Consider the following 72,089-nt stretch of genomic DNA (forward strand, 5'->3'; position numbering starts at 1 on the left):
TATGTATTTTGTTTTTTGGAAAATACATGCATGCATAAATAAAATCTTTTTGGGGGGGTGAATGGATTTTTTTTTAATCTGGAAAGAACCCAACGCGAATCTTATGCTACCCCCTCAAATATGCCAACATTAGTTATTTGCATCTTCCTGCAACATGATATCAACAAAGTGTCAGTTCTTTATCTAATTAATCTTATCAATTTTATCAATCCATCTCATCTGATCCATTCTATCATGTCTTATACAGGATGAATCATTCCTGGAACCATACGTTTTGATCAAGTCTTATACAAGATATATTGTTCCTGAAAACAGACGCTTTGATCATCTTTGTCTTATACAGGAGGTGCCATTCCTGAAACCAGACTTGATCTCAATCTCATAAATCTAATCAATCTTATCAATTCAATCAAGCTCTATCAATCATCACATCAAAAACCACATCAAAGTGATCGAAGAACTCGCACTTTCATCAACCACAGTTGCAGGAATCATCCATTAGTTTATCAGGAAATCAATTTCGCAAAGATCCAAAAACTCCAAAGGTCAATTATCTCAATTGATCTCCCGAGGGGGCATCATCGTACCACATATCTATCAATCAGCATCTAGGGCATCATATCGGCATCATATCATCTCAAACATTGAATCTGCATCATATTGAGATTTATCATCTCCAACATCGAATCCGCATCATATCGAGATTTATCATCTCCTAATCAAATCAGTATCACATCGAAACAAAATCTGCATCAAATCAAGAACAAATCTGCATTCTATCAAATCAACAACATCATCAATTGAGCTTTGTTTGAACCAACGCATCGTCACATGTCGCTTCAAAGAGGGGCAAAATGTATACACCTAAAAATGGTCTGAAGATAGTTAATTAAATATGCAGTTATTTGATTAATTCCCCTTCCCAATTAATTGAATTCACAAGCAATTTAATTAATTTCTCTATTCATCTACTAGTAAATGATTTATTTATATAGTTCATCTCATATCCCCCTTTGATTAATTAATTCTCAATTAATTAATGTCTCTCCATACTAATCAATTCTTCTAATCCCTAATTAAGATTAACAAAATCAAGTTTGTTGAGATTAATTACCATTTTCCAATTATTTGAATTTCTAAATTCAAATGAGCACATGGCTCCTAACTTTAACCACCTAACCTAACCATCCCCTAACCTAACCCATTCTACCTAATCCTAGGTTTAACTAACCCTATCCTATCTTGCACATTCTAACCTCCTTATCCTAACCTCTCATGGTGTGGATATTCTCTCCTTGAGACACATGGCACTTTTGCCACATGTCTCCTCCCTTGGACACTTGCCCTCTCATGAGCAAGGCTCCTTAACACTTGTCACCATAGAGATGACAAGTGTCCCTCCCTCCAACCTCTTCTCCAACTTCCTCAATCTTGGCCCTTGATATCTTCAGATCAGATCTAGACCGTCAATTCCTGCCACCTCAGCTTTGACCTTGGAATTCCTATAAATACCCCTCATTCTGGAGCAATAAGGATCCCATCTCATATCAATTTAGGCATCATTACTATAGGCAATTTGCATTTCAATTATCTAGTATTTAGATTTGGAATTGATCATAGCATGTTAATCTAGTTTCTTACATCATGCATTTCATATCACCTCCATAGTCAATCATGATCAAATAGCTACTCAACTCTTGAGTTGCCACTTTGGAGGTCATTGCTCCGCTGAGAGCCCATCAATCCAACACCTTCAAGGTCCTCAAGAATAGAGGAAAATGAGACATTTCAAGGAAGGCTTATGGTTTGCATCTTTGATTTAGTTTTTCAATTATGTTTTTATTGTCTCATTATATGTGTATGCCTCTTATACTAACAACATTTTTAGCATCACAGTTATCATGCAAAAAATGCTTGAAATGCACAAAATGCAAAATGAGATGCAACCTAAAAAGCTAGTCACTGGATTTGAAATGCTTAATGTTCATCATTGAGCGTTTACAAACATAGCAGGCATAATAGAGTTCCTTCCTTTTCATGTGCAATATTAATTATCTTATCCACAATGACCCTTTTTTCGTTCATATCCTTGGACAGATTACACATGGACCCGGATTGCACATTTAAAGAAATTCCCTCAAAACAGACAAAGAAATGATGCCAACCTCCCCGTAGCATACAAATAAGCGGAGTCGAGGTATGTGTGGTGATTTCACCTTGATGTGAAGGCTCTTATCACAGACACCCAGTTGATTAGATGTTTCCAGATCATCAGAATCATTCCTACAAGCAAAAAACAAAGAAAATATTATGCCCCCAATCCTTGCTCCTCTTAGTCAAGATAGACTTCCTCAAGTTACTCAGAGGGAATAATAATCGAAAACCAATATAAAAGACAGCACACAAAGAAAATTCCATGCATAGCTCAAACTGTTTAGTGATTGTTTTCAGTAATGTTGTGCTTCTTGTGTACTCAGTGATAAAACTCTTCAGTAGTTAGGAGACAGGTGACTGACTCAGATTGGACAACCGGGTATCACTAATAGAATGATGACTCGGTTGATACTACTTAGGACACATAATTTGCTCAGTTGATTACCCTAAGACTAGGACATTGATCAGTTTCAGGCCATGAGGGTTCTAAAAGAACCAGAATGTCACAAAAGCGACTAAAATTTATGTATAAGCAAAAGCGTAGATGCAACACTTCAGTACAGGAGATAAGACGAACCTGGATAAAATCCAGCAGCCATACTGATCGATGTCATTGTTTTGATTTGATGATCATTGATAGGAATTCCTGGTTTCAAAGAGTAAGTACCCCGTATAAGACCGATTTGTCTAGTTTCGAGTGTACCCTTCCTTGTATAAGACATGTTGATGTTTGATAGAGTTTGATAGATTGATTAACAAGACATGCAATAAGTTTGATTGCAGACTTTGAGAGTTTGTCTGTGGTTGATTTGGTTTGAAGGATAGTCTATGCTTTCTTGCTTTGGATTTTTTAGTTTTTGATTTTGCAAGTTTTTGAATTTTAGGATTTTTTCCAAGACATTTTATGATTTTTAGGAGTTTGTTCAGGACATTTTATGACTTTTTTTAGGATTTTCTAGCTATGCCCCCAATATGCAAACCTATATGACATGATGATATGCAGAATGCATGTGGAGATAATGATTTTCGATATGATCTATATTAATGCAATATGCATGATGAAGATGCATTTCCTATTTGAACAAGGATGACTATGTTTGTTTAGCACTTTGCAATACACCAATTGAATTGGAGGTACAAAATATTTCATAGATAAGCAGTCAATCGATCCATAAGGTCCCTTGGAACATCCAAATTACCACACTTAGTGACTAGGATTTACAAATGGAGATGCATAAAAATTCCCCATTGGTTCTTGAAACTTTGATCTTCTTTTGCCTATGTGAGTGCAAATGAGTTAATTCCCGCTCTTGTGTTCACTAAAGATCCTTAGCATCCTATATGACTAGCTACGTGGATTATTCTAACTTCAAAAGCATCCCGAATAGAGCCTCGCTGCTAGCAAGCTTTTAGAGCTCCGATGAGGCTATAGACTGTAATTTCTCGAATATTGCTCCATTGCCAGTAGGCGTCCATAACCCTGATGGAGTTACTCACATGTTCCCATAGTCAAGATTTTTGTCGCACTTGTATGTGTGATGTTTCAGTTATATATCATTTCTCTTTTGCCTTGAGATGAATATTTGGCTGAGCACTTTTCTTTTCTTTTTGCCTTGACTTGTAAGTAATGAAACCTACTTGGTTGTGACAATTACAGCGACGCTAAAGTAGAATTTTAGATTTTTCACTAGTCATATGATCAACTAGGTGTCTAGAATGAATTAGAGATTGTTTAATGTGTTTGAGATATAGCAATTGATAGATTTTGGGTTAACAAGTCTCAAAAAGTGAAATCGCTACCCAACCATAAGTAAAGCGTCGTCATAGGGTAATGTTAAAAATGAATGACCTTATGACCTCAAGGACTTCATGTTTGAATATCTAAGAAAGGAGATGACCCTTGTTTGTCTTGAATGCAAACAAATGATAAACATGGACAACTGCCTTGTTTTATTAATGCTTCTATATGCAAATGCAGGAATTTTGTGAATGCAATGCATTTGAAAAAGAAACTATATGTGATGCGGTGCTTTGAATAAAATGATATGCAATGTAGAATGAAAAACCTGAACTAACCCAGCCCTTAGATATGATATCGTTGAAGGTACATGTTGTTCATAGGGTCAGAGATTTTTGTGTTGGTAGTTCATTGGTCCAGCATAAAGATGTCTTTCCAAGAAGGACTCAGCTAAGTGTACATGTCCAGCATCTCCAATGTTGATTTCCTTTTTTTTTTTTTTTGATTTTGCAATGAAACTAGGGTAAAGTCTTATGCAAAAGATTGGATAAGGGGAATGGAAGGATGAAAAAGAGGCGTTGGATAATGGATCAAATATTGAAAGTTTGGTGCATGAGCAAATGGAAATGTTTGCGGGATCACCATTGGCACACATCTTGAGGGATGATGGATTGATGGAGGAAAAGTTGATCTCAAATTGTGAGATTTGGATCGAGGAACAACCAAGGATTTTGGGACATGAGGATCCAAAATAGATGAAAGAGGTGATGGAGAAATGGTTTTGGAAGGTTTGAATGGAGGAACAACAATCTTGGTTGTGGATTTGGATTTTTCTTTAGACAATTGTGCTTCAAGGAGATGTTTAGGGATCCACATGGTTTTTGATTTTCCATTCTTTTGTAGTTTCTTGGAACGCATTGCTTCTACCAGTGCCTTAGGAACCCATATAGCTTTTGATTTTGCTTTCTTTTTCTCAGTGAGCCTCTGTGTCTTTCTAGAAGGATGGAACGTATGCGAAGATGTACGCCTTTGTTGATCTTGCACAAGAGATGGAGGAATATAGGGTCCTAAAATGGATAGAAGAGATGAAGGGGAAGGCGTGTACCTAGATTTTGGTTTAGTAGGGATACCACCATCTTGAGGAATGTCACTGAGGACATGACCCTTAATAGTTTCTTTAACATGGATGGGTTCTTGCTTGTGAAGGTCTAGCCCTTTACGTTTATAAATATTTTGACTTCCAGGATCATGAGAGGGATTTGTAGGCATGATGGATCCTTGAGGTGAACGTGGAAGATTATGACAAGGAGATGAAGGTATACTTTGATCTTGACATGGAAGAGGGTCATTGGATAGAGTATTTGACTCTTCATTTTGAATAGGATCATTTGAAAAGGTAGAAGAGGCATCATGATCTTTCTTAGGAAATATGATTTTCTCTTGAGATGGAAGGGGATCATCTTGGAAGAAATGGAAAGGTATAATGGGATCCTCATGGGATTCCAGGGAGGTAAGATCTTTTTCAACCATTGGATGGGATGGCCCTTGAGATAGCCCTGGAGGATCAACATGAGAAGTTTCATCATTAGGTTCATCCTTTGAGGAATATGGTATGGATTGTTGTTGAGAAGCCTTAGGAGATGGAGGCATCATGGAAGAGATGGAGGCCACATATGGGCCATTGCTAGACACAGGTTCATCATTTTGATCATGATTGGTAATGACATCTGGTTTCTCTTTAGGTGAATTATTAGGATCTTCGATTTTAATAACACCATCATCAAGGAGGTCTTGAATTTTATGTTTTAATTCCATACACATTGAGGTCTTATGTTTGTTATGCCTATGGTATGCACAATATTTACTCAAAACTTCACATCCCCATGTGGTCTTTTTAGGTAATATGATAAGATTGTTGTTGAGAAGCTCTCCCAAAGCTAACTCAATAGATTGCCCCAAAGGTGTAAACTATCTATCTAGGGAATAGATGTCTTTTTGTCTTGGTGAAGATGCCTTGTGATCTTGTATGAGATTTGGATTTTGATTTTCAATTACTTTTTGTTTCATCTTATGTAATTGTTTTAGCATTTCTTGAATTCTAGTGTTCTTGATATCATGAAATTTTATCTCAAGAGGGGTCATTGAATCTTTTCATTGAGCTTGAATGTCATATATTTCTCTCTTGCGATCTTGAATTTGTAGGGCCAAGGTAGCCATGGGCTTATTACTTTTGTCGGAATTTTTAGAAGAGCTTCTGGTTTGAGAAGGCATTTTTATTGATTGATGCGACCTAGAGTTGTTTGTGATGCAGAAGTCAAGATCAAATTTGGAGCTCGTTGTTTGTTTAATGTATCGATTGAGAAAAAGCAACTAAGATATAGTCTGGTTTCAGGAAAGATCTATCCTGTGTAAGATGTTTATTTAAGTTACCTAGTTTGATTTAAGAGAAGTGACTAAGACTCAGTCTGGTTTCAGGAATGATCTATCTTGTGTAATACATTATCTGAGTGACTTAAGTTTGATAAATGGTTGATTGAACTAGCTGAAAGATAATCGACAAAATTGTGCAACCCAAATGGCAGAGGTACACTGTTTTGATTTGTTTATGCTCAGAATGATGATAACCACTTTAATGGTTGTTGTAGACTGTTTTAGGCAAGTTTCATTGTTCTGGATTGACAAAATCAGAGATCCATACGACAGGTTTTATAGGACCAAACGATAGTATGCTAGCTTCAGGATAATGACAATAGTGTTTCGTACAAGTTTCTGCCTAGTACCGTACGAAAGATGGGTATGTCTGGAACGACAGACTATTCAGTGCAAAAGGTTATCGTACAACACAAGATGCAAGGTAAAACGACAATTCTCAGAACCGGACGACAAACAATTAGAGCTCGTATGACATAGGATGAAGGTTCAAATGACAGACTGTTAGGACTGATGGAATATCATACGACACAGAATATGAACTGGGATGATAGATAAGAAGACTCGTACGACTGTTTTCTGGACAAAGGCAAAATTCTGGGTTTTCAATGACTGAGTATGACTAGATTTGAGATGGATTGAGTTTTTGATTGCTGACTGATGATGAGCGGTTTAGGGGTGGATTGAGTTTTTGACAGCTAAGGTATACTAGTTTGTGACATAGACAGAGTTTTGACTAGGATAGACTAGTTTTGGACAGAGTTTTGACTTAGGATAGACTAGTTTTGACACAGACAAAGTTTTCGACTAGGATAGACTAGTTTTGACATAGATAGAGTTTCGACTAGGATAGACTAGTTTTGACACAGATAGAGTTTTTGATCACTGAGTTGTTTCTTGTTTTCTCCAGTTTTGGTATTCCAATTTTAGTTTGAGGGATGAAAACATGTAATATGAATAATAACTCCAATCACAACATGCAAAGCCTATGGAATTTGGTGAGAGAATAAAACCTTTGCTTGTAGACTCAGGTACACACCCAATAGCTAATCAGAATATGGTCATTGAGTCTCACGCAATGGATTCTCAACAGCATATTAGCCGACTCCAAACACTAATGGGGGCACGAAATGACAAGTATCTTGGGAGAGTTACTATCTCTCTTGCACAAAGATTATCCCCCCTTTCGGAGGTGAACCAAGTAGCTTCTAATTTTAATTTGGAACTAGTAAGGGATCTATTCAGCGTGTCGAGGTATAAACTCAATTAAGAGGTCTCCCAGCCTTGAAAACCAAGGTTTAATATACCCGAGGGTACAAAGGAGAGCTATTCCCGAGCATTGCCGTTGACTTGATTTTCATCAAATCACGTTTATTTTATAGTGGATTGGAGTACTTGGCATTTAGACGTTCCCACTTGGGTCATTCCCCTCTCACCGGTCGTAATGGCTATAGAGTTATTATCTCCTCGGGAGGGTAGGCCCTCTAAAGATGTACAAATCTCAAACTTAAAGAAAATGTCTTAAGGGTCTGGATTTCTGATTGTCTATAAAGACAAGAGAATACTCTCCTACCTCTCAGAATTTTCTTAAAACACAATATACAGATTTGTTCTTTAACCAGATAGCAAGTTAGGTGCCTAAAAAAATGAATTTAATGAATACACAATGTTTGCTCGAATCTCCTCAGGCAACCTGCAAAGACAACGAATCAATAGTCATATTATCTTTGTGCGACAAGCATAGTCTTTGACAAGCATTCTGCAAAAACCGATTAGGCTGTGAAAATTCTTTAGATAAATAGATAACCAACCAGGGTCAACGTCAGTGTAATCAAAATTGAACAGAAAACCCGAAGAATGAAACTTGCTTTTTAACCAAAAAAATACAAAATCGTACGACAATTCTCACCGACTCGTACGATAATTTGTACAGGATCGTACGATAATTTAATTTTTTCATTCTGGCATATAGGAAATATCATACGATAATATGCAGAAACTGTAAAGAAAAAATCTGAAAAGTCAAAAATCTGAAAAAAATAAAAATAAAAAAAATAAACAATTAGTCTTGGAGGCCAAAAAAAAAGTAGGATTCTGCCCCACAGTGGGTGCCATAAATGTGTGTGTGAAAAAGTGAAATAAGTCTGTAAGTTGCAAGACACAACACTTCAATTAAGTCATTATATGTATGGTTAGATAGATATAAGCATGAATATGAAAACCATAACAAATCGACTAATTGCCTTCTAAAAGATGCGAGTATAAGATTGCTCTCAGATTTGTATAAGCAATACTAGTGACTAGACTACACCAAGATGAAGGATTTAATCTATATGAGTATGAGATTAAACTAAATGGATGCAAGATGGATGAATAATTTAAGCAATATGAATAAACTAAATATGGAAAAGGCTAAACTAAGATGCAAATAATCTCAAAAAGCAAGCACAATATATTCAATGACTCCAGAGCAAAAAGTGTATAATAACAATAAATCTGGTGTTTTGAATGAGAGCTGAAGGCTGAATTTATAGAGAATCACAAGAGAGATCAAGAAAAAACACAATTTAGGATTAATTGAAATAATTGAGAAATCAGATTCAGTTAACCTTGAGATAGATTCCAATTATAGTTTAATTGAAATGCATTCAGAAAAGAAGTTTGAGTTTGCATTGGAAATATAATTTAATGAATTCCATGCATTTGTGATAAAAATAGATAATTCTTTGATTTATTCAAGAAAAGAGTCTTTTCAATGCAACTGAACTTCTTTTTCTCAAAAGCTTTGAGTTCCAATTTTAGAGAATGATTAAATTCCTTTTAATTATTTTTTCTGATTTCAGGTTCTCAATTTAGAAGAATATCTCAAGTTTGATTTCTCTCAATTCAATTCTTTTATTTTATTTTCAATTTAACTCTTGCTTTGCGATTAATTCCTCTTTTATGATAAATTAATTCCTTTTTGCATGATTAAATGGCAAATTTATTAATTAATTAAATATGCTAGGATATTTAATAAATTAAATAGGATTATTGATCAAAATGATATTCTTGGAATGATTTAATTAATTAAATAAATATTTAATTAATATTGAGTATTTAATTTTCCATGTGACATTTGATGATTAAAGAATTAATTAATGTGCTCAAGATTGATTTAATTGCCTTTGGTTAGGACCTTGGTGATGTTGTCGAGATTAGGGGCCCATGGTTTAGATGACCAATTTTAGGGTATTACAATTATACAATGGTCTGATTTGTTAAATTGTTTATCACAATTTGTTTCATGTTTCATCACATGCTTTCATTGACTACTATAATGACTAGAAAATGAGAAGGGAATATGAAAGACCATAGGAGCAACCACTAACTCAAAATCTATCACAATAATCTCTAATCATACAACGAAGGAAGCTCATTAATTCAACAAATGAATATAAACTAAATAAATAAAAGAGAACCAAAGTTTCAAAATCATACGAGTGCCTCAATTGCTCTCCTCCTTCTTATGTTGTGTGGGATGGCTCTCAATTCAAATATCATGGTTGTTGGTAGGATATTGAGGATTGATTTATAGAGTTTTTAGATTCAAATTGACAATCAAGATTGTGAATTCAACAGAAAGATCGATGGTGGAGGATCATTGTGACAAGTTAGTTGGGATATGTTCACCCATGTAACTGAGATTGATTGACAAGTTAACTCAGTTCACTGACTTAGTTAGTGAACATATGAGTTAGTAAGAAAAAGTGATTCGTTAAAGGTGGGTTGTCTAACTTGTTCGAAAAAGGTGACTAATGAGTTGGGGGAGACAAGTGACTAGTGGAACCGAGAGTTGGTGGCAGTTAGAGAGAAGAGGATAATTAGTCATTTTAGACATGTGTTGTAGGAGGATAAATGAAATTACCATTTCATTTGGAGAAATTTAAAATTTGAGATGCGAGAAATTAAATAAATTAAGAGATTTATTGAATTGAGAGGATATAGTCAGTTAATTAAATAATTAACAACTAATTATTTAATTATAAGAAAATAATAGAAATTGATTTAATTAAATAATAAAGATTATTTGATTAAAGTATGTTAAAAAGGGATTAATTAAATTATTTATTTAATTTTAGAGGATAATTAAATAATTAATTATGAAGTTGGAGGGAATTTTGAGTTTTGAATTTGAAGTGGAGGAATGGTGTTCAATTAATTAAATAATATTATTTAAATAACAAAGAGAAATAATTAGTAAAATTAGCATTCACAAGCACATGAGAATTTTAGGTGTCTAAATTTTGTCTCTCTTTGAGACAATGCGGTTTTGAGCATTGTTTCAAAAAAATTGATAAAATTTTGCCCCAATGGCGACAAGGTATTGTGGTGTCCCCTCGAGAAAATTAAGTGAATTTTTTTTTTTTTAAGGTCAATTTATCAATAATGTGATATGAAGTCTGAAAAAAATGCTCTCGTCAAAAAATAGGGTCCATAGGGTCAACTTGTGAGGTTTGAGAGTCAAAAGGGACCACAACCAGTACATTAGGCATCTCCTCTAGGGCAAACTTGACCTATAAATAAGGATTTTAGGATTTCATTTGGTCATGTGTGCATCGTGAGCTTGGAGGATTTGTAGAGAGCAAAGAGCCCTTGAGTGATTGTTGCAGAGCTATGTTGGGCATCAAATGAGAGTTCCATCATGTGGAGCAAGTTTGGATGTTTGAGATGGCAACTGGCACAGGCGGCGAGGTAAGTGATCAAATTGTACTTCTCATTTTGACACATTAATTTCATTTTGAAAATTAGGTCTAGGTCATTTAAAATTTAAATTTTATGCATATTCTCGTGCGAATCAAGAATTAGTGGGTTGTGTTCCACATTTGCCATTCAAATCTCACATTTGATATTTGTCATATACTCTATTTCACCTATGTGGATTATCTTACACATTTGACTGATGAATGGATCCTTTGACTTAAATGTTACACATTTGCTATTAGAGTTGTGCAATTGATGTTAAAGAATCGCATTTGATATAAGTATTGTGCAAAGTTTAACTGTGTCACGTTTTCTTTTTAGGGTTTTAAATGATAGGCCAGCTAGGAAATTGGTCAAATTGATTGGTCAATTAGGTCATATGGTATGCCTAACCCAATATAATGTGTGTTTTGGACTCAAATGACCCTTCTTGTCTTACGCACTCACGGGAATGGGCCTAAATGCTTATCTTTGCAACAACAACCAGATGATGTCAAGCAAGAGTATTTGCATGTGATTAGCCTCTATCATGTTTTCTTTATGCTTGAGATTAGGTCAAATTGGGTTTGATTATTGCACTTTCGGAGTGATGACACACAAAGATGAGTTCGTTCCATTTACTGACTGGGGAGGGTCCTATGACACTTGAGGATGTTTGGCACATTGCCCAGATCCCAATTCATGGAGAGGGTGTTACTTATGAGTGTCTTTTGAGTATTGCAACTCTCTTCAGATTGTTTGAATGTGACACAATTGACTTGGGCATCAATTAATATTATGAGATCTAATAGGGTACGATGATGGACATGTACAAAAAATACATAGTTGTTTTTAGTAGTGTTGTGGTTGGTATACTAGTTCTTGATCAATATGGCAATGGATTTCCAATGGGTTGGGATTAGGTATTGGAGGATGTGATTTTTGACAACCAGGTATATGTTTGAGGGTTGTGTGTGCTAGATATGTTGTATTATTAGTTGCATACAATGGCATATATGTGTGCTTAGTCTCTTAGTTGTGGTATTACATTATTACAAGTCTAGGCGTGGGAGCATTGTAGTGTATCAACCTATTATTGATAAAAAACTTGAGGCAAGTTTACCTGTATTCTAGGGTCGTGGATTGTTGAGTTCAATATTTGTAAGACTGCTTTTTAAAGTTGTTATGGCCACTATGAGTTTACAATAGTGCCTTTGGGGTTGATGAATGCCCCTATGATGTTCATGAGTCCAATGAATAGGGTATTTTGTACCTTCCTTAATCAGGCCACACTAGTATTTTTAGATGATAATCTGATCCATTCTCAAAAAGAGGAGAATGAGGAACGTTTGTGACATGTTTTGTAATGTTTGAGAAGACATTATTTATATGTCAATTTTGTTGTGTTCTTTCTTTTAAACTAAGATTCAATATTTAAGACACATTATTTTATTAATGGTATCTCAATAGATCCATCAAAGATTAGATCTATAGTGGAGTGGTTAGCACCCACTAATGTTTCAAAGGTTGGGTTTTATAACTCTCACAAGTTATTATCATAGATTTGTGAAGGGTTTATCTAGGATTTCACACCCCATCACTTTCTTACAAGGGAAAGGGAAGAAGTTTATTTGGACCAAGCAATGTGAGAGATCATTTTAGACTCTTAAGGAGAGTGTCACTAGTGCTCCTATTTTAGCAGGACAAATTCTAACATTAGAGTTGACAATGTGCACTAATGTATCTTCGGATGGTATTGGAGTCATACTTATGTAGGAGGGTAGAGTAGTTGCATATGAATTATAAAAACGCAAATCACATGAGCTTAATTATCTACTCATGTTTTGGAGTTGGTAGTTTTGGTTCATGCTCTCACAAGATGGATAAATTTTATTTTGTTATATTATTTTAAGTTACATTCAGATCATTGTAGTATTTCATTCATATTGATGTAGAGGAAGGATTGAAATAAGGCTTCCAACACATAGTTATCCAAAGGCTACTAACAATATACCAAGGTGAACTTAGACCTTCATCCCTAAGCTTCTACTATTGGGTCTACCTAAGCATTCCTTAGGAATACCTAAATATGATATTATAATTAGGGTTGTAACCTATCACAAGACCTTTTAAATCATAGACAAGTTCATGACTTGTCCTCAATAATGCACCAATGCATGGATACACGTTGCCACCCTTGACTACTGTAAGGGGCCTATCCTTTGTGGATAAAGGGCATATAACATAAGATTGATCTAAAGAAACTTGTATTTTAGGTCTCCAAGACCTCATAACACACCCTCATTTAGTAAACTCTTAACAAATATTCCAAAACATAAATTGGTGTGACAAAATCCCACAATTTGCTACCCTAACAACCTATTACACATTGTTTCAATATGACTGTCAAATTAAAAACACATGCAAACCACCTCTTTAGACTCTACAACTTTGTGATCTTGTAGAAAATGACAACACAAACCCCTCCACCCATTTTCATGAATATCCAATGGTGGAGGGTTGAGTTATTACATTTTCTTACTCATTATTAACCCTAGGTAGGGTTTTTACCTGTCAACTCAAAAATTGTAATATCTCCTTCAAAACTCAATGAAATCTTCTCAAACCAAAAGAAAAAGAAAGGTAAGACAATCCTTGAACTTCTCCAATTGATTTTCAGGTTTTACTAATTCGTACCAAAGCAAAATTGGGTTGTTTACATAGGAAAAAAGGTAACAATGTGTGCCAAAATGTTGTTCCTTCTCCTTCAATCCTCTCTAACCTTGGAATGTGTGTTTTCCACCTTTTTAACATTCAAATGCATCATTCCCAACTATTATAACTACCATCTAATCCCTTTTTTAACCATCATAACAACTTTGACAACTTTTTACATTTTTGCTTGACAACATTGACAATTTTTCGCAACATTTACATCTTTTGACAAATTTTCACTTAAACATTCCAAAATGGATCAAAAGATCTCAAATGGTCTTAAATGATATTTTTTACCAAAACACATCAAAACGACCCCCTCAAAAAAACATGACTATATGCACTCAAGGATGCCCCTGCATAATACACCCAAGGGGAAGAAAGACACATTGTTCTCCAAAGGCTACTAACAACACACGAAGAGTGAACTTAGACCTTCATCCCTAAGCTTCTACCATTGGGTCTACCTGCGAATTACTTGGGCATACCTGAATATGAGATTACAAGAAGTGTTGTAACCTATCACAATGCCTTTTAAATCATAGACAACTTCATGATTTAACTTCAACAATGCACCTATGCATGGATACATGTTGTCACACTTGACTAGTGTACAAGGGGCCTATCCTTTGTGGAGTAAGGGAATATAACATAAGATTGATCTAAAGCTACTTGTAATAGGTCTCCAAGACCTCTTTTCACCCTCATTTGGTAAACTCTTAACAAATATTTCAAAACATAAATTGGTGTGAGCAAATCCCACCATTTGCTACTTTAATAGCTTGTTACACATTGTTTCAATATGACTGTCAAATTAAAAACACATGCAAACCACCTCTTTAGACTCTACAACTTTGGGATCTTGTAAATCATGCCAACATAGATCCCTCTACCCATTTTCATGAATTTCCAATGGTAGAGGGCCGAGTTATTACATTTTCTTAGTCACCATTAACCTTAGGTAGGGTTTTTACCTGTCAACACAAAAATTGTAAAAAGTTGTCAAAGTTGTTATGATGGTTAACAAAGGGATTAGATGGCAGTTAGAATACTTGGGAATGATGCATTTGAATATTAAAAAGGTGGAAGACATGCATTCTAAGGTTAGAGAATATTTAAGGAGACGGAGCAACATTTTTGGTACACATTTTTACCTTGTTTTTTTGTGTAAACAATCTGAGTTTGCTTTGGTATGGCTTTGTACGGATTCAAATTAAAAACACATGCAAACCACCTCTTTAGACTTTGCAACTTGGGATCTTGTAAATCATGCCAACATAGACCCCTCCACCCATTTTTATGAATTTTCAATGGTGGAGGGCCAAGTTATTACATTTTCTTACTCACTGTTAATCCTAGGTAGAGTTTCTACCTATCAACACAAAAATTGTAAAAAGTTGTCAACGTTGTTATGATGGTTAACAAAGGGATTATATGGCAGTTATAACAATTGGGAATGATACATTTAATTGTAAAAAAGGTGGAAAACATGCATGTTCCAAGGTTAGAGAGGATTGAAGGAAAAGGAACAACATTTTTGGCATACATTTTTACCTTTTTTTTTGTGTAAATAGTCTAAGTTTGCTTTGGTACGACTTTGTACAGATCAACACTTTATCTCTTCATTCCACTGATATCTCTCAACTCAAACACCCCTCTGGTCTATAAACCATAGTCTACTTGAAAGGACTCCTTCCAATACTTCTATTCACTAAATCTTTGTAAGAAAACTTTGCTTGAGTTAAGACCAAATCCCATTAAGTAGAATGCTCCTTGGATAGGCATCTTAAGAGGTTTCCTAAGCTTCTATTAACCACCTCAGTCTGCCCATCAATTTGAGAATGGTAGGCAGAACTAAAACTGAGGTTGGTGCCAAGTTTTCTCCATAAATCCTCCAAAAATATCCAATGTACTTACTATCTGTGTTTGAAGCAATACTGAGAGGAAAACCACAGATTCTCACCACTTATTTGAAGAATAGACCTACACTATATGATGCATCATTGGTGCTTTTACAAGGGATGAAATGAGCCATTTTGGAAAACCAGTCAACCACAACATAGACTGAGTTAAAACCCCTTTGTGTTCTTGATAACCCCATGACAAAATCCATGCTAATGGACTCCCAAGGCCTATTTGGAATAGGTAGAGGCCGATATAGCCCTACATTTGTGCTAATTTCCTTTTCCCTTTGACATATTGTGCATCTCTCCACAAATTTTCTTACATCAGTATGTATCCTTGGCTAAAAATAATGTCTTCTGAGCTACTCCAATTTTTTGTCAAGGCACTAGTACATTCGGAGCTGATTTCTGATGGCAGTTTGTCGGATTTGCGATGAATTTTCGTCAAAGTGTCGACAAAATCCACCGTTGAAAACTCGATGTCAGATTGGTCAACGATGCCATGCCCATCAAAAATTCGACAACCAATGGACTCTGCCGACGGTCAAAGAAGTCGTCGGTCGAAAGCTTGGTATTCATCGTAATTTCGATGATGATAACTTTTATAAAAAAAAATAATTATTATCACTGAAGATAATTATTATCATCGATATAAAAGAGCCATCGAAGGAAGGAAACGTCGATGAATTCCAAAAAGGACTCACCAAAGATAATAACTTCATCGACAAAAGATATCGAAGAAAGTAGAGAGGGTCTTCATCGATGGGAAAAGTTCTCGAGGAAATAATACTATCGGTGCAACATAAAAAGGACCCACCGATTATGCATTTTCATCGAAAGAATAATATCGATCAGACAAAAGGAAGATACATCGATAAAAGATATCGATGAGGATATAGGTTTTGAGGAGGTTAAACTTCATCGACAAAAGATATTGAAGAAAGCAGAGAGGGTCTTCATCGACGGGAAAAGTTCTCAAGGAAATAATACTATCGATGCAACATAAAAAGGACCCACCGAAAGGAGCATTTTCATCGAAAGAATAATATCGATTAGACAAAAGGAAGCTACATCGATAAAAGATATCGATGAGGATATAGGTTTCAAGGAGGTTCAACTTCATCAATAAAAGATATCGAAGAAAGTAGAGAGGGTCTTCATCGACGGTAAAAGTTCTCGAGGAAATAATACTATCGGTGCAACATAAAAAGGACCCACCGAAAGGAGCGTTTTCATCGAAAGAATAATATCGATCAGACAAAAGGAAGCTACATCGATAAAATATATCGATGAGGATATAGGTTTTGAGGAGGTTAAACTTCATCGACAAAAGATATCGAAGAAAGCAGAGAGGGTCTTCATCGACGGGAAAAGTTCTCGAGGAAATAATACTATCGGTGCAACATAAAAAGGACCCACCAAAAGGAGTGTTTTCATCGAAAGAATAATATCGGTCAGACAAAAGGAAGCTACATCGATAAAAGATATTGATGAGGATATAGGTTTCAAGGAGGTTAAAAGGCATGTTCTCGATATGCGTGGTTTTGCCGATGTAACTTTATTGGTGAAGAACGATAAGGGAAAATAAAGAAAAGCTTCGGTGAGATAATAGACTCATTCATCGATGGGGCATAGTGATATCGATGAAAGAAGTATTCGATGGAAAAATAAAGGAGGACACCGAAGCCCAAGGTTTCTTCGACATAAGAGCCATCGAAGGAAGGAAACACTGATGAATTGCAGAAAGGACTCACCAAAGATAATAACTTCATCGACAAAAGATATCGAAGAAAGTAAAGAGGGTCTTCATCGACGGGAAAAGTTCTCGAGGAAATAATACTATTGGTGCAACATAAAAAGGACCAACTGAAAGGAGTGTTTTCATCGAAAGAATAATATCGATCAGACAAAAGGAAGCTACATCGATAAAAGATATCGATGAGGATATAGGTTTCAAGGAGGTTAAAAGGCATGTTCTCGATATGCATGGTTTTGCCAGTGTAACTTTATCGGTGAAGAACGATAAGGGAAAATAAAGAAAAGCTTCGGTGAGATAATAGACTCATTCATCGATGGGGCATAGTGATATTGATGAAAGAAGTATTTTGATGGAAAAATAAAGGACACCAAAGCCCAAGGTTTCTTTGACATAAGACCCAATGGATATCAGATATGTTTCGATGAGGAGATAGCCATACTGATCGAATATAGTATTTCGATGAAGGGAAAAAATACTTGATCGAAGTAATATTCGAAACAAAAGTATTGTCAATAGAAACAAAGAGATCTATGGACTAAAGAAACAAATGATCAAAAGACATATCCTCATCGAAATGATTATTGATTGCCGTGAAAATCAGAAACAAATCCCATGGAAGGTCACATCACCATTAAATTCGAATGTGTGCATGAGTGACCATTGTCCAAACCGCCATTACCAACTGATTAAATATGCCATAAGTAGTGGATCAACATCAAAGGACACAACATTAAGGAATTCATAGGCGATGAACTGAAAGTAGGAATTGGGCGAATTCACAGATAAAGCTCAGTAATTCCAAGTAAGTTGTTTGCACATAGACCTCTTTTTTAAAATTCAAATGGAATCATCATCTAAAACTAATAAGACTAGAAAGGGAAAAGAACCTATCACTGCAGAAGAAAAACCTAAAAGATAGAAAAGGGAAGGGTGTTCTTTGGCCCAGGACCCGATTGACCAGTGGCCATCATCCAGTTTTAGGTCCAAGAAGATTAGAGCTGATGAGGAAGGCCTAGAGGACCAGTTTGAGGATCTTGGAGACATATGGATAGAATTGAGAGGGTATGAATTATTCATATATGGGTACAATAGAAGAGTTGCCCTCAACCTATCAACAATTTATGGCGATTGAACTTAGGAAGGGTAGCTGTGGCTAATGTATTCATGAATGTGGAGCTCATGAAGGCATTGGTAAACAATTATGACCCTAAAACCAGGACCATATATAACTACATGGGTGAGCCAATTCTTGCAATCAGAAAGGAGGTTATTGACACCGTGTTCGAGTTGGATTGGGGATTTTAAGAATTGATTGACCTCAAGAAGTTAACAAGTGAATATTTTAACCTAGAGCACATTTACAAAACGTGGAGACTCCCTATACATAGACCTAGGAATGTAGGGTCCTTAGTGCCACTAGGTCAGGATGACAAAGCTCCCTATGATGTCAACTCTTTCCATCCATATTTCAAGTATACCTATTACTGTGTTGCCCAAGTGCTAGGGATAAAAGCCCATCCTTTGATGGATATTGCAGCCATGGTCATTTGTGCCGATTTGCAGTCTAAGGACCCCCGCTTCTTTGATTTTTCTGCTTATTTGGTTGAGGTTTTGAATCATGGGTTAGAAAAGTTAAAGGGGGATGTCATCAATGTTCATTTCAAGCATTATTCCTTACTTATGCATATGCTATTGTATGTGGGCCAAGATGAAGGGTTATGGCCAGAAGAGTTATGTGTCAGGACATATGACAATGCTGGGATGAGAAAACCAGTGCAACTATGGGTTTCTTCATGGGACCAAAGGTATATGAATAATCAATATTGGCATTTTGAGGAGTTCTTTGTCAAGCCATTATATAGACTGTTGGGATGCTTGTGTGATCATTCCCTTGCACCATAGGTTCAAAGATTCCTAAGACCAAAAGATTTCATTGAAGATCCCTCAATTGAACACAATTGGGGAGATTGGTATTGTTTTTCAGACTACACACAAGTCAGTGTATACGGGTTCGAAGGGAGACCATACTTACTACCACTTACAGTCCCTAACAGAGTGGTTTGTCTATAAATTGTGAGGCAACTATCAATAGTGAGTACAGAACATTTGACAAGCCATGGGAAACAATCAATTGTACCTGGGTTGTTAGTATTTTCAGATTTTATTGTGAAAAGTTCAAAGAGTTATGGCCTGCTGCAGACAAAATTGGATTATTATGGCATGGGTATGGGGGATCCAAGGCCCAATTTTGATCTTGAAGGATACATAAGGATAGCCCGGTCATCACAAAAGCTGAAGGCTGGAGAGCATAAATCTTACCTACCGGATGACCTCATTAAGAACATTGGCAGAGAAGAGGCGAGAGTGAAGCGAATAAAGTTTGAGAAAGCAATGCAGGCTTATAAATGGAATATTTTTAGAATGAAAATGGATGAGAACATGCCACAAAAGATTGAAGACCCCTTGGAGTTGGCAAACAAACTTATGGAGCATGAATTGGAAATACTTGAGGGAGTCCCACCTCATGTTTTAGGGATTACATTGATACTATTAGGAATACAGAGCCTTTGACTCATATGTCTCCTGCTTCCACATCTGGCATAGTTCCATTCACTCCTTGAGAGAATTACCCCCCTGATTATGCAGAGGATACACCAATAGACTTGGCAACAGGACAACTGAATGTCCGAGAAGTGGCTAACATCAGATTCTTGGAGCATGAGGATTTCATTGCTGATAGTGACTTCATTGCTTCCAAGGAGTTCACTGTATTCCTCTATCAACATAAAGGATCTCAAATTAGGAATAACATGAAATAGTGAAGAAGAGCAGCAACTTCAAAAGTTACAAGAGGAGATGGATCTTGTGATGAGAGAAATGACACTTGAGAAGGGAAGACAATTGCTTAAGGAAGCTGGTGTGCTATTATACTCTGGATGGGACATGAACTTTGCCTTGTTGTTTGATGGATTCCTCAAGAAATAGGACCCAAGTAAGCAAATGATGCCAAAAGATATTGATAAACTCTTTAGAGGATCAGGATATGATCCAGATCAGAAGGCTCTTCTACAGTGGGCTATCTATCCCAAAGATAAAAGACCTATATTGGTTGATACAGAAGAAGCTTTTGGACATTTGATGGTGCAACAGGTTGGAAAGAGTAACCCTAGAACAACTGCCAAACTAAATTTGGATGTCGCTAAACTGAACCAAGATCAGATAGAGTTTTTGGTCCAGGAAAATTCTACATACAAAAGCCTATATGAGAAAACCGATGAAGAAAAACAGAGGCTGCAAGAAAGATTGCTTCAGATTGATACAGGTACCAGTCAAACAGGGATGACATACGGTCTTGATAGAGATGCCATGGATGCCTTGATAGACGCTGTGTATTGGAGGAACAGGGCCGAAAAGACATCTCGACAAGTAAAAAAGGAACAGGAAAAGATGGATAAGTTAGTTCTCAAGGTCGTTGAGCATAGATTCAAAAGTATGGTGCAGGTTGCAAGAATCTATTGGAAGACATACACTGGAATAGTCAAAGCTTTGAAAGAGCATGAAAGGCTCAGGTCTCAGTTGGAAGGCATGATCAATGGAAACAGTCTGATGAATCCAGGTGAGAAAATTGAAGCCGAGGCTTGCTTGAAGTCCCATGATGAATTGGCAAATCAATTAAGGAAAGAGCTTCAAAGGCTAGATGATGGGAATAACCCTAGGGTGCCCTCTTTTTACAGTAATGGTGAGTTAGTATTGTTGGAACAGTGGAAACAAGAGTTCAGTGATGAGAAGAATCGAGCAGTAGCAGAGTTGGATCGAGATAAAGAATTATCACTTTGTGTTAACCATATTCTATCCAATCATTTCCAGATAGAAAGTGACATGAGGATACTAAACAATGACGTTGTAATGTATAAAGATGATAAGTACATTCAACACATAGGAATGTTGAACTTGTTTATCTTCCACTTTGTTAACAAAAGTGCTAATTAATAGTTATGTGCTGAAAAGCCATGATGCTTGGTGACAATGTATACCCTCATATAAATGAGGGAACTTTTGTAACAATAAGGATCATTAGAGAAGAATTAGAATATAGCCTCAGGCTTACTATTGTACCATTTTGCGAACATACATAATATAATCAGTCATCTTTCCTTTATGTATATGCTGTGGATTACTGCATCTTTCTGTAGGTAGTTGCTTGTGATATTATCTAAAGGAGATAAGGTTACTTGTGTTCTTCCAGTAAAACTCTGTGTTTCATATTGTGGATTTGAATAAAATATTTACTTGCGAATATAGTTTTGTATATAGTGCGCTTGCATATTATCTCAACCATGGTGTGCCTACATATGTATATAGTTTTGTTTATAGGTGGAAAGCCTGAGGTTCAATGTCAAACTTGGTTTCTCTGATACCATATGTAATATTCCATTAATTCTATACTTAAAGAAAATAAATTGTGATCTATATTAAGATAAAAAATTGAGCATTTCAAAATAAAACATAACTACTTCAGTTGAAGGAGAAAACTAACTAAATGTTCTTCAACATAATAAGAATCTAACTAATTTATCTAAAAGGAAGGTAATCTTTTAACGATAAAAAACATTGAACAAATATTATTAAGATAATCAATATGAGAAAGGAATTCAAATGGCCAGTTTCATCACTTAGATAAAGCATCACCATCTTGGCCAAGGTTTTAACATTGCAAGCACCAATGCGTTGTTAGTGTTCACCTCCCTTGCTCGACTTGTACATCCAATTCTTGAGCTCAAAAAACTCACTAGTTACCAACCATCTAAACAAGCCATCTTCTTAATGTGTACTAACAATAATGGTTATTAACGACCATCATATGATAAATAGCATACACTTGAGCCAACTAACTCACTGATTTACTAACCAACTATCTAGCGAACTGCTTAATGTCTACTAAGAATAACGGTCATAAATGACCATCATAAGATAATTAACATACACTTGAGTCAGTTGATTCATTGGTTACAAAACTTCTAGGTTTAGCTGATCCAATTCGTTACATAACAGTCTCATGTCTACTGACATTAACGGTTTACAAGGACCTTCATGGGATTGTGACATAATCTAACAAGCCAACTGCTACAAATCCCCTATCTCTAACAAGCTTCAACTATCATCATGGAATTAAACCCAATACAACATTGGTTCCCTTATTTAGCTAAATTAACACATCATATTATGACTCAACAAAAAATATGGTTCTAATATATTTTTTTGTCTTTCTATATTCCCAAAAGTATGCATCTAGTTGATGATAAGAATCCTTCTTCAGGTCTTGAAACCATGGAGACTAGTTATAATCTGATTATAACCATCCTATAAGATAGAAACCATCCTGGGAGCCTCCAATATATCAAAAGTTGAGAAAGTAGCAAGCTTACTGTACAAAGACATTGATCACTATAAAGTTGCAGTCAAGTTCAAAGCATTGATTTGTGGGAGCAGAGGGTTTCATATGGGGATAGAGCAGTCTCATGAAATATCATGACAGTCATAATCATAATCTAAAGAGTAGTCAAATCTTCAAGATAGATTGGTGATAGTGCAGTCATTCATTAATTGTTTTGGACATTTCAAACTATGTTTTCCTAATAGATGGTCAAGTATAGAACAACAACACTCAGAAAATACAGTCTAGAGAGATTGTAGTCTATAGTAAAGCCAGTAGGAAGTCATACCAAATAAAATGACAGTAATCAAGTCTACTGAGTGAAAAAGAGAAGGGTATAAGTTTCTAAAAGGTCTTTTCAAACCTTAACAACAAATAACACGTTATTGTTTTAGCATTGTCAAAACTTGACAAGAACAACACCTTATAACCTCAAGAGGCATAGCAGTCATAGGGCAACTCATGTCAAATGTGTAACTCAATACAATAAATAATCTTAGTTTGTAGCCCTATAGCATCATAATGCATTCCTTGACCAAGTATGCATACAAGAAACATCTAGTTCTGTTAAGGCACAAGCATCAAAGTCAGAGGTTATGATAACTAGTCAAAAACATCAAGTACACAAAGGTTAGTCTCAGTCACTAGAACACAATTTGCAACATGCATTAGGAGTTGTCCTCCTTACAAATACATTAAAAAGGTATTATCAAAGCTACAACCACAATTCAAAGAGGAAGCTTACAAAGATAGGACAAAGCTAGGTACAGTCATAAGTCAAGGCAAATACATAGTTGAAACTCAGTCCAAAATAGTGAAGAAGTGCAACAAATGACATGAGAAGGCTAAAGAAGTATTATAGCAATCATGAGTCAAGGATTAATGAAGAGATTTTTTGCATCCATGATACAATCCTTAAAAGCATCCATGATACAATCTCAAACACAAATTTTACTGTTCTCTTGGTGATTGTGCCCAATTGTGTATGTCTTGTTTATGTATGAAAATGGCATTTTGCAGCTTTCCACCAACGATGTATTTGAGATGTCTTTGATTTAGATATGGCATGAGCTTAGTCGTAGAGTGAGACTAGGGAGTTGGACCATCTCAACCATGGTGCGCCTGCATATGTATATAGTTGTGTGTATTCATTAAAGATTTTCATTTAATTTTAATCAACTAAAGAGCAATATTCATGACTTACAAGTAATAAAAAAACTTACAAGGATGAGGCATATTCATTACTTAGAAGTAATAAAAAAACTTACAAGGATGAGGCATATTCATAACTTTTGCAGTCCTACCTTGGATATAAACACTAGAAGCAACTCATATTGTTCGTGTACAGACAAGACAATATGGGAGTTCATTATACCCAGCAACTTGTGGTGTTGTTGTTCGTGTTGGCTCTGTTGGACCCTACAATTAAGATTCAATATACATTATTCAATAAGATTAACTGTGCAACATAATGAAATATTGAAAAGTGTGTTACCTTGTTGAGCTTCGCTTGGTTTTGAGAATAGTTTAATATTCTCTACTTAACAGGGCCAACCACGTGAAGGTGGAAGCTCATTTGGCCCCTCCCCCCCCCTAACATCACTCTAAATTCCCTGTTAACATCTTATAACATTAATTCATTCATTCTTTCTACCATTAATAAAATATAGCATTCATTCATTAATATCACATAATGTTCATTAACACATAACAATGATTAACATTAATTAACACACAACATTCATCAATATTAATTAACACATATCGTCCATAACCATTAATTAGCACATAATTACATTCACTAACACATAAAAATAAGTCATTATCAAATAAGTTAGATTACAATCATTTCTTTCTTTTTTTTTTCTTTGAAGCTATGAAAAGACTAAGTGGAACATCAGTTTCTTCATCATTTCCCCCCTCTGCAGATGTTTCGCCAACTGCTCGTGATCTCAATGTATGCCTAGTCCTATACTGAGGACGAGGACACTAAAGCGAAGGGGGGTTCCTCTGCAATAACAAAGAAATGGGTTAAATTCAAAAAAAAAAAAATTATTGTTACAAGTATTTCATTAATTTAGAGAACATAATTGTTGTGCTCTTTACCTGATGGGGCCAAATCATTTTGTGTAGCCTCAACCTCAACATGCTGAACACCCTCTTGATCATCTGGAGTTGAAATACTAAAGGTTACATTAATGCTGAACACCAATTGCAATTATATTTGTTTAAAGCAATAACAGTGGTCCTCTTTACCTGAGTGGGGAACACCACGTTCTTGAGGTTGTGTACCCAGATCATGCTCCACTTGCTCACCACTGACTACATGCTCTAAAATATTAACAAAAAAGGTTACATTAATTACTACTCTAATTAAAAATTAAGATGTTTAATTGTATTAATAGCTAAGTAAATAAATTTGAATAGAAAATGAATACCTCCACTAATGGGATGCACATCTGGAGCTTCATGTGCAGGTGGTGTTTCACAATTAGCAGGTTGCATTCCAATGACATGCACATTGTTATCATTTCTTGCTTATTTAAAACAAATATAGTCACATTGTTATCATTGCTTGCTTATTCAATTTGAAACAACTTCCATTTAGCATATTTATGTGTAGGGAAAAAAAGCGAGACTAGGTTAATCATGCCCTAATCCTACCTTTTGACACACATTACGGAATACGAAAGAGCCTAGAGATATCGCACAATTGGCTACTTCTTTTGGTGAAAGAGAGAGCCACGGGATATCTATTAGGATTTCTATTCCCTTGTTGAAGTTGTAAGATCAAGTGATGCAAGTTCAAACCCTAATCCCAAAATGCAAGTACGAACCAATAACAAGATTACAAAATTGAGATTAAACAATGAACAACTGTAAGTACAAGGATGAAATAAGAATGCAGATATGTACCCGGAGTCGAAGTTGGACTGGACATGTTTGGGACGGGGGCGCGGGCGCCACTGTCCTGAAAACTGCACCGGAAACTGCTGTTCTGCACTCTGAAACACTGCCTGGAAACTGTCTGCAAACTGTCTGTCCTGAGGACCAGGGCGCCCAGCGCCTCTGTCCCAGGGACCAGGGCACCCAACACCCCTATCCTGGTAGGACCAGGGCACCCAGCGCCCCTGTCCTGGTCTCCTGCTCTGCAATTTCACACAGAGTGCTGTTCCAACCTTCTCTCTCCGGATCTGTATCCCGCGGCGTCGTCCGAATCCCGAAACCTGCAATAATATCTGAAAAGGGGGAGGGGCGGCTATATAGGGTTTTGCCTTAGTCAAACCCCCGCTTCGGTGATTTCCACCTCCACGAATAGCCAAGTTGTTTTGTAAACTGTATTGTGTGTGCAGACCTAGTGTGTGTGCAAGGTCCAAAATGCAAGAAAGCAAACTAGAGCAACCTAGAAAGTAAACCCTAATTGCTTGCAAATGATAATGTAAATTCTCTAAATCAAGATGCAATGTGATCTAAAGTGTGAATAAATGATGTATCAAAGCTTATGCAAAGACATGAAAACAATACGAAATCATACCCAACCCTCAAGGGAGGAGTACAAGCCAATCTTCAGTCGGTAATCTCCTATTGTTCTTCAATGTCTTCCAAGCCCTAAGTGGATGAATGAATTTGATAGATGCTTGATAGAATGATGTTGAATGTTGTTGAAGTCCTCAAAGATCTGCTCTTTCGCTGCATATGAAGTTCCTGGAAACAAAAATCCGATCCCTTCAAATGAGGAAAGAGAGCTTTTATGTATGAAACCCTAGGTCGTAAATTCATATTTTGGCCGAGCTAGAGATTGAATATCCCGCCAATTTCTCAGGGTTAAGCTTTATTTTATGATTGGATTGCGCTCCTAAAATTTTGGGAAAAATGTCCAGGACCATGTGCACCGGGTGCCACGGTCCCGACAACTTTTCACCAAATTTTCAGGGCCGTCGGATATGATGATTTTAGAGAGAATCCCGAAGTTACAGGTGATTTTGAGATATTTTGACCCCGAAACCAAGCCCCCAAGTTTGGAATAGGACCTAATTAGGGTTTTTGATTGAGTGATGTATTGGAGGAATAAAATGCGAAGGGCGCGCTTTAGTGAAAGGTCCCAACTTTGTGATGTAGAGAATGATGAAATAGGACCTTAGACCTAATTAATTTGATTAATTAAGTGCTTAAGGAGAAATGCAATGCAGAATGCAAAATGCACTAAGGCGGGTGCTAAACTAGGTGTGAAATTGTACCACCCTAGCGAGTGCGTACAATTTACGACGCTACAATTTACCTATGTGATAGATGCACTCAAATGTTGTGTATGCCCACTCAATTCTCATAGCTGATTAGCCATGGCTGAATAGCCTTGCTAGTAGGCAATTCTCTTGTCATCTTCTATGGGCACTCTATTGAATTCAGAGCCTTGCATTTTTGCTTGGTACCGTGAATTTTGCTTGCATTGTTTGATAAAAAAAAATGTTTGCAATTTATTAATATTTTGATGCAATATTTTGTTTACATGAGATACTTACAATTCGTGCAGCAAGTTTCATGTAACCACCAGAGCCGAGCTTGTGTTGCCCATTCTTTCCTTGCCTTGCCTTGGTTGCCTTTGACGTGTCACTCAGTCTATAAAAAGTTTGAAATATGTTAGATTATATAAATATAAAGAGTAATTAATTAGTACATAATTACATTCTTAATAGTATCCCGTACCTTCTTCTAGCATCTAGTGGTGTATTTCCTTTTTTCCTTTCAATTCTCTCCTTGGCATCCAAAATTAGGTCCTTCCACTCCCTCTCTGGAATCATGGGGGGACACTCGTACTTTAGGTTCCTCTCCAAATGGGTCCTGTATTGGTCCCTCACATACTTTAGATATGTGCCAGCTTTTTCAAGGAGCTTGGTTTTGTCAAATGTGTCATTTCCAAACCACTCAACCATTTGGTTTGTCAATTCATCTTTTAACCTTTTTTCTTGGTCATTCCACCTTTTAAAGAAAAAACAAACCTGTTAGATTCAGAAATGAACTGAAGCTACATTTATTTCACTTCAAGAAATGGATCAAAGGAAAACTATTCTAGCAATGATATGAAATCAAAAGTGGATTAGGGTTAGTTCACATATGATGTACCACCTTTTACGTATGGTGGGCCCAAATATCTGCAATGCAATGTCACTAAGATGTTTATAGAAAATATCATTGCTTGCAAAAAATTAATGGGATCATTAGTCCAAAACGAGTGATCATAAAGTAAATTACAATTAGAGTATATATAATAATAAGTTTAAAGTACCTGGAACCTTTTGTATCTTTAAGGGAAGCATTTCTTCGTCGCTCACCACCAATGTGGCCTGCAACATTCCTGTACTAGAAATATGAGAAGATCTAGGAAATGATGGTATGTTATCAACAGTAGTCGCCTTTGGCACATCCTCATGTGCATCTCCTCCTGCAAAAAATGAATCCACTATGAAATGGCATTAGAATTCAAGAAAGAATGCTTGAAGGGAAATAAACACATGACAGAAGATAGAGAAAAAGAGGGATCTACAAATAGTGGGTGAGCCAATATGACGTGCACTAGAGGATGTTTGCATGCTACCAAGTGAGGGTGACCTCTGATGAGGCGGCGACAACATTTGCACAGTAACATTGACAACACCTAAAGAATAATACATTAAATATATGAAAAGTGCAAGAATTGTAAACAAGGATGAACCTTTATTTTGAAAATTGACAGTATCAAGTATGATGTATTTTGGGTACTCAGAGTTATAAGCCAAGCAAGTGATAATACAAGAAAATCGTCGTCACCTGAAGATCTTGCAACACCCTGATCGTGGGAACAACTTTCATGAGGGCGGATAAATTGCTGTAAAAACAATACGTACATATTTTAGTTAATGACATAAAAGAGAATAAAATATAAACCATTATTGAACTTTTGTTATAATTAAAGCTTTCATTACTGCTTACTTGCAATTTTTCTGCTGTCTTAAACAATAATTCCACCCTCTGTTGTATCTCATCAGTGGTAGGATGCATGACTGCCAGAGAAACAATCTCTTTTCTAATTTTTATAAGAGGCATTCTAAAGAATTTCACAAGGTCTGTGGGATCTTTAGGGTCATCATTGCTTAACCCTAATGATTCCACACCCCTAGAAAGGTGCTCAGGTACTGCAACTCCCTTTCCCTTTCCCCGAACATCCATCTATGTCAAGAATATCATTAACAATTACAAAATTAGTATAAATCACTAAAAAAAAGAACATAATAATGTAACAGTTTGCTTCTATCTAATTTGTACAATTACAATGAAGTTTACCTGCTCGGTAGAAGTATCGCAAGCTAAATCTCTGTCTGCGATATGTGATGGATCCATGTTGGCCTATGACAAAGAAAAAATATAAAAAACGTTAGTGAAATTACATAGTACACAACATGAACAACATGAACTTTGTAGACAAAAAGAGTAATAAATAATAAAAAGATGTTGTCATCAAAATCATTGTAATTTTTTTAATTCCTTACCTTTACTTTATGTAGACTATGCAGGATCCTCAACTAAATGGTTGACGATGTCCGTAGTCAACGACCTGTTCCCACCAAGGGTGACAACATCACACAGGGACTATACCTGAAATCAACACCATCAATTGAGCATCATAAACATTACTACATTTGTAAGTTGATAAACAATAAATACATACGTATCATAAGCATCAAAAGCATCACATGATGTGTCATCATATATAATTGAGCATCACAATTAGCATCACATATCATGGGTCATCATAAACATGTAATCCATCACATATGTATCATAAATCACCATCCATCACATAGGTAATAAACAATCCACGTTCTATAAATAAACGCAAAGTTTAAAAAATGTCACATGCATCATCATAAACATGTGATCGATCACATATGTATTTTAAATCAACATCCATCACATAGCTAATAAACAATCCAATTTCCATAAATAAACACAGTTTAAAAATTGTCACATAAATAGTCACTCTCCCTATCTCCATCTCCATATTAAAAGGTGCATCATGAATTAATAATGTAATGGCATTAGAATTCAAAACATAATGAATTAATTATGGAAAAAAAATTCTATCAAGAAGTCAATATTAAATAGATAATATATTAATTGCATACCTCATACATTTCATTCTTCATCATCATGAACATCAAGGTCATCATCGCCATCATCATCATCATCATCATCATCATCATCATCATCATCATCATCATCATCATCATCATCATCATCATCATCATCAATGTCTTTGCCATCACCATCACCATCACCATCACCATCACCATCACCATCACCATCACCATCACCATCATCATCATCATCATCATCATCATCATCATCATCATCTTCTTCTTCTTCTTGTTCTTCATCGTCATTGAGAAACTGTCGATCATGATCATCATCCACTTCATCTTCTACTTCTTCGGTATCTTCTTCTTCCATCACATTATACTTTATCGGCCTTCCTCTTGGATCATGTCTAACAACAAATGACCAACCCAGTTTATGTGGAACCTCTGAGTAAAATACTTGCTCACATTGGCTTGGAAGAACATAGGGCTCATCCCCAATTGGTTCAAATGACCTTGTATTTAGCATTATAAAACCATTATCGTGTTCAATAACAGTTCTATCAGGATCATTTTTATTCAATCATAGCCTATACCATTTGATGACGAACAAAACTAATTTGAAGGAATTAAAGTCACACTCAAGTATATCATCCAAAATGCCATAGTATCGATTTTGAGACTGTTGAGGATAAATGTCATTTCTCGATGAAATATTTGTCACCTCAAAGACTGCAGTGATGCCAGAATCACAAGTTTTCTTCAAGTCATCCAACTTTTTTATGCGAAATTTATGACCATTGCAGCACATAGCGTTGTGGTGTTTGACCTGCGATATGTCAAACATGTAAAATTTTTTGCTTTGTGAGTTGATAAACATATGGGTGATTAATAAATTTATACGTACCTGTTTATCTCTTAACATATGCTAAATCAATTTCCCTTTGCGTAACATTGGAATCTCCATTACGATGTGCTTCTTTAACCAATGAAGCCACACCTTCCCATGTTAACGTGCATCCAGAATGTTGACAACGTTCAATCCATACCATCATCCAATCAAGATTGTTTGCAATATACAAATGTAGTGCATCCCACTCTCGACCAACTGTACAAAAAATAAATAGACGTCTTACAATCGATTTATTTTGAAGATTAAGAATTAATTAACTACAATAACATCTTATAATTACCTCTCACTTTCCTCAATCTACCTTTCCCCGTCAAGTACTCCCCTTCGAATTTGTTAATGGTGTTGGGATCCCAAATGCGATCCACTTGGATCTTTGCTGCAAACTTAGGAAGATATTCAGAAATGTACACCATGGTCTGGTATACCATATATCCCTCCACCATAGAACCCTCAGGATGTGCTCTTTTTCGAACCAAAGCCTTCAAAAATTTCAAGTGCCTCTCAACCATCCACATTGACCTAGTGTGTACAGGTCCACACAATTCAATCTCCTCAACTTGGTGTATGAGGTAGTGTTCTTGTGCATTGAAAAAAGATGGAGGTAGACACTTTTGCATTTCACACATTAAATGAGGAATTTTTCTCTTCCAATATTTTATATCGTCTTTATGGATTTCTTTACATGACAACCACCTACAAGGTATTCAAGACGCAAAAAAATATATTACATAAGAAGTAAAACAAATCACAAATATAATATCTATACAATGAACTAAACAAATATCACTACTTACCTCATGTATTTTCTAAGATTATATATGACTTGCTTGACATTATTGTCGAAGTCGTCTGGGAGAGATAGAGGTAGAATGTACTGCAGCAATTATAAAATTATCTTTTCATTTTTTTGTAACATAATGAAAAGTACACATACGCGCAGTACTTAAATACATACTAAAAACACAAGAACATGAATTACCTTAATGAAGGTATGCCAATCATGCGTTTTCATCCCTAGCCCAAATTCACTTTTCTTTGATATGAGATTGTTTATGTTCGCAGCAAATCCTGTGGGAAATCAAATTTTTCGTATGACTTCTTTTATAGCATTGCTTTGCTGGTCCGTTAATAACCAAGGAAGCTTACTTATATTAATCTGGTCTCCATGGCTATTTGATTGAATGAAATTTATCATTGCATGATTGGAATCCTGAATGTCACTACATATTTTGACAATTTTTTCTTTGTCACGCCTTCCATCCAATATTTTCCATACTGTCTCTGTTATATTCTTTCCAATATGCATACTATCAAACAAATGAACAATTTGTAACTGCTCGTAGTAGGGCAACCTACTAAATTGTTGGTGATAACTTTTTATTCCCTTAGGAAGGTGGTCATTTATGCCTTCATGACCTTCATGATCATCAATCACATCATCAATAAACAAAATAAAATAGAAAAGATGTTTTATGACAAACCAATAGATGGAATGGCATTACCTTGATGATTAATTCTATTATATTCCAACTTCCACAGGTGAGGTGTCATTCTTCGTGGCTTTGATGTATTCTCTTCTTTCCCATTGAAAAGATGTTTTTCAATATTTCGATACTTATGATTTTTGTGGAGAAAGTGCCTATACTCATCAAACACCTGCTTTCCTAAACTTTTTGAATGACGAGATTTCATCTTTGGACCACAAATAGGACTTGCAAATTTTCCCTTTATTTGAAGACCTACAAGATAATGTATAATTGGATTAAATATGATAATTTTTTGAATTATAATATTCATGCACAACTTAAACACTATAACATACCTCAAAAATGTGTTAGCCCCGGGGCATTGTGTATTGTCCATAGAAGCATCGCATGGAATTGAAATTGTCTTTGTCCTATTGGTCTAGAGATGTCATACATAGTGAAACCATTCCATAACTCCAACAACTCATTGATAAGAGGCTCAATATATACATTCATATCTTTATCTTGGTACTTACCTAATCGAATGAACAAAAACATTACATAATTATTATGACCATTTTACTGCAATATTTATAATTAAATTTAGACGACTATATTTAAATGATAAAATATCTAGAACAATCATTGCCAACATTATGTACTCCCTCTTTATTGACATCCATGGAGGAATGTTATTGTTGATAACAAAAACAGGCCACACTGAGTAAACAAATTTCATCTCTCCAAATGGATTGACACCGTCCACTACCAATGAAAGCTTGAGATTACGAGGTTCTTCTTTAAAGTGTGGCCACTTTTCCTCTATGTCCATAAATGTAGAACCATCCACAGGCATTCGAATAATGTCATCTCAACTTCTATTGCATGCATGGTAATCCATAAATTGTGCCAGGCTAGTGCACTTGAATAATCGTTGCATATGTGGAATAATGGGAATATAGCGAAGAACCTTGCGAGGAACCCTTTTTGTTATTTGATCTATTTGATATCTACTGATATGACATTCAGGGCATTCAGTTTGAAGTTCATGTTGTTTGTGATATATAATATGATCATTGGGACAAGCATCTACTGCTTGATACTCCATTCTAATATCTTTCATAACGACAGATAATTCTCGGTATGAGCGAGGTAGAATATTTGATGGTGGTAACAAAAACTCACCTATCAATCTACAGTGAAAAAATATAATTTGTTATAATAAAGAATATTAATGGTACATCATGATTCATAGTTTATTATGACATATATGACATACCTTAACATATGTGACATTTTTATGTTAGATAAACCATTCATAACCTTCAAGTTCACCAACAACAATACAGTGGAGAAGAGTTGCCTGCGAGCCTTCGTAAAGGGTCTCAGATGCCTTCTCAAGTAGAGGGACATCATGAACAACATCAAGGTCATCTTCATCATCATGATCAGATGCGCGAGTACTAAATGAGTCATGGATCAATGTGTTTGTACCATCATCTTCAATTGTGTTTTCTGGCTCATGATCGTCATCTTCCATGGGATCATTATCTTCAGCTTCGATATTCACACCTCCATGTTCACCACTTTGAAAACCATATTCTCAGGGTTGTGTTGATCCATACCATGTGCTCCGAGGTGCTCGAGCTATATAAAATTGATAAACATAAATAAACCGTGATCATGATCTCATCATCACGTGATTTATTATGTATATAAATTGTCAAAATGATATAATGAAAAACTTACCAATGGATGATAGTCATGTCCACCTTCAATGTGACCATGCAACCTACAATGTTTCTTCACTATTTTGATTAGAAGTCTTCTAGTCTTTAACCCCTTACAAATTTTGCATGAACAATAACATTTTCCATCACCTTTTCTTTTCAAGTTAGACCACAATCTAGCAATTGTCTCCTTATTTTGTTGTTCGTTGATATTGTCTGACATGGTCTTTCTTCACAGGCAAGAAAATAGAAATTATCATCATTGAACAAAGAATCTTATTGAATTTAGATTTATAGTTTGCTTATGGTACATCACACAACATGGAAAACAAGAAATACTCAATAAATAACAGGATTCATTGATCTCGTATTATCACAATCTGCACTTGGCCTTCAATATTTTCTCCTCCTAACACAGTTTATCCATTACCTGTCAAGTACAAAACTCTAAAACCCGTGGCTATTAAAATACATAAGACAAAATTGTAGCATCTTATAATCATCTATTATAAAACCAAAACACTTGGGAGTGACTCTTCTATTTTTCACAGTCCAGGAAAACGGTGTCTACTTGAGCCTTGAATAACTGACTAGAAAGATTTTTAATTCCTTTTCTTTTTCCTTCTAATTTTTTCACTGTCACTTCCATCCTCCGAGTCAGATGCCCTCGCCCTTTTCTTTCTTCTTGTTTTTTATAATCATTGTCATGCTTTGATTTATTTTTCTTTCTTAGTGACTCCTTACTTCTCTCACTGTCAGTTTCACTCTCAGAATCTGAGTCTGATGTATCAGAATCTGTCGAACCTGATGAACTAGAAGAATCGTCATTAGAGGTAGATTCATCTGACTTAGGAATAGACTTTTGGTGTTGCATTACAAGCCTTGGCATATTCTTCAAATACTCACATAAACTCTCAGTGATACCACCAAGACCAATAGAAGTAAAGAAATTGATAACAAACCGTGAATTTTTGGGATTGTCCTTTGGAGAAATTGAATCAAAAGACTCCTGCATTGTTGGATCATTCAACCTTTCATTAAGCAACAATATACCAAGTTGCTCTGCCAGCTCCTGCAAGAGAATATTTATAAAAATATGGGAAGAGGAAGTATTATCTTCCTCTGTCTCACGTACATAAGCAAGACAATGCCATTGAAGAACATCTGTGCCAAGTAAGTGGGCAAAAAAATTTGCAACATTACACAGTTTATTTGTTTCCAGTATGTGTATCATAGAATATTGTTGTACAAAACACTTATCAAAAAATTCCTCATAAATTTTATTGATCATACAAAATCTTTGCCCAAGAAGACCATAATAACGAAGGTATGTTCTCTCTTGACCAAGTTCAAGCTTGATCTTTAGTAGTTTATGACCAGCTTCCTCAAAATCAACACTTGACATGATTGTCAAATAAATTGTACATCTTAAATTGACCAAGTTTGTCTCTGTCTCATCTTGTATTCTCAGTGATTCCTCACCTTCCTCTTCATCATCATCATCATCATCATCATCATCATCATCTGAATCATCACCTGAATCATTCTCCCCTTCTGCTTCATCTGAAGAAGCATCTCCAAGGATATCTTTCTTCAATTTTTCATAGGTTGCCTCATGCTCTAAGAAATCAGGATCTGGCTTGAAAACATCCAAACCGACTTCTTGATCAAGTTCATCTTCTAGGAAAACTTCATGTGTTAACTAATCTGGACGCACAACTAGATGACCCTTGAACTTAGCTTTGTGAAATGCAAAAAGGCCTTCGATTAAAAACTGTACTTGTTTGTCAATTTCCCCCTCATGGAGAATACCTCTAAATCTTTCAAAAATCCCATAGAGACCTTTGGGTGAAAGGTCTTGCAACAAAGAACCACATTCTTTCACAAACCCAACAACAACCTCTACACTGTCATCTATGGGGTTCTCTAGTAAAAGGGTGAGAAGTTCCAAGGCAATGATCTCATGTGCAACTTGTTGATTCACTAAATGAGCTATGAATTTGGCTGCTGCTATCAACATGTGCTTGTCATTGCATTTGTATGCCCTCTTAAGCTACAAAATAATTCTTCACAAAAGAAGATTGCCAACTTCAGGAAATTTTGTATTTACCACAACAACCAACGTAGCAAAAACATCTGTAAATCCAGGGGATACCATTTGGGATTTCATACAAGACCTACAAAATAGACCCCTCCCACAGATGAGATTCTCTGCAAACAACTCTAGAATGATGTTCTTGATATTAGATGCATTTACCTTGTTTACTAACCCATTGATACTCTTCCGAAGGGCATCCCATGTCATGCACTGGTATTCCACACTGCACTTGTCTTCAACATCTTTCATCATTTGAGCCAACTTAAATGGGGGAATGTAAACACCCCCGCTTCTTCCAACACTTTTCTCAACTCCTCTTATAGAACCTTCACCATTCCCATTCTGAGATGGAGTAGACACAACACCAAAATTTTTCACTTCCACTGCCTCTTTGTCCCTGTTGTTTCCAAAAGCCCTTTTACCAATTAATTCATGCCTATTTCTGTACAAAGACCCATCAGGAAGCATGAGTTTTTGCATATAAGCTCGCCCAAATATTTGACAGTTATTTTTCATCAAGATTCCCTCAAGAGCTAGCAGATCCTGCTTCCATACTTTAATTTTGTTTTCTCAAAGGACAATCCTAAAAATCCATGCATTGCAAACAACTTTTTACACCTTTGTTGGTTGTGGTGGCGTCACAGAGAGTTTACATCAATAAATGAAGAACATGCCAATGCTTTTAATGCAGTAGTAGAAGTCTATCTCTTATTCAATATCTCTAGTGAAACCCCCATGATCTTTTGTTGGAGTAGAATTTGTTATATTCTAGAAAGGGTCTTGTCCTTTGTTGATGGGATATTCATCTACCTCAAGAAATAACTGTTCTTTTCTCCAACAAGAAGTGGAACTAAATGAAGATCTAGCACCATGAAATGAATCCTCAAAAGGATTACTATAGTTAGTTTTGGTAGATAATGATCTGGGTAAAATACTAATGTGGCTTTAGGAAACATTATGTACTAGCTTAGCATACTCTAACAACTTTGGTACGACATGCTACATCCAATTAAGTGTCCATCGATATCTCTATTGTGTTTATGGATTGGAATTCAATGTACTCTTTTTATACAGAGATTTTACTTTCAACTGAAGAGTTTTGTATGTACTTACTTGTCTTTCGATTGTATCCCTATTTCAAGAATTTCTTCTATCAACAAATCATTTGTTGTAAGTTGTACAAGTGGAAGCTTGAACATGCCTTCCATGCTAGCCTTGTCGATACGTTCAACACCATCTTGTGCAACAAATCTTTAGAACTCCACTATTTTATTGAAGAGTGAGTAGTAGGGACAATCTAGGACACTTACAGAGGTTTTGCAAGAGAGATAAATAGACCTAAATATTATGGCTTAGTAATGATCAATAGGTAAATAGATAAGAAACTCTCAATATCAAAATGACTTTCTCAATTGTCTTTACTAGAAATGGATAGATCTGCTAATAATAGCTTTATGACTGCATGTCAACTTTAGACTCAATCCAAGAAGAGCTAGAACTAATATGCGATATCTAGATTTATGATCTCTATAATATAACAATCCCATAATTATGTTTCCACGCATCTATACCACAACACAAACATCATGCTAGTGTTCAGCCATAGCAATTGATATCCTAATTATAGAATATGAAATATGCACATAACTATGAATACAGATTAAGAAAAACAAAGAAAGATGCTTATTTGCAAACATAAATGACTAATGGACAAGAATTGAATTCATTGTAGATAGTTTTTAATATCAAATTCACTTATTTGTGTGCATTTAGTAACTCATGTACTTGTGGCCAACCATTTATCTCTTTCATAAATTAAACTTATTAATAACATTAAATGGTCAAGTAATTATGTTTTAGTTGAAACTGAAAATAAAATATTTTATTTCAGGACAGCTCACACTATTCCCTATCATATTTTAGACTCTCGGATTTGTTAGTAGTGGTTTGATGTCTTTGGAGCTGATCATTGCATTTCTTTAGTTACGTTTGTCAGCGTACTCCCAGCCTATGCCAAAATGGGAGCTTTGGAACAGGGTATGGACATCCATCAAAGCATAAAAGATAGAGGAATTTTGTTAGATGTAGTTGCAACTACTCTGTTAGCATGTATGCAAAATGTGGAAGCATAAACAAGGCACAGGAACTGTTTGACGGATTGCCTCAAAGAAATGTGGTTTCCTGGACTGCAATGATTTCCGGATATGCACAAAATGGATTTGTTGAGAAGGCTTTAGAAATTTTCAAGCAAATGCAATCGACAGGTGTAAAGTCAAATTCCACGACCATTGCTACTATCCTCCCTGCCTGTGCCAAAATGGGAGATTTGGAATAGGGTATGGACATTCATCGAAGCATAAAGGATAGAGGAATTTTGTCAGATGTTGTAGTTGCAACTGTTCTGGTAGACATGTATGCAAAATGTGGAAGCATAGACAAGGCACGTGAACTATTTGATAGTATGCCTAAAAGAAATGTTGTCTCATGGATTGCAACGATTGCTGGATATGCACAACATGGATTTGTCAAAAAGGCTTTAGACACTTTCAAGAAAATGAAATTGGAAGGCATAAGCCAAATTCCACAACCTTTGGCAGCATCCTCCCTGCCTGTGCAAAAATGGGAGCTTTGGAACAGGGTATGGACATCCATCAAAGCATAACGAATAGAGGAATTTTGTTAGGTGTTGTACTTGCAAATGCCATGCTTGACATGAATGCAAATGTGGAAACATGGACAAGGCTCGTGAATTGTTTGATACGATTCCATAAAGAGATGTATATTTTTTGCAACATGAAATTAAAAACTAGGGCAATTTGAATCTACCTCCTGCACAGGATTGCAAGCAATGCCACAAATGCCTTCGATGCGGGTTTGATGTTCTTAGGGGTTGAAGTCACCATGAACACCTACGTAGGATTGCAATGTTCACAAATGAATTTCCCTCTTCTTTTTTTTTAAAGTAATGGCCCTTGTCATCGACATTACGACGAACTCAAGCACTTTTTTGAAAAAAAGAAAATTCTCATTGCTAATGCCTTCTTCGTCGAAACCAAATGGGAAATTTCCATCAGAATTACGACGAACAAGGGCATTTATTCAAAAAAAATCAAATTTGGCCACAATATACCTTCTCCGTCAGAAACCTTAGTCGGAAATCTAGTCCAAATGTATTAGTGGCCAGAATGACCTGCTAGACTCCCATAATTCTTTTCCTTTATGAGATTGTCTCTCATTGAGCATTTAGGCACACAAAGTTGTGCTCCCTTGAACAATAAACCATCTTGGATCAAATAATCAAGAAAAAATTTATTAGTAAGTTGCTATGAGGTTGTCCACAATCCTTATATATCTCCTTAAAGTCTGCATCATCAGCATACATACCCTTCAGTGACTCAACTCCTACACTTTGCAATTGAATTTCCTGAACCATTATTGCCCTTAGGTTCTTAAATCATCAACCACTCTATTGGACTATCCCTTCTTGTTTTGATGGTAAAAGTAAAACCTTGCAAGTACTCTACCCATTTTGCATGCCTATGACTGAGTTTCTCTTGACTATTGAGGAAATGGAGACCATGATTATTAGTATAGATAATAAATTCTTTGGGGAGAAGGTAATGTCTACATTTTTTCAATGATTGAACCATAACATACATTTCTAGGTCATAAGAGGAGTATTTCCTTTTGGCATCATTCAATTTTTCACTAAAGAAGGCAATCAGTCTGTTATCTTGACTTAAGGTTGCCCCTATAGAAAAGTTACTAGCATCACATTCAATTGTAAAGACCTTATTAAAATATATTAAAGCCAATATAAGCTGCTCTGCTACTCTTTTCTTCAAATATTTAATACTTTTTTCAACCTCCTTGGTTTAAACAAACTTTATTTTCCTATCTCTCTTTATGGTATCTATTATGTGTGCACATACATGACTGAAACACCTAATGAATTTCCTATAAAAACTTTCCAAGCCATGAAAACTCTTTACCTCAACAACTGACTTAGGTGAAGGCCAATTCAAGATTGCTTCAAATTTGCTTGAATCCATTTTCAATGTTCCCTTTGTGATCGTGCAAACCCAAGATATAGCAGTCATGTCTTCATAAACTCACACTTTTTCAAATTAATCATTAGTTTGTCCTCATTTAACCTTCTTAATACCAAATCCAAATGATGTAAGTGCTCTTCTTTACTAGAATTGAAAAATAAGATGTCATCAAGATAAACAACTACAAACTTACCAATAAATGGCTTATGGAATTCATTCATGAGCCTCATGAAGGTGTTAGGTGCATTTGTGAGACCAAAAGGCATTACAAGCCCTTAATTTGTTTTACATTTTGTCTTCCACTCATCCCATTGTCTGATCCTGATTTGGTGATACCCACTTTTAAGGTCTATCCTAGAAAAATAGCTTGGTCCACTTATGCAACCCAACAAATATTCTATCCTTGGAATAGGGAACTTATATTTGGATATAATCTCGTTTGTTTCCCTAGAATCGGTGCACATCCTCCATTCACCCCCTTTCTTAGGTGCTAGGACAGTTGGAACCACACAAGGACTAAGGCTTTCTCTGATTATCCCTTTGTCAAGTAACTCTTGTACTTGTTTTATATTTTCTTTATTTTGTTATGGTGTCATTTTGTAGGCTGCTTTGTTAGGAAAACTAGCCCTTGGTATGAAGTCAATATGGTGGCTAATGTTCCCTATTGGAGGTAAAGAGTCTGGGATTTCATCAACCACTATATATGTATACTTCTCAAGAAAATTTTGGATTTCAAAGGCAATTCATCCTTCCTATCAAATGTCATAATAGTCCTAGGTCTGACCATGATTGCAAAGCCCATTTCATCCTCCTTCATGGTTTTTATGAACTCTCTCACCCACTACCATGACACTTGATCCTACTTTTTGATCTTTGTCTTCATCCTTCAAGGGTGTTAAAGTATAGGATGCTCCATCTTTCTCTATATCATAAATGTTCCTCCTACCATTATGCCTAGAATTTCTATCATATTGTCATGGTCTACCAAGTAACATATGGGAAACATCCATGTGGATGACATCACACAACACTTTGTCCTTATATCTCCCTATTTAGAACTCTACCCAATATTGCTCATTGACTAACACTTGCTGCCCCTTATTCAACCATGATACTTTATATGGTATAGCATGGGGTAATCTTTTTAACTTCAACCTATCTACCATATCCATAGAAACCAAATTATCAATGCTACCAAAATCTATGACAACTTGACAACATTTACCTTGGCATTTGTAGATGGTCTTGAAGAGTGACTTCCTTTAGGGTGGATCCTTCTCCATAGGAACCTTGATCAATATCCTCCTCATCATTAAAGACTCTCCAACTTTTGGTTCTTCAATTTGTGGTGAAGAGTTTACACTTTCAGCATCGCCACCTTGTGCTACTTGATTTCTCCTTTCACTCCTAAAATAATTAGATGACTATTCTTCAGGGCATTGCCATGTTTGATGACCTACAAAATTATTAAATTTATAACATTTTCCAGTGAAGCCACTTGATCCTCCTCCACTCCCAAATTTTCCCCTAAAATTGTATTTTCTTCCTCTAAAACTGCTTCTTGAATCCGATGTTTGTTCTTGAGAATTGCTTGTCTCTCCTTGAGACTTTTGGGATTGTCCTCTACCACCAAAGGTTCCTCTTCCTTTGAAAGTCCTTCCCCTACCTCTAGTTTGTCTCTGTTGTTTTCTTTTTAACTTCTCTTCAACCTTCATGGATAACTGATAAAATTCTTCAAGAGTCCTAGGGATTGTAGGACTAAACTCATCTTGTAAAATAGGTTTCAATCCATTAAGGTACCTTGCAACCTTGTTAACATCATCCTCCATATGGCCTAAACTAATACTCAGTTTGTAGAATTATTTTGTATATGCCTTTACATCCATGTCCTTTTGTTTCAAGTTTTGTAGTTGCCTATACAATTCAGTGGCATAATCACTTGGTAGAAATTTACCTTTCAACTTTGCAACCATCCTATCCCAGGAGGTGATCTTTACTTTTCCCTTCTTTCTTCTTTCTTCCTACACATAATCCCACCAAAGAGAGGCATTCCTTTCAATTTGGTTCTATCCAACTTCACTTGTTTCTCCTCAAGTACATCTTCAAATTCAAACTATTTGTCTAACTTTCCTATCCAATCAAGAAATTCCTCACTATTCAAACTACCTATATACACTGGAAGTTCCATCTTCACCTTGGAACCTTCTCCCTTGACTGCCTTTAGAAATCTTTCTAGTCTTTCCTCTTCAACATCTTTCTCTTCCTGAAGTTCTTGTGGTGGATTATTTTCACCCACTCCTTCTTCTTGATCACTCAAATCACCTATGACCACTCTTATTCTTTGATTAATCTCAACTAGTATAAGTCTTGCATCAAGGATTTCTCTCATTACTCTCAACTCTTGGGAAAGAGATTCTCTCATCTCTTTGGATATCCTCTCCATTTCTCTTTCAACATTTACCCTTGGAGGCATCTTGGCTTGTCCTCAACTCAACTTGTTTTGTATTCTTTTTTTTGGCTCTGATTGATCTTCCTTTCTTTGATACAAAAAATGATGTAGAGGAAGGACTAAAATAAGGCTTCCAACACATTGTTCTCCAATGGCTACTAACAACACACCAAGGGTGAACTTAGACATTCATCCTTACACTTTTACCATTGGGTCTACCTGAGGATTCCTTGGGCATACCTGAATATGACATTAAAATTAGGTTTTTAACCAATCACAAGGCCTTTGAAATCATAGACAAATTAATGACTTGTCCTCAACAATACACCAATGCATGGATACACATTGCCACCCTTGACTAGTGTAAGGGGCATGTCCTTTGTGGATTAAGGACATATAACATAAGAATAATCTAAAGCAACTTGTAATAGGTCTACAAGACTTCATAACACACCCTCATTTGGTAAACTCTCAACAAATATTCCAAAACATAAATTGGTGTGACCAAATCACACCATTTGCTACCCTAACATCCCATTACACACTGTTTCAATATGACTGTCAAATTAAAAACACGTGCAAACCACCACTTTAGACTCTGCAACTTTGGGATCTTGTAAAGAATTCCAACATAGATCCCTCTACCCATTTTCATGAATTTCCAATGGTGGAGGGCTGAGTTATTACATTTTCTTACTCATTGCTAACCCTAGGTAGGGTTTTTACCTATCAACACAAAAATTGTAATATATCCTACAAAACTCAATGAAATATTCTCAAACCAAAAGAAAAAGAAAGGTAATAAAATCCTTCAACTTCTTCAATTGATTTTCAAGCTGTAATAATCCATACAAAGTCGTACCACAACAAACTTAGACTGTTTACACATAAAAACAAGGTAAAAATATGTGCCAAAAATGTTGTTCCTTCTCCTTCAACCCTCTCTAAACTTGGGATGTGTGTGTTTCCACCTTTTTTATATTCAAATGCATCATTCCCAACTGTTCTAACCACCATCTAATCCCTTTGTTAACCATCATAGCAACTTTGACAACGTTTTACTTTTTTGCTTGACAACATTGACTATTTTTTGCAACATTTACATATTTTGACAACTTTTCACTTAAACATTCCAAACTGGATCAATAGGATCCCAAATGGTCTTAAATGACCTTAATTGACCAAAACACATCAAAACAACCTAAAAAACCAAAACATGACCATATGCACTCAAGGATGCCCCTACATCACATATTTACTTAGCCTAACCTGAATACACAGTAGATATGATGTATGGAGTTCTTATGAAAGTATGATATTTATGTGCACTACATCATAGGTAAGGAGAGCATGGTTGTAAATACTTTGAGTAGACATCTACATGAGATAATTTCTATGAACTTGAGTTTAGACTTGAGATCTCACATTCTGCAATAGTTTCCATAGAATTAGTGGTATTTTGAAGTTCAATAGTAGGTTTAATCTTAGAGGGCCCTTAAGGGAAAGTTTTCAAGTTATACTTTAGAGGATAGATAGCTTTTTACAAGATAGGGAATGTATTTATGTACCTTCCACTAAATATTTCCGTACTTAGATACTTTTTGAGCCTCATAAAGCACCTTATGGCTCACATGTGCAAATATTTTCCAATAGTAGCTTTGGGCAACTATGTGTCATGATATAGACAAGTTTGTGGCTAGATTCCTTGAGTCTTGGAGGCTTAAGGTAGATCATCAACATTTTGTAGGGTTACTTTATCCTCATGAAGCACCAAAGAGGAAATGGGACACCATCTCCATGCATTTCATTGTTGGGTTACCTTTATCTTCTAGATGTTATTATGCAATTTTACAACATTTAATAACTTAGCTAAGGATGCTCACTTATATCTAGTTGGGACTATTTATACATCACCAGTATTAGCTCAAGTATTTTTAGATGACATTGTTAGGTTGTATAGGGTTTATTGAAGATTATTTTTAATAAAGACTTGATATTTGCCTTAATCTTGTAGACAATATTGTAGTAGGTCTTGGGTACACAACTTAATTCCAATACAACTTATCATCTAGAGACCAATAAATATACAAATAGAGTAAATAAATTCTGAGAGGATATGCTTTGGATGTATGTGATGGACCATATGTATAGATGAGATGAGTATCTTTATTTGGTCACGTTTGCATATAATTGTGATGCTAAAATTGTGGTTCAATGAAAGCAAGCATACACATATAATGAGACAAAGAAATATAAATGGAAAGCAAATTTAAAACTACAAAATGAAACCAAACCATAAGCCTTCCTTGAAATGTCCCATTTTCCTCTATTCTTGAAGACCTTGAAGGTGTTGGATTGTTGGCTCTCGGTGGAGAAATGACCTCCAAAGTGGCAACTCAAGAGTTGAGTGGCTACGTCATGACTATGAAAATGATATGAAAAGCATGATTGTTATGCATGATTAATCCAAAATGCTAATTATACTCGATGATTGAAATGAAAATGCCTATAGTAATGATGCTAAAATCTAGGATGCAAGGGATCTTTATTGCTCCAAAATGAGGGGTATTTATAAGAATTCCAAGGCCAAAGCTGAGGTGGTAGGAATAGACGGTCCAAATTTGATCTGAAGATACCAAGGGCTAAGATTGAGGAAGTTGGAGAAGAGGTTGGAGGAAGGGACACTTGTCGTCTCTGTGGTGACAAGTGTCAAGGAACCTTGCTCATGAAAGGGAAAGTGTCCAAGGGAGGAGACATGTGTCTCAAGGGGAGAATATCCAACCCATAAAAGGTTAGGATAAAATGGGTTAGGATGTTCAAGATAGGATAGGATTAGTTAAACCCAGGATTAGATAGAATGGGTTAGGTTAGGGGGTGGTTAGGCTAGGTGGTTATAAGTTAGGAGCCATGTGCTCATTTTTGAATTTAGAAATTCAAATATTAGGAAAAGATAATTAATTTCAACAAATCATAATTTGATTTGTTTTAACTAATTATGAGATTAGAAGAGTGAATTAAAATGGGGGAGAAGATTAATTAATCAAAGGGGAATTATTGAAATGAACTTAATGAATAAATCCTTAAATTTAATTTATAAGTAGACTGAATGGGGAAATTAATCAAATTATTTGCAAATTCAGTTAATTGGGAAGGGTTATTAATTAAATAACTACGTATTTAATTAATTATCTTCAGACCATTTTTAGGTGTATACATTTTGCCCCTCTTTGAAGCGATGTGAGACGACGCGTTGATTCAAAGAAAAATCTCTATTTGATGTGGATATGATTTCGATATGATGCCCCAGACGTTGATTGATAGATTATGATGTGAGGATGCACCAGATGTTGATTGATAGATGATGATACAAGGATGCCCCCTCAAAAGATCAATTAAGAGAATTGACGATTGAATTGTTTGGATTTGTGTGAAATTGATTTCCTGATTAAATTTATTTGTTTCCTACAACTTTGGTTGACGAAAGTGTCAGTTCTATGATTAATTTGATGTTTTGCTTGAATTAATGATTGATAGAGTTTGATTGACCTCATGATCGATGAGGTTCAATGATATAAACTCAAGATTTGATGATCTGAGATTGACTTCATGATTGATGAGCGTCAATAATGTAAACACAAGATTGAAAATACTAGATGTGTGACTTCATGATGATTGAGAATCACTGATGGGTGCTCAAAGAGATTGATGGAAATTTCCAGTGAGGAGATAGGATAGCAAATCAAATGATCAAAGAGATTGATTGGATAAAGAATTAACATTTTTTTGATATCCCGTTGCAGGAAGATTCAAATGTGCTGATGTTGGTGCATTTGAGGGAGTAGCATGAGATTCATTTAGGCCGACAACATATGGAGAAATTTTTGGTCATCATCCTAGTGGACATTGATGCGAGATATTGATCATTGATCCGATTTTGTATACACCATTGATGAGACATTGATGATTCCTACAATATATTCTGTCATTTTTATGATATCATTGTACATTGGACCTTGATTATTTCTATTTGCCTTATATGGTCTATGAGATCATGGATGCATTCTACTTACTATATGATTATGGACCCTAGATGATGGATGCATGCCTCTTATATGATGATGCAAGATGATGCTATATGTACTATATGGCTCATGTGCAATGAAATGTTTCTTATTTGTATGATGTTTTTCTGACTTTTCTCATGCATGTTAGTATGAGATGGATGCAACACAATGCAATGATGATGTCTTTTGACATGATTGATATTTATGAATGAATGAAAGATGGAATGATCTATATGGATGATGGATCGATATGAATGACGTCTTATTATGCAATGTTGAAATGTGATGAAATGAACTAACTTATCATGTCGAATGAATGAATTGATTATTTCTGTTAATGTCCAATGCACTCAATCATGTAATTAGAGAGACAACACTTGTTGAAGCATTTGGCCTTGGAAAAAGATGAGCTTTTGTGACCCCATACAAAATGAAATGCGATCTACTTTAAATAATGCAAATGCAAATAAGATGCAATGCTACGATTGGATCAGTCACTTAGTCATTTCTTTTTGTCATCATTGAGCTTTTAAAATGTGGGAAGTGAGTGAAAACATCGATGGTATAATTGAACCATGATGACCTGAGCACTACTTTCCTGGGTTTTTTATATTGCAAGTTAGCACAAGCATTGAGTTATAATTGAACCAAGATGACCTGAGTGTTGCTTGCGTAAAACAAGCAGTATTAACCATTTCTATATGCAAATCCAAAATGTCTTCAATGATACTCCAATGATCATGTCCTGAGACAAATATACACATATTAATCATTAATTTACAAATAGTAGACAAGAAAATATCTTGTTCCATCCTTGTTTCTCTAGTCAGAGACATCCTTGAGTCACTCTGAAATCATGATAGCGAAAATCAAGATAAAATGTTGAACCATTATTATCAAAGTGTTAAAATCATTAGTCAAAAGATATCATCCATTGATATGTGTTTGTCATGTTTAGACTGATAGTGAATAGTTGATGATTGATAATTTGATCTTGTGTTCAACCGCTAGTACAAAAACAACAATATATGACTTAAAAACTACCAAAAATTATAGATAAATGACTAAATTTGATCACGTGACCACTGGTAGTTTATTGCCAGTCATAAATCAATTTGGTCACGTGACCACTAGTTGGTTTGATTGATCAATTTGGTCATCGATTTGGTCATTGATTTGGTCATTGATTTGGTCATCGATTTGGTCATTGATTTAGTCATATATTTAGTCACTAATTTAGTCATATATTTAGTCACTAATTTAGTCATATTTTTTAATCATTAATTTAGTCATTGATTGTTGTTCTCTGGCCATTTATTTAGTCATATTAGTGATTTATTTAGTCATATATTTAGTCATTAATTTAGTTATATATTGACTCATTAATTTAATCATTGATTGTTGTTAACTAGTCATTTATTTAGTCATCATAGCCATATATTTAGTCCTTATTTTAGTCATATATTTACATCCATTGGTAGTATATTTAATCATTTTTTATTTATTGGTAGTATATTTAATCATTTTATAAGGCAAAAATAATATAACATTAAACTCGAACTAGATCATAAAAGCAAATAAAAATATTACATATATGAACAAGCTACCTGTTAGAATTAAAAGATTGATTGAACATCATGACAAATAAGGTAATCTGCAATAAAAAATATAATGCAAATATGTATATATAAATCAAGTTATAAGATGTCAAATCTGTCTAAGGGTATATATGTAAATATAATAAAAAATGTCAAAGTTGTTTAAGAGTTTCCAACTCTTTCAAAATATTCAAAGTACTGCATAAAAAAATAAGAAACATGATAAACATATTCAACTATATCATTTTCTGCAAATATTTTAATAGCCACCTTGTGAAGGTTCCCTCTTTCTCTTTCAGATGGACGACTTAATCTATTTTGTCTTCATAAGGAAGAGGTGTGTTACTTGTGACCGTTAAAATGTTCACATTTGTGTCGCTTGTTCTTTAAGTTTACTCCATGCAGAATAGATAGGGAGTGAATCCTCCCAATGCCAACAACAACACTATCAAATGGATCTGAGAACCTAACTTTATCACCTTCATTAAATTTATTAGTGCGTTTCTACAAAAAGAAAAAATAACACGTTATATTAATACATATGTAATGATTACCCTCATTTGCATAATAAAACAACCATTATTTTAATAGTACGTGTGTTAAAATAACTACAAAAAGAAAATTTAAAAAAAATTGCAATGAGTCTATAGCTGAAAAAAAAGACATCTAGCAGACCAAAGTTATGAATTCACTATAATAGTCATACAATTATAAGAAATACTGCAAAGTCAGAAAAAGTAGTTTTTTGCACACATTTTCTTATATTATTTTGCATAACAGTCTGATTATAGACGTTATTTTGTGTCATAGACTTAGTGTCAGGTTCTAAAACCTATTGGGTTGGATGGAGGCATGAATCCACTTCATTTTGGCTTTTGAATCACCTAATTCCATTAAGTATTGGCTGAGATATTCACATTTTAGTGGAAGGTTGTCAAAGCCCTCATTAGGGTAACTTGAGAGGCACTAAAATGTAACCAAAAAAGCCTTTCGATGAAAGAGCGATGTCGAGGAAATAAAAAAGGCACCTAGCGACACTAAAGTTTCATCAAAAACCCAACCCAACATTGATGAAAATAACAACGGCCTTGCCGAAGCAAATTTTTTCGATGAAAGAATGATGTCGGAAGAATCGAATGAACTCTTGGCGAAGGCAAAGTTTCATCGAAATATGTATTGTGATGAAATCATGCCAAATTTCAGCAAAAGGAACTCGTCGATAAAACAAGGGTTTCGATGAATGGGATAAACAACTTATCAAAGCAACATGTTCCATCGAAATGAAAAGAAAGCGAGACAAGCACATTAGCTTGACCCTCAAAGTATCTATCAAAAGACCGAGTTCCATCGATGTATCCAATTCGATGAAAATGGGAACGGTCTCATAGAGATGGTCTCATCAATGAAAAGGACATGTTGGTGAAATCCCAAAAGAATATGCCGAAGCACGAGACTCATCGAAGTGGATATGATCTCTGGTCGAAGTCACAGATCGATGAAATGGAATGAGATCTCATTGAAGTAAAAGGGGTTTTGATGAAAACAAGCTATCAAGTAAAGCATTAGAGTGCATGGAAAAATGAGACCTTTCATCAAAAATCCAATATTGATGAATTCAATGGATAACTCATTGAAATATAGTTTTCGATAAAAAATGCATATCGATAAAAGGTGAAAACACTTGAGTGAAGAGAGAGTTTCATCGAAACAAATTAAATAGTGTTGGGTCTATACTGAAGATGGGCATCAATGAAACTAGGGCGTCGAAGAACATGAAAATAAAGTCATCGAAAGGGTATGATTCATCAAAATAAGAGTTGCCTTCAGGAAATGTGGCAGGCTCATGCATCGAAAGACAGAAATCAGTAAAAAAGTACAATCAATCCACAGGGAAATATTACACGAATCCAAACGAGTCACATCATCATAAATTCAAAATGCATTTCTTAATGACCGGTGTAGTACCAAAAGTAATCAAACTACTCGAATACCAGAATTGTTCAAGCAAATAAATTCGTCAAGGAAAGAAGGAACTGGTGTAGCAGGGGTCGCAGAATTCTTCATGGAAAGAAGTAAAAACTGTAAGTTCTTCTCAGAATTTCTTGTCTTCTTTTGAATTGAACATAAAGATGGAAGCTTCGTCGTCTAGGAAAGCTAAAAAAAAAAGAAGAACAAAGAGCCTCACCCTCCTAAAACCAAAGAAGAAAATCCAAAATGACAGGAAAAAGAAGGTCGACCCTTCGACCAGGACCTAATAGACCAATTCCCTCTATCAAGTCACCGGTCTAGAAAGATTAAGAACGATGATGAGGGATTGGAAGATAGATTTGAAAACATAGGGGACATTTGGATAGAGGTTCGAGGGCATGAATTGTTCATTTTCAGTTATGCTAGAAGGTTTATAGTAGAACCAGTGTGCAATATTTGGAAGCTGAAATCTAGGGATACTTGTCATTCCCAATGTCTTTGTGAATGTAGAGTTGATAACAACGTTGGTAGAAAGGTATGACCCACAAACGCAAACCATCTACAACTATAAAGGGAACCGCCTGTTGCCAATTAGTAAAGAGTACATTTAGCAAGTTTTTGATCTGGAATGGGGGCATGAGGATGAAGTTGATGCCAAAAAGTTAATGGACGAGTATTTAAACATGGAGAGAACATATAAACGATGGAGACTCCCACCACACAGACCGAAGACCGAAGGAGTTGGGACTTTGTTTGCAGATATTGACTAAGCCCCATTTGATGTTAACTTGTTTTCTCCCTACTTTAAGTTCACCTATTATTGTAATGCACAAGTGTTGGGCATGGAAGCCTCCCCATTAATGGACATTACTGCTATGGTGATTTGTGTTGACATCCAATCAAAGGACCCAAGGACCTTTGATTATTCTTCTTACTTAGCTCATGCCATCAACCATGGGTTAGAAAAATTAAAGGGAGACAGGGTTAATGTGAATTTCAGATACTATTCTCACCTTATGCATATGTTGCTATACATTGGTCAAGATATAGGGCTATGGACTTAAGGTTTGTCCATTAGGGAGTATGATAGAGTAGGAATCTGCAAACCAATGTAATTATGGTTATCAGCTTGGGACCAAATATACATTAACAACCAATACATGCACTTTAAAGAACATTTTGTGAAACCGTTATACAAATTGCTTGGACATCCATGTGATTTTTCACTTTCCCCTCAGGTTAAGAAATTCCTTCGACCTAAAGATTTTGATGAAGAAAGCCACATTACCCATAACTGGGGGGATTGGTACCATTTCTTGGATTGCACATAGATTAAGATGTATGGGTTTGAGGGAGAACCTTACTTATTGTGTGTGATTGTCTCAGACAAAATTGCTTATTTGGAAATCATTAGGCAATTGTCTATAGCCAGTACCAAAAATTTTACAGATCATGGGAAGCAGTCAATTGTGCCTGGCTTGTTGTCCTTTTTTGATTTTCTTGTTAAGAGTTCAAAACGTTATGGTTTTATGCAAAATAAGTTAGAATATTTCCACCTTGTGAGAGTAGACCCTAGGCCCAACTTTCATCTAGAAGGATATATGCCGGGGGATAGAATGTCACAAAGATTGAAAGCCATAGAACATGTGCCATTAATGATTGATGACTTCATCAAGAATGTGGAAAGGGATGAAGCAATCAAGAAGAGGTCGACACATGATAAGGTAGCTAAAGCATATGAAAGGAAATTGAGGAGGGGCAAGATCAATGAATAAATCTTGGAAGCAATTGATGACCCTGTGGCCAAACCGAACAAACTAATGTCTCATGAATTGGAGATTCTAGATAATGCAGTGCCATTGTATGTCTTTAGAGAAAGGATTAAAGATCCTAGGGAGACTACTCCCATTTCCTGCTTATCCCCTGAATCCACTACTAAATTTGTTAACATAGAAGAATATGTGCCACCTATTGGGTTTAGACTTGATCACCACAGGGATCTAGCAACAGGACAACCCTACAAGATGAAAATTGATGATGTTAGAATCCTTGAGCATGGGAATTTGTTTCACATCAGGAGTTTGTTAACACTCCTAAGTTTAAAACCTTCTTATATCAATACAAAGGTAGGATGATTAGGAAACAAATGGGAAACATGATGGAGGAAGACACTCAACGAATGTTGCAGGAGGAAATCAATGCTGAGAAAAGAGAAATGACCCCTGAAAGAGGAAGACAACTCCTCAAGGATGTTGGTGTGATAATTTACCCTGGGTGGGAAATGAAAGTTGCTATTATGTTTGACAGCTTTAGGAGAAAGCAACACAATGACAAGAAATTGTTACTAGAGGAGGTTGATAAGATCTTTATAGGTTTAGGGTATGATCCATAACAGAAGGCCTTGTTGCTATGGGCTCTATATTGAAGAGACAAGAGACCCCTACTGGTAGACATAGATGAAGCATTTGGCCACCTCATGATCCATCAAGTTAGAAAAATAGACCCTAGGATCACTGCCCAGTCAAACCATGATGTTGCAAAGATAAACAAAGAACAAGTTGAGTTCTTGGTGAGGGAAAACCAAACTGTCAAAGGCCTTTATGAGAAAGCACATGAATAGAAACAATATTGGCAGGATAAGGCATTATTGTTGGAATCGGCCCCAAGGATTATAGAGGTTGGACTTGCTAATTATGAAACTCATAAAGATATACTTGAAACAATCCAGGAGGCTTCATATTGGAGATATAAGAGCGAGAAGGGGAATATATTGCTCAAAGTTGCACAGGCTTGCACTATCAAGCTTGCTGATGACATAGTTGATGCTCGTTTTAAGGTTATGCTATAGTATTCTTAAGACTTCTTGGAGATGCACACTGGTACCATCAAAGCATACACATAGCATATGAGGTTGTACGAACAGATCCAGGAGATCATGACCACTCACGACTCTATGACTCCAAAGGATAAGAATGAAGTAGATACCCTCCTGAAGGCACACAATGAATTCGGGGACAAGTTGAAAAATTCCATCCAATTGCCAGCCATGTTCTGTGATGGATAACTCATGTCATTGGGAGACTGACAACTTCAATTGACATGTTTCATGAGCACAACTAGAGGACTAGTCGATGAGGATGGGGATCTAGCTCCATATGTGATCCAGATGATAGAGAGATCCTATACCATGGAGAGAACAATGAAGAAATGGACCTCAGACTTCTAGTGTTACCAAGATGATGATTATATCAATCATATTGGCATACTTAATTTGTTTATGTCTAAGTTTAACAAACTATAGCTGTTTAGTTCAAAAGGGGTGCACCCCTTCATTTCAAAAGACCCGTGATTCTCATATATATGAGAAGGTTTTGTAATGCTAGTCATCATCAGATAGTTTTAGATCTCTACAAGAATTTATCAAGACTTTGTTAATGCAATACAATAGACTTTGCTTTCTTTTGTGCAAGCTGTAGAACATATTCTCGTGGGGTATCAATTCCTTGTGATATTATCTACAATAGATAAGGTAGCTTGAATTTCTTGGTGTGGAATGTTGATGAATGTAATGTCCCTTCTTATGAATTCTTAAGAATAAGGAAAGATTTAATCACAGATGACTTCTTTTTTTAAGTAATCAACTCAAAACCTTCATGAGAACTAATATATACAATAGTAGTTACCACTTACACTAAGAATGATGGTTATAATCTTCTATATCGATATATTTATCCCTCTAATTGGTACAGTTGATAATTGAAGCGATATATGATCTGCAACTATTATTGGGTTACAATGAAAGTGATACTCAAAACTCATAATGTATGGTCCCTATCAAACTGATAACATATAATATATTTGCTATGTCTAAAATAACCATGGGGGTTATGCAATGACAATGTTCTGGTTAATATAATGGAAATATCATTCTGTTGTCCATGATACAACTATAAACTTATGTTATCACTTTTCTCTCTGTGTCTTATGGGGATGATGAATAATTGTTGTGTCTAATTATTCCTTCGAAGTATGCAAATAATGGTGTTGTTTATAATTGTTGACTTCTAATCGTGCCACCTGAATATATAAATGGCAGTTGCTTGCTTTGGGTCGATTTAACCACAGATACCAGTAAAAATAATCAGAAAAACCTTATTTGTACTGCACATATCAGTTATCTGTGATCAACCTCATGTATGGAAGCTTATCTAATAGTTAAAAAAAGTATAAAAATTATTTTTTATTAAATGGTTCATGTATTCACATAAATCTGTCCAATTTAATTAAATGAATGTTTGCTATTTATTTGATTAAAAATCCACTAGCCAACAGTTAATTAAATTAACATTTAATTAATTCATCTTCAAACATTCTCCTATTAATTAAATAAACTATTCAATTTATTTTAATTAATTCATTAAACCAAATTCACAATCAATTAAATGAATAAATCCTATTTATTTCATTTAATCCCCTTTCTTCTTTTAAATAAATTAAATAAAACATTTATTTAAATCATTAAATCCCCCCCACTTGCATTCTCCTAAAAATGCAACTTGCACCTATTTGTTGAAATAAATGAATTTTATTTTAATAAAAAATATATTTTCCCTCACCCACCAAACCCACTTGCAATCCTAAATCCCCTTCTAGATTCTTCTAAACCCCTTCCTAATTAGCCTAATCCATCCTGTAATTATTGTCACATTCCTAAGCAACTTGGAGTCACTTCTCAAAGACTCCAAAGTCTTTGAAAAGAATTTAATTCTTTATGTGTCCAACAAGCTAACCTCTAAAGTCTTCCAAACCACTAATGGCTCTTACATGACTATTTATGGTTAAATCCACTTGCACCCATGGTTACGGATTTTGACCCCTAACCCAACCCTCATGTAACCCATATGTCTTCTCAAGCATTTATTGCTTTGACCATGGCTATCCTCACTAACTCTTGCACAAGAGTTTATCCATTGGATAAAAGCATTATTCTTTGAATAATGAATTTATTCACTCAACTCAACATTAACCTTACCTCCCAAGTTAACCCTCAGGTCATGTCAAACATTTAATGCTTATTCCCTCTCCTCTCAACCCATCTCATGTTGACATTTGTCATCCTGGGATTGGGTTGAAAGTCCTCACATGGATCTTAAACAATTCAATCCTGACCCTTGTTGAGATTACTCAATCTCAATCATCCATTGCTCCATTTTTCCTATAAATAGAGCTCACATTCCTCATTTTCAAATCCTCAAGCATCTAGCATTTTTATCTATCATCCTGAAAACTTGTATGCATTTAACTTATAGCCAATTTTAGAGAAGAGCATTTAGCATAAATCACTAATATATTGTCATTTTGGATTAAAATAAATCTTAGTTTATTTCATAGCATATCATAACTAGTTTGTTTTACACTTGCATAGCATAGTTAAAGCATTTCAATCTTGAACCTCCATAAGGTATCCACAGTGCAAAAAGCTGCTGAGAGCTACACTAATTTGGAACTTGGAGAGGAGAGGAACAAGGGAGGAGGAGATACAAGCATGGTGGAAGGCATTTGGAGATGTCTTCTTGCATTTATTTTCATAGTTAAATGCTTCATTATGTTTTTAGTGTCTCTCTTGGTATGCCTGCTTAGATTAGTCTTTGGTTGATTAACACTAACATTTATCTTTGTTTCTTGTGTTTCTTATGTGTTATACGACCATAGATTTTTGTCTAACAATCTCCCATTTTGTAGAGCATCAGTTCATATAGATTGTCTTTGTTATATGTCAAATGATCAAACTTAAATACAACATGTCCATTAATTTCCCAGTCATCATGCTCTAGGACTGAGTTGCAAACTTGTGTTGTGCATAGGGCTGAAGATTTTGTAATGTTCCCTATTCGATACTGTCATAGTTCAAATTATTTATCAATCATTAAAGAATAAATTACCAATTTATCATACTAGATAATTAATTCTTTCATCCCTAATCCCTAATTCTTAATTCAATGTACCAACCTTTGTTACTACTTCAACTTTAAGGAAGGAGGAGGATATGTATGTTACCAAAGCGCTTAGAGACCAAATACAATAGGTTCCCTCAAATTTTATAGATCCAAGCCCTTACCAATCTTGGGTCTATACCCTCAACGCTTATGGGTCACTAATCCCCACCCTCTCTTGGGCTTTAACCTGCTTGGATTTATACTGCCCCTCTTTGGAACATCTCATTCCCATCTTACTGGCAGTAATAACATGGTTTAGGCTATAAGCATACTAATTTCTTATGTATTATGAATATATATTATTATTATTTATTATTAAATTAAATTTCAAAGTAGGGACATTACAGTTAATGTTATCTTTAATTTGATTAAATATTCAATTTGATCATTAGAAGTATGTTGGCACAAAAGAAAAAACAAGTACAAAAAGACAAAAGAAAAGTAAAGGTTTTATAGCTCTGACCTCAATTTGAGCACATCTACTACTATGAATATCATTCACATACTGCTTCAATTCATCATCATCACTATCAATATCAACATGTCTATGGCATCAAGATATATTTTTTTTCTTTGATAAAATTTCTCTGCATGTAGTTTAAAAAATTATCCATATGAGGAGTAATTCATTTAAAAAATAGTGAACAAAAAGAAAAAAATCATAGATTCATTTTTCTTTATATGATCAAAATACATTTGCATACATATTCAAAATACAATATAAAGAGGATATAGGTGAGAATCAAAATATTGAGGGATAGACTCTTACATGATCTGAATCCATGGAATCATGGTCATTCCATACATAAATTATAGGCTTAACAGAGGCAGCCAACTGCAAAACTTTCTCGGTGAGACTGTGCAAGCAACTCATTATATCTTCTAACCCTTCATTTGAGTTGACATGATTTTGTGAGGCTCTTAGTGGGCATTCAACAGATGGATGTGAAATCTCTATGGATGAACTAGATTTGTACTTCATACTACTTGATTCTCTATTACTGTTTTCCACCTAAAATACAATGTCAATTTTAACATATAGACATTCCAAAAAAAATTTAATTAAATAACACAATGTAGATTGAACCAAAAAGCCATACACTTACTCCTAATTTGTCCATTTTGGCTTGCAACCCGCCTCAGCCAAATGACATATATCCAACACTCACATTATCTCTTGCTCTCTTGCCTTTGTGACTCATTGTCAAATATTCTTTAGAACACATGCTTTCTTTCAATGCCTCCCACTATTTTGGAGATAGAGTGGAGTAGTCAAACCTCTCTTTTCCCTCCATGATTTCTTTTCTACAATTGTATCTAAAATTGTTCATCAAAAGTATCATCTTGTTTTTATAATATTCTCTTGAGATTTGTCCACCAATAGTGTCAAAGGCATTTTCCATTTTTTTAAAAACATTTTCCACACTTTGTGGATCTTGGTCTGAAAAATTTGATTTACATATATCCAAATTGGCCCTACATCTTATGCCCATCTCAGTGGCCCACCTTGCAGCATTTTGCCCAATGGGTTCACCATCTCTTGACACCGCAACCAAGAATGCCTTCTTCCCTTCTATTTTTCTTTCTTTTGTATTCTTCTCTACAGATCTATATAAATCTTGACTCAATCTCTCTCTTTTAACATAAGCGTCCACATATTTTGTTAAACCACTACCAATATTTCTAGTTGATCCAGTACTTCCATCAAAAGTTGCAAATGCAACAGCTTCACTCTGAGCCACTAGAACTTCATACTCCTCCACCACTTTATGTGTGGCATGAGTAGATATATCAGTAGTGGTCTTTGCAGATTTCACTTCAAACACATCCTTTAAACTTGAATAAATCATCTGCAAATTCATTGTTCCTTTGCTCTCTTGTTTTTCAATAATTTCTCTTAGACTTTGTGTAAGAGATCACTATGTGGTATATTAGGCTACACATCACCATGTGTTATATCAGGCTGCACATCACCATGTGCTTTGTGAGATTTCACATCACCCCAGCTATAGTTTTGACCAAGTACATTTGTTGAGTCACAAAAACATTGGCTTCTACGAGTTGGCCGCATTGTATCTTTACTTTTTTTTTTCTCTTCTTTTTCTCTGCACTGTTTTTCTTGGTTGAAAAATAAAAAAATATATCATATCATGTCCTATGTACATAAAACTCTTGCCTATAAAATTTCATTAAACAATATTAAACAAATAATATACTACTTAGTGGATTTACAACTTGCCTGTTTGCCAAACCTAGATGCGATAAAAAATCATTATTTTTGGCCACACATTTTTCATGAGAGCGCTCATAATCTATGATTGGAACTTCAAAAATATGATCACTATCATCTTATTTTTGCCTTAAATTCTTTTTCCTCATTTCCTGATGTCCAAATAAACAATATTGTATAATTATCTCATCAAACTGAATAGTTCACAAAGCATATCTCAGTGAATCATAGTTTGATACATAGAACAGTGAATCGTCTAGAGCAGGTATAAGGCAATAACAAACCATACCATGATAGTCATAGAGCTAAAAGATTGCCATTATATAGAAGACCCAATAGATGCAGAGCAATCCATGATACAAAGATAAAGTAAAGTACAGTCTAAGATAATGGTTATCTACAAAGACATTTCATCAAATGCTTGTCTTGTAGTCATTACTATTATAAGGCACAACTGACAATCACAATGTAGCATAGTTACAAAGATTAAAGCTAACATATTCATATAGCAACTTTGTTCAACATTAAATCTTTCAAACAAGTATTAGTTAGAAGGTTTGTGTCCTTACAACATAAAAAGTCTTAAAACAACATAAAAGTCTTAAATAAAAAGTCATAAAATGGGGCTCATCAATAATCATGTGCATTGTCAGCGAGATCAAAATCTTGATCACTAGTGTCTACATCTGCTTGATTTTCTTCCTCATCCTCATTTGAGAAATGTAATACATTCTCTCTCCCAATTTCTTCATTTGTAATCAAAATTTCTTCTTCAAACAGTCCCTCATTGTCTTCATCCACTTCTTTGAATGTTTCTTGTAAATTAGCATATTGCTGATAACTCAATGATGAACGGATAGTACTAACCCGGTACTGAGAGGGGGGGGTGAATCAGTATAGACAAAAATACAGTCCTAAACTGGTTTGACAACAAACACTTCAAATGACTGGCAAACAGTGACACTGGTTTGAAACAGAGTGCAACCGGTAAAGCTAAGAATGACTGAGACAAGCATTAACTGGTTACTCACTTAGCTTTTCACTCAACTCAAGACTACACTACCATTTCACCCTTATGCATAAATAGGTAATCTATCATCAAATCATAATAATGGTTAGTTCAACATGTTTTATTGATAGGCATAAAACACATAACCATCATATGCTTGACAGACAATAGGAAAGCATCACAAGATAAAAGCATCACACATGACACACATATTTTTCACGTGGAAACCCAACTGGGAAAAACCACGGTGGGGATGAATACCCACAAGCTATTTTTGAACTCTTTAAAAGTTCGCTCTGTTAGGAGCCTTGTCCGTTTAGAGACATTACAATAGGTTCTGCTAGGAACTGATCCTGTTAGGGATCACCCGGTTAAGGGATGGCTAGAATACCCAGTTAAGGGTTAAACCCTATTAAAGGTTACCTTGTTAGAGGATTTCAAGGGCTCAATAGCTTTGAATTACCCTATTAAAGGATTTACAGCAAGCCGGTTAAGGCTACCCTATTAAGGGATTTTCCAACTGTTGAGGTGGTTAGAGATCAACAGGTATTACAATGATCTGGTAACAACACTCAATGCTAATGTAGATTTGCTTAAGCTCGTCTTCACCTTCTGCACTTACACTCTATAGGTATCACTTCTCTCCTTTTGGTCTAGCAAGAATCACGTATCCCTTCTCTTGGATACACACACACAATTTTTGCCAACAACCTTAGAAAGAGACACAACATTGACCTTATAGGAAAACAGATAGGTCGGTAGCATAAACCCTAAACAATAAACCTGTTCGGTTAAGGAATTCAAATGGTTCCATCCTGACCGTTGAGAACACTCCATTAATTGCAACAGTCTTGATCCAATCTCAAGACATTCTCCATCATCCATTTTCACCGATTTCATGGCGGCTGATAACCCATCACACGTTATCACCATTTTATAGACTTTGCACATTCTCGAGGTAGATAGGAACAATCTCCTTCATGCAAGATCCTTCACGTGCACAAGGTTGACGTGGCAACATGATCTATTCTTTGTTACAATGCTAACTCATCACACAATGTCACCGGTTGAGCCACATAGGCTTGAAGCACTTCAATCGGAAACCCTGAAGTTGAGACTACCAACCAGTAGTCATACAACGCTTCCATGTGCCGGTTCACCTTGAACAAGCACACCACTTCACTTTGGCACAAATGTCGGTTCAGAGTGTTATGTCGATTCTCTCATATGCCAGTTCTCACCTCTTCAACATATTGACATCAATGACAACATACAATGTCATTATATCCTCATACCGGTTCACATAATGCCAACAATTGCCCATTAGGCATTACATCGACAACTTCCATGATTTTTTATTTCGAATGAGACTCTATTTGAATGACATAAGACCATCTTGGGCTTCTTACATCATCAATTAGAAATGACTGGTTAATTTGAAGAGGGGAAACATACGACTCATTTGTCTGATAAAAATTATTGTGTATTTGCACGCACAAATCTATACTCATCAAATTGTACCACAGATGGTCGGACCCACTTACATTTTAATAGTATAGGACTATTTTCACTAAAATCCACTTGAATAATATCTTAGATGAATCCAACATAAAATTTCTTCTCATTTCTGTGAAGAAATTCAGCACTAACAACACAATCAGAATTAGTCTTTCCTTTGTCTTTTTCTTCCACTCTTAAGTGACTACCATAGGCCCACATTCCACTAAAACTCATAGCCAATAAATGTAGAGATTGTGAAATTTCACTTTCCTCTATTGTTATATTGTGACCTCCATCTTTTGCATCATTGATTGCATTAGCAATCCATTCTTTAAAGTTTGGAAAAGAATCTCCTCCAATCAAATCATGACGACTGCGCTTTTGAGGTCGATGTTGCATCCAAGTTTGATTCTCTTCATCATATTTTCTACATAAAATAATGACGTACAAATAGTAAGATTAATAATATAAATGTGTAAATGCATCGAGTAAATAAATTATTGTGTAATTTCCTTTTTACTTGTGCCACTTATCGAATGAAGATGTGTTTTGAAGAATAAAGGCATGTATTGCACTTCTTTCTTGATATGATAGCTTGAAGCAACATCCATTTCCTTCTAATACTTCACCTGCAAATATATCATCTTCGTCATCATCCCATACATGTCGATTGACATTTTTAAAATCCTTCATATATTCTATTGTCAGGAATCATATTTATCAATAATTATTTTATTAGGAAAATAATGTTTACTTTTCGTTTGTGCAATGGAATTGAAATGAAAATAAAAAATTTCTTTTAGTGAAATTAGATAAAAAAATATATATATATATAGATAGAAATTCAAATGCAATGAAATGATTTACATTACTTTACTTATGTAAATGTGATTGAATGGTTAGTGTTATTTTTATTATAAATTAGGATCGCCATCGCTAATGATCTGTTGAGTGCAAATGAGTATAGGGACAATTGAACGTAAAATAAGGCGAGAACATGGTTTAGATAGAGTTGTTTTAGCTCATTGACTTCGCTAGAGAAGATGGAATCTCACACACCACATTGGTGATTATATGTCTGCATTGTTGCATGATTTTGAGTTATGAACGAAATTTTGTGAGTGATGGAAAATATTATGTTTTGTTGGTCTCTGAGAGTGAAATTTGTTAATAATTTGAAAATAAATAGTGACCCTATGATTTAACGTTCTTTGTGCAGGTGTATGTGATTGGTGAAACTATATTTTATGTTTGGTTTTCAAGATTATATATATATACGTATTATATATGTATATGAGTTCGAATAACTATGAATCGACCATATGTATAAATATATGTAGGTAATTATAGTATATATGTAATTATATTGATTACTCTTAATGTGATTACTTTCTTGTTGAAATTATGTATATGTATACATATACATAATCATTGAATATTATGTATAAATATACATAAATATAATCATGATGTATGCATTTATATTTTTATAACCTCTATTTTCATACTTTCATATATGAAATAATTGTTCTATATATATATATAAAAGGTGGTAGATCTTTTGATTAAACGTAAGTTAAGCGACTGTCATTGCATGATTTATGGAAGTCGACTTAGAGAAGTTAATTTGGCATTAACTGCATGCCAATATGAATGGGAAACTTATTGCTAAGGATACGGTATTGATAAAGACTCATGGGAGACCATGAGTTGAGGGAATTCAAAACTAAATGACTTGGCAGGAGACATAGAAACCGTTGCAAAGGTTTAGCGATAATAACCTTGATCTTGCCACGGAATAGACACTTGAGTATTTGTATTTAACTTAAACACTACGCATGTTATACACCGATGTGTTTGAAGACTTGCATGATGATTACAGTTAGAACCAAACTACTATGTGGCCAGTTGAACTAATAGATGTACTATGTAGTGGTATGGGAAATACTGATAATAGTGATTGTTAAGCTAGATCATAGTAGAAAATGTAGGAGGAGTTTTGCATAAATAGGAGCATAAGCACACAGTATAGAGGACATAGAAAGATAGTTGGGGAAATATACAGAGAATAGGGATGACATAATAGAAAACAGTGATATTAGAAGACAACAACAAACTTGGAAATGTAGAGAAAGAAGGATATTGAAGAGGTTAGGAAGAAAGTAAAGAAAAGAGTCGCAGTCAGATTTGGAATTAGAATTATTGTTGATCATCACAGATTTGACATCAAATTACAGAGGTAGGTTCTTATTTGAGCAATATTTTATTATATATTTAGATAATAGATAAGGAATTCTCTTGAGATTTGCTTTCTTTAGATTGATATTGAAGAGAATTAGCTAAACTTAGATTTAGATACTTGCATTAGAAGTCATGATGGTTTTGTTTGAAAATTTCATTTGAAAAGCCATATAGGTATATATGCATCATGTACTATCATCTTATTTAATACTTTTTGAAGGAAATTATTGAATTTTGTTAGGATTCCCAAAGATACTGAGAGGGGGGGGGGGTGGGGGTGAATCAGTATCTAACTGGTAAATGGATTTTCAGAACTTAAACTGCATTCCAAAACAGTGTACTGGTAAACCAGAATTAATGCAGTAAATAAGAACAATAAGCACAACATAGAAATCACACCATAACACAATATTTTTAACGAGGAAACCCGGTGTGGGAAAAACCTCGGTAGGATTTGTGACCCACAATATTCACTCACTGGCCAATAAATGAATATTACATACAATAGGGGCCTGCACATGCAGGAAGGCCAACTGCCTAAAGCTCACTACTTAATTACAAAAAGGAAGTCACACTGACTTACAAAATGGATTATGGAAATCCAATATAATGTACTGCTTTGATTCAACATCTACTATGCTAGGTTCAGTACTGGTTTAAGCTCACAAAATAACCATAAACCTTACTCAAAAATCTGCCTTAATATTCACATGTTCGCATTTGCCCTTTTTTTTTCTTACACAAATGATCTATAAGATCTCATACTTATATATGAGTCCTATTACAATTTGCCTTGTTGGCTTACAAAAAGATATTACAATTAAATACATTATGCAATAAACAAAATCTTGTCGGCTGGGGTGTCAGTAATCATCTTTGCCACTGTCGGTAAACTATCTGCCTGTGTAGACTCTGCCGATGCCGGTGCCATAGGATTTCAAGGTTTCCATCAATGACAATACCTTCAATCACCTATAGTTTCTCATTGGAGTGTGCATTTGCCAACAAATTTAGCAAGTTAAGTATAAAAAAAATCATAGAAAACACAAGTTAGAATCAAATAAATTATGTTATTTAAAATAATGTGTACTCATTCTATTCGATTATATGCATAGATACATACATGCGTTACACCTTCTTACTTTAATATTTCTTTTTGAATTACTTTTCAAAATAAAAGTGAAAAATTGTCTCTTTTTAGATATGAGTTTGTTTATTCAATGAAAGATTGCTTTCTTGTCAGATTTAATTGGTTGTAACGAAAGATTTATTCTTTCTATTTTTGTTCAACGAAAGATTGACTTCTTTATCAGTGTATTTTTATCATGTGAGAAGTAGGAAGTTAGAATTAACAAAGAAATGAAAGATTGTCTTCTATATAGTATTTATTCTACATTTATTTGAGCAAAGCTAGATAGGCTTGTATTTTTGGAAAGTTACCTTCTAGGACGGGTGTCGAATATGGGCTATAGAGAGAGAGTTTGCTTTTTCCAAAATATATTATTTGCTATGCATGGCATTATACTCGACCGAGTGACCAATCAAACATTGAAATAGATGGAATTATTTATTTATCCACTCTACCATATCCTTGATTGATCTTTCTTGTTTCTTTATCGAATTAGAAAATTGAAAATGCATGTATCATTCTAGGCACACACCAGATTCCATCTTGTCTATCAAATTCATTTTTCTAAGCAATTCGTATAGGGTCGAGTATTCTTGATTGACCAAGAATTTTGGGGAAGTGTAAAATTCAGGGTTGGGCGAAAAAATCACTTGAATATTGTTCTCGTTTTCATTCTAAAGATTGAATTGAAGATAGCTTGGATTTGTAGATCAAAGGATGCATCTCTTCCTTTCCTTTATGTTTTGTTATTTAAAATTAAGGCATTTGAAAAGCCTAAGCATTGTATGAAGATAAGATTAAGATACTTTTACAATTTTCCTATTTTATGAAAATTCTTTACCTATTTATAGAAATCTCATGTTTATTATGATATCATTGTAATCATGTACAAGATCTTAGGATGGAAAAGTGTTTGAAATAGACTTATTGGAATAATTATGAGTATATTTAAGAATAAAGAGTATTTTATTTCTTAATTGAATATAGAATAATTTACATCTTTACATTTTGGTATCAGAGCTTTAGGTTATATAACACTAGGGCCTATGAGCCACTTTAGAAATTAAACATTGAGGGTAACAAATTTTTGTTGAGACTTACATAAGTGGTGCGAAAAAAGAAAACAACTCATAAATCCATAGTAGGATATACACAATATCTGAGAGTAAAAAAGGATCCCATATCTTTTTCTAGAACTATTGATGATAACCACCCGAGAGGAGGAGGATGGTTAAGTAAAGAAGAAATTGTCCCTTCCGTTGAGAAACAAGTTCCTGACTATCCAAATGAAGGAAAAAAGGAATTAACTCTTGAACCAAAGGAGAAAGAAATACCTAATCATGTTGAGTTAGGAAAAGGAATTTCACCTACTGAGTCTCTTGGGAATAAGACTAGTATGACTATCCCTATCAAGGAGAAAGAAAATGAAGAACGTGTGTTAGAGTATCTTGTTGGTATTTTGGTATGGTTTTATCATTGATGTCCACACCTACTAAAACACTAGCACTTTGTAGATCCAACAACATTCACCGGCAAGCAAGTGACTCATGCATAGTCACCGGTATATGGCACACTGGCAGGATATAATGATCACTGACACTTGGAATGGCATGGAAGACACATGGTTATGTCGAAGACATCGTTTGGACATCTTGTCCTGGAGTTTTGTTCATTGGTATATTCATAGTTGCATATTTGTTGTTACCGACAAATAGATCTAGGGTTACACCGACAGGTTTATCTTTTCCAGATCAGCATGGCATGCTATGGAGATGATTAATTATTGTTGTAAATGCATTAAGCCGACATGTTCAATCGGTTATTGCATCAGATATTATATTGTTTGTAAAATGTTTTTATTGTAATATCTTGTAGAGCTGACCTACTAAAATTGGTCTTAGGTTATGGTATAAATGTAAGATCTTATTTGTAAGATCAAAGGTGGAATGCGAAAAAAAGATTGTGTGAAGATATATGCAAGATTAAGCAGAGTTATACACGCAGACATCATTTGAAGGTGAAGCTAGGTTTTTGTGAAAGCATATCAGCATTACACCGGTACTGAATCCAACATATGAAGATGCTATTTTGTGCAGTACATTCTTATTGGATTTAACCATCCACCTGTAGTCAGTGTGACTCCCATTTTGTGATTGAGTAGTGAGCTCTAGGCTGTTGGCCTTTCTGCATGTGCAGACCCCATTTATGTACACTTACTATCTATAGTAGTATCATCTAATTGTGGGTAAGGTTTCCCACCATGGTTTTTCCCCTTACAGGGTTTCCACGTACAAATATTGGTGTTATGTGTTGTGGATGACTTTGTGTTTATGTTTCATGCACTAATCCTTACCGGTATAGCAATTAACTATTAAAACTGTCTACCGGCATATTGAACTGGTTTACCAGTATTAAGAATTAAGTTGGTTAAATTGTTTTTGGTTTAAATTTATTTGACAACTGATTCACCCCCCCTCTCAGTTGTCTCCGGGACCTAACAATTGGTATCAGAGCTTAGTCCTCTTTTGCAGAAGTTTAACAGCTTGAGGAGATCCAATGTCTACTAATTATTTCAGGAAGGATAGTCCTAAACTTGATGGAACTAACTATGGCATATGGAAGATCAGAATGGAGACATCTGGGAAGTTACAAAGAATGGCTATAATATTGTTGTACTAGGTCAGCCTAGTCCAACTAACTTGACTAGAGATGAGGAAAATGATTGCAAAGCAAGAGAAGCACTTTTGAGCGCATTATCAGATCAACAAATCATGAGACTATTAGATAGGTCTATTGCTAAAGCTATTTGGGATTATTTGGAAACACTGAATGAAGGAGATTCCATAGTCAAAATTGCAAAACTTGAAAGCTTCCGAGTCAAGTATGAACATCTGAAAATGGAAGAAGATGAAAGGATTTCTTCTTTTATGGAAAGAGTAAATGAAATTGTTTTGGGTATTAAATGTTGTGGAGGAACCTTAAGTGAGGATGAAATTGTTTCAAAAGTTTTAAGAGGATTGCCACCGGCATATAAAATGAAAGTCACTTCTATAAATGAGTTAAGAACAATGCCTAATACATCAGTTACTAGGGATACATTGATTGGAAAACTTTCAGCTTTTGAAATTGAGGAATTTGGTCCTATTGCTATTATAAAGATAGATTTGTCCTTTAAAGCATCAACATCATCTGCTCCATCATTTGACAAATCTAATTGGAAAGCCTTTTATGCAAGAGAACTTGAAGAAAGTAGGAAAGAAAATAAAGAACTTGAAGAACTTGAAGCACTATTTGCAAGGAAAATGCCTAAAGGTCCATTTGGAAGTAAGTATGAAGGTAAAGCACCCTTTAAATGTTTTAACTGCAATAAGATTGGTCATATGGCTTCAAGATGCCCTGATAGACATGCTAGACTAAGAGAATAAGCTAGAAGAACATACAAGCCTAATCCTGAATATTAGAGATACAGATTTAAGAAGAATAAAGACAAATCTTGTTACATTGTCGATGAAGGTGTGACTGATGATTCTGATGAGGATCTGATAGACAATGGATGGGTTTTTGTTGCTATAACAGAAGATCAATCGGTAACTGAAATTTTGGCAAATCAACCTACATTGAATCCACCGGTATAGTATGAAGATCTAGTTACCCCGGTATCATCTGAGGATTCCATAGTAATTGTAGCAAACAAAAACACCCTGGTATGTAAGACTAAATCACTCTGAAGATCAAATAATTGGAAACAAGTTTAAAGGAGTTATGACAAGAGGAAGATTGGCAAATGAAGAGGTATGTATTATTTCTCAAATTGAACCATCATCTGTTAATGAGGCATGTGAAGATAAATTTTGGATTAAAGCTATGGAAGAAGAATTAGAACAAATTAAGAGAAACAATACTTGGACATTAGTTCCCCAGCCTAAAGATAAAAATGTAATTGGAACCAAATGGGTATTTAGAAACAAACTTAATGAAGATGGTAAGGTTGTAGGAAATAAAGCAAGACTAATGTGTAAGGGATATTCTCAGAAAGAAGGAGTTGATTACAATGAAACCTTTGCACCAGTAGCTAGAATTGAGGCAGTTGGATTATTTTTGGCTTTTGCAGCACACAAGAACTACAAAGTTTATCAAATGGATATTAAATATGCATTTTTGAATGGAGATCTTGAAGAGGAAGTATAAATTGAACAACCTGATGGATTTTCTTTGACAGATGATAATGATATGGTTTGCAGGTTAAGGAAAGCTCTGTATGGACTAAAACAAGCTCCAAGAGCTTGGTATACAAGATTGGATAAGTATCTTTTAAAGATTGGTTTTACTAAAGGAAATGCAGACAACAATTTATATTATAAAGTAACTAATGATGACATCTTGATTATAGAAGTATTTGTTGATGATATAATCTTTGGAGGAGAAGATGGATTATGTAAGGAATTTTCTATTAAAATGCAACAAGAATTTGAAATGTCTATGATTGGAGAAATAAAATTCTTTTTAGGATTGCAGATTTCATAGACTAATAAAGGTATATTCTTGAGTCAATCCAAATACTTAAAAGAGTTGCTAAAGAAATTTGGGATGGAGAACTCTAAACCGGTAAGAACACCTATGACAACAAATGACAAATTATCACAAAGGGATGAATCTACACCTATTAATCCAACTAGATACAAATCTATGATGGGAGGTTTACTGTATCTAACACAAACCAGACCTAATATTATGAATGCAATATGTATTGTTTCAAGATTTCAAAGTAATCTTAGAGAAAATCATGAATCAACAGTAAAAAGGATTTTCCGGTACTTACAAGGCACTATAAATCTTGGATTATGGTATCCTAGAGATGAAAACTTTGAATTATGTGCATACATAGATGCAAATTAGGCAGGAGATGTGGATGATAGAAAAAGCACCACCGGCGGAGCACTCTTTCTTGGAAACAGATTAGTTTCTTGGTTGAGTAAGAAACAAAGTTGTACATCTTTATCAATAGTAGAATAAGAATATGTTGCAGCAGCAACTAACTGTACACAGGTACTATGGCTTAAGAAAATGTTAAAAGACATAAAGGTAAAATGCAAGGAACCTATTACTATCTATTGTGATAACACTGCAGCAATTGATATATCTAAGAATCCGATATTACATTCTAAAACCAAACATGTTTCTATCAAACTAAATTTTCTAAGGGAAAATGTTGAAGCAAAAGAAATAAAACTGGTTTATGTGAATACTAAAGAGCAGATTGCAGATATTTTCACTAAACCTTTGCCTAAGGAGACTTTTGAATATCTCAGAGATCAGCTTGGAGTCATACCACCACTGGTAGAGACTTAGACAGTTGATGATTTTCATCAACCAATAGAATTAACAGAGAAATCTTTTATTTCGGTTTTTGATGAGGAAGCTACTTCTCAGGGGGAGTAGTTGGTATATTGAATTGATTGGTATTTTGTATATGAACTTGGTTTTATTGTAACTTTGGCATTTGATGTCAAAGGGGGAGAGATATCTATGGAAAAACACATTATCTTTTGGGGAGAGATTGGTATGGAAAAACTTTGAAAAACACAAGTTGCTCCCAGGGGGAGAGATTGTTGTTTGGGAGAGATTATTACTCTCTGATTTCTGGTTATGATCTTTTTGGAGATTGTTGCCTTTTGGTACTTGGCATTTTTGTTTTGGCACTTTGATGGTTTTTCCATCTTGTGTTGCCATCAATGCCAAATGGGAAGATTGTTGGTATTTTGATCTGGTTTTGTCATTGATGTCAACACCTACTAAAACACTAGCACTTTGGAGATCCAGCAACATTCACCGGCAAGCAAGTGACTCATGCACAGTCACTGGTATATGGCACACCAGTAGGATATAATGATCACCGATACTTGGAATGGCATGGAAGACACATGGTTATGTCGAAGACATCATTTGGACATCTTGTCCTGGATTTTTGTTCATTGGTATATTCATAGTTGCATATTTGCTGTTACCAGCAAATAGGTCTAGGGTTACACTGGCAGGTTTATCTTTTCCAGATCAGCATGGCATGCTATGGAGATGATTAATTATTGTTGTAAATGCATTAAGCCAACATGTTCATTCGGTTATTGCATCGGATATTATATTGTTTGTAAAATGTTTTTATTGTAATATCTTATAGAGTCGACCTACTAAAATTGGTCTTAGGTTATGGTATAAATGTAAGATCTTATTTGTAAGATCAAAGGTGGAATGCGAAAAAAAGATTGTGTGAAGATATATGTGAGATTAAGCAGAGCGATACACGCAGACATCATTTGAAGGTGAAGCTAGGTTTTTGTGAAAGCATATCAGCATTAGACCGGTATTGAATCCAACATATGAAGATGCTATTTTGTGTAGTACATTCTTATTGGATTTAACCATCCAACCATAGTCAGTGTGACTCCCATTTTGTGATTGAGCAGTGTGCTCTAGGCTGTTGGCTTTTCTGCATGTGCAGACCCCATTTATGTACACTTACTATCTGTAGTAGTATCATCTGATTGTGGGTAAGGTTTCCCACCGTGGTTTTTCCCCTTACAGGGTTTCCACGTACAAATATTGGTGTTATGTGTTGTGGATGACTTTGTCTTTATGTTTCATGCACTAATCCTTACCGGTATAGCAATTAACTATTAAAACTATCTACCGGCATATTGAACTGGTTTACCGGTATTAAGCATTAAGTTGGTTAAATTGTTTTTGGTTTAAATCTATTTGACAACTGATTCACCCCCCCCCTCTCAGTTGTCTCTGGGACCTAACATATCTTACTATTGAGTTGATTGTAATTAGTTTTGATGAGTCAGATGGGTATACCCCACTTAGTTCTGATGAGTCAGAAGGATATACCCCCTTGACTCCATATTAAGAGAGATCTAGTTATGTAATGTCACTTATTTCTAACAATAAATAAAGTTGCTATTTTATAATAAGTGGAGTTGAGCACTTTTTAGTATGTTTCTTTTGATGAAAAATTGTAGTTTGGACCTTAGTTGATATAACAATGATATTTATCATAAGAACCTAGACACAATAGATGTGTGATTTATTTAACTATGTCCTTTACTAGTATTATATTATCTTGTTCCTTGTGATAAATAAAGATATTATTCTCTATAACCATAGTGTATAAGGTATATTTTATAGGAATTTTTTTTTGGTTAGAGACTATGGATATTGTAACCCTTGCCAACATTTTTCGCTAAAAAAAAAAACATTCGTTGGTGTAGGAATTATTGAAATGCAATGGGTTCTAGAAGTATAAGAGCTGGATCAAGCAATGTAAATGAAAGACTTGATCAGATTCTTGATCTTTTGAATCAGCAAAATTCTAGGATGGATGGAATCGAACAAGAAGTTCAAAGGGTTGGTGAGGTTTGAAATGCAATTCCTATAGCCGAAGAACAACCTGATTATCGAGCTAGGATTGAAGGGGAGTTAGCCAAAGATTTGAAGAGGATAGCCCCACCTAAGTTCGATGGTAAGACCATTGGTGATGGTGCTGAAGCTTGGGTAATTGATATGGAGAAGTATTTTGAGCTTTGTAACTCATCCAATGAAACTAAAGCAGTATGGGCTGCTTATCAACTTACAAGAGAAGCTGCGACATGGTGGGACCATGATAAATATGAGAAGAAGT

The 72,089-nt window shown here is 35.1% G+C and overlaps 1 pseudogene; it reads right to left on the minus strand.

Moving 5' to 3' along the window:
- Positions 1 to 34,753: 34,753 nt before the first annotated feature.
- LOC131857645 (uncharacterized) lies at positions 34,754 to 58,164 on the minus strand (annotated as a pseudogene).
- Positions 58,165 to 72,089: the final 13,925 nt, after the last annotated feature.

This window comes from Cryptomeria japonica, chromosome 8 (assembly GCF_030272615.1).
Source record: "Cryptomeria japonica chromosome 8, Sugi_1.0, whole genome shotgun sequence".
Taxonomy (NCBI): Eukaryota; Viridiplantae; Streptophyta; class Pinopsida; order Cupressales; family Cupressaceae; genus Cryptomeria; species Cryptomeria japonica.